Source organism: Gossypium hirsutum, chromosome A11 (genome assembly GCF_007990345.1).
Source record: "Gossypium hirsutum isolate 1008001.06 chromosome A11, Gossypium_hirsutum_v2.1, whole genome shotgun sequence".
Classification (NCBI taxonomy): domain Eukaryota; kingdom Viridiplantae; phylum Streptophyta; class Magnoliopsida; order Malvales; family Malvaceae; genus Gossypium; species Gossypium hirsutum.
The window spans coordinates 2771127-2836807 of record NC_053434.1 but is presented as its reverse complement, the minus strand read 5'-3'; the positions used below and the strand labels follow the sequence as shown (position 1 = coordinate 2836807).

At 30.9% G+C, this 65681-nt stretch overlaps 5 protein-coding genes and 1 pseudogene across 7 annotated transcripts; 4 read left to right on the top strand and 2 right to left on the bottom strand.

The window, feature by feature from the left end:
- Nucleotides 1-10522: 10522 nt before the first annotated feature.
- On the bottom strand, nucleotides 10523-12437 carry LOC107912164 (transcription factor MYB1R1). The gene is made up of 3 exons (XM_041080551.1): nucleotides 12039-12437; nucleotides 11729-11937; nucleotides 10523-11172 (listed from the first exon to the last, which is right to left on the bottom strand). Exons 1-3 carry the CDS (start codon nucleotides 12337-12339, stop codon nucleotides 10750-10752), a joined length of 933 nt encoding a protein of 310 aa, XP_040936485.1. The 5' UTR covers nucleotides 12340-12437; the 3' UTR covers nucleotides 10523-10749.
- A 9656-nt stretch (nucleotides 12438-22093) lies between these two features.
- LOC107912165 (uncharacterized) lies at nucleotides 22094-26058 on the top strand. The gene is made up of 4 exons (XM_016840235.2): nucleotides 22094-22247; nucleotides 22456-22632; nucleotides 23296-24594; nucleotides 25692-26058. Exons 1-4 carry the CDS (start codon nucleotides 22233-22235, stop codon nucleotides 25722-25724), a joined length of 1524 nt encoding a protein of 507 aa, XP_016695724.2. The 5' UTR covers nucleotides 22094-22232; the 3' UTR covers nucleotides 25725-26058.
- A 3351-nt stretch (nucleotides 26059-29409) lies between these two features.
- LOC107942644 (MOB kinase activator-like 1A) lies at nucleotides 29410-33487 on the top strand. The gene is made up of 7 exons (XM_016876346.2): nucleotides 29410-29572; nucleotides 30537-30585; nucleotides 31547-31655; nucleotides 31940-32033; nucleotides 32194-32327; nucleotides 32525-32688; nucleotides 33243-33487. The coding sequence occupies exons 1-7, from the start codon at nucleotides 29550-29552 to the stop codon at nucleotides 33315-33317; spliced, it is 648 nt and encodes a 215-aa protein (XP_016731835.1). The 5' UTR covers nucleotides 29410-29549; the 3' UTR covers nucleotides 33318-33487.
- Nucleotides 33488-34933: 1446 nt separating this feature from the next.
- LOC107942647 (uncharacterized) lies at nucleotides 34934-37067 on the top strand. Its single transcript, XM_016876349.2, has 3 exons — nucleotides 34934-35452; nucleotides 36181-36348; nucleotides 36670-37067. Exons 1-3 carry the CDS (start codon nucleotides 35387-35389, stop codon nucleotides 36874-36876), a joined length of 441 nt encoding a protein of 146 aa, XP_016731838.1. The 5' UTR covers nucleotides 34934-35386; the 3' UTR covers nucleotides 36877-37067.
- Nucleotides 37068-38777: 1710 nt separating this feature from the next.
- On the top strand, nucleotides 38778-42290 carry LOC107942646 (26S proteasome non-ATPase regulatory subunit 13 homolog B-like; annotated as a pseudogene).
- Nucleotides 42291-42618: 328 nt separating this feature from the next.
- LOC107942645 (glycerol-3-phosphate acyltransferase, chloroplastic) lies at nucleotides 42619-47346 on the bottom strand. 3 transcript variants are annotated; one of them, XM_041080550.1, is made up of 13 exons: nucleotides 47067-47346; nucleotides 46708-46879; nucleotides 45834-45931; nucleotides 45346-45432; nucleotides 45116-45213; nucleotides 44895-44952; nucleotides 44572-44673; nucleotides 44426-44487; nucleotides 44222-44332; nucleotides 44045-44123; nucleotides 43846-43965; nucleotides 43671-43769; nucleotides 42619-43071 (listed from the first exon to the last, which is right to left on the bottom strand). In XM_041080550.1, the coding sequence occupies exons 1-13, from the start codon at nucleotides 47124-47126 to the stop codon at nucleotides 42937-42939; spliced, it is 1281 nt and encodes a 426-aa protein (XP_040936484.1). In that variant the 5' UTR covers nucleotides 47127-47346; the 3' UTR covers nucleotides 42619-42936. The 3 variants fall into 3 exon arrangements, with proteins under 3 accessions (XP_040936484.1, XP_016731837.1, XP_016731836.1); XM_016876348.2 differs by having other exon boundaries at nucleotides 47090-47346; XM_016876347.2 differs by having other exon boundaries at nucleotides 46708-47117.
- Between the last annotated feature and the right edge of the window lie 18335 nt (nucleotides 47347-65681).

The following is a 65681-nucleotide window of genomic DNA, read 5'->3' as shown; positions in this document are numbered from 1 at the left end:
GTGCAATAAACTTCTAAGAAATAAGATGTTTTAACCATGTCAATGGAGACAAGTCCAATTGCGTCACTCATTTATCTTAATCATGTTTTGAGAGGATCGTATCAAACACGTGTTCGAAGTGTCCCTGCTTCGTAGACTTCCACGGTGCTGAACTCAGCCAAATCACGTTTTAATTATTCTCCAACAGTAATTAATGTCCAACGAACAACCGTTTCTACAAATGTTGTTTACTTGTACGTCCAAACATTTGAAAATTAAATAAGATGCTACCAAAAGCACTGAAGTACCTCATGCCTGGTTGCCTGGCGAGACACATCAGATTCTGTCTTAAAATTCCTTATACAAGTGATGAAGTTATAGTGGAAAGCAGCTTACCAACGAATCTCATTCCATATATATGACTTTTTATATTTTACTTGAAAACAACTACCAAAGATGCTGATTGCTCAATGCTATCCACAAATGCTTTTTTGTTGCCAAACAATATTAGTGTCAATCTAGAATCACACCAAATCTTTCACGTAAATCATGTTGTTCAATTATGACAAATATTTTGATGGGAAGTAATTGAAATTACCGAAAATCGTGGAAGTTCAATCGGTGCTATTTTTTCCTCAATAAACACAAATAGGTAATTATGGTAAATTCATAAACACAAAATCAACTATAATAATAGCAAAATGAGACAAGAATTTTAAGTGGAAAATCTTTTAAAATAGAAGGTAAAAATCACAGGACTTGATAACACACTAAAAAGTTCTATTGTATACAAAGGTCTTGCTATAAAATCACAATATAAAATTATTATTGTTGAAATAACACAATCCCACGTTTATTATAAATAAATGTGGTTTGTCTGCTTTACATGATTTCAAATTTTGTCAACTTTTCATAAGACAAATTTTCCTTATTCCTATTTGTCTCATTATGGAGCATTTTCAAATCCAATAATCAATGCTCAAAAATTAAATCAAATTGAGACTCCCAGACCCATCACAACTGTCGTAAAGATTTTGACTTGGGTTTTTATTAATTAATTTATATCATTTGTAGTGAAATTTTAGACATGTCCATGCTTCATTGGATTCATATTAGACTACAATCGGGTACCCTTATACTCACTCAAATGCCTATAGAAAAGGACTTAATTGTCGTGGAATGAGCAAAGGGATCCATCCAACCAACTTTAACAAAGTTAATCCATAATGTTCCATGGCTATAACTATAACATAGCTGAACCCACGTAATGAATCTACTGACTCAATTCTCTCGAATTGCTTGGAAAACACGTTTCGTTCCCAGCCTTATTTATACACCACATGTTTATCTAAATTACCTTATATCTTTAATTCAATTATAATATTTGTGAGTGGAGTCTGTAACAAATATGATCGAGGAAAGAAACGAGAGATCCCTTTGTGAGAAATCAATGAAGATGGTGGTGAACATCATTAGACTCTCATCATTTTCGATCGCCAAGATGAGTCTCGGAGAACCAACGACAGCAACAACCAAAAGCCCCGAGCCGACGACCGGTTCAGACACGTTCACCGACGGACCGTCTCGATTTGCCGGGAGCCACAAGCAGAGTAGGTCAAAGCCTTATTCGTTCATGATGGAGCCAGCTGCAAGCGAAGAGAATGAATCGAGGATGGTTCGTGAAGAAAAAGAACATAGCGATGGGCGTTTTGCTGCGTATATAAGGAAAGTACATGAGAAGAATCGAAGAAATTCGCATGAAGCATCAAAGCATTCATCCTATATACTGCCACCTCCACCCACTCCATTAAGAAGAAGGAAGTAACCTTTCCTTCATATGCACCATTGAATTTCAGTTTCTGGGCTTTTTTATATATAAATAAGAATGTTTTGTCTAATAACATGAACATGCAAAGTTTTTTTTGGTTCTTTTTTTTTTCTTCCATGTTAATCCGTAGTCCTCAGGGCGTAGAGCTTGGTTAAATGGTGTAATATCCATTTTAGCCCCTCTTAAAGTTAATCTTTTAATTTAATTCCTTTTAGCCTCTTAATCAAATAGAGAAATTGTATTTTTGGCTCCTTTCAAAAATTAATTAGTTTAAGTCATTTTAATAGAAGGTTTTTAGGTAGGCGCTCCAAAAAAAGGGGTTGGAAATGGAGGACATTGTTATTTAAATTAGACTAAAACAAAAACTTAGAGAAAGAGATTGAATTGATTGAACCGTGAATTGTCTTGAATCGCGGTTGAAGTATGAGTGGGTTAAACCGGGTATTTTATGTTTTAAGGCCAAAATTCTTGGCCCAAATAAGAAGAAAAACCCAACCCTAAATTCACTAACTCACTAACTCAAATCCAACCCAAATTCAAAAAAATAAATCTGTATTGTTATATAATTGATGTAGTCACTTTGTTAATGTTTTTAAAATTTTAATTCAATTTGAACCGTATAATGGATGTTTAAGTTATTATTTTTATTTAAATGTATTTATAATTTTTAAAAAAATTAATTTTTTAGAATATTTCCTTTTTTTTAAATAGTGAACTGTCAAATCAACGGTTAGATCAATTAGATTTAATCGAACAGACGATCAAGTCAATTAAACTAATTAATCAAAAATTAATGATACTAACGATTCAACCATCGATTCAATTTTAAATATAGCTAAGCACAGCTTATTAAAGCATTATGAATCACAAAATCTAGTATACATAGTCCCTCCAACCGAGGGTTTACATATAGGTAAAGGCCTGGATCTTCAATTGGTGCAATCTTGGCCGTAAAACCTGCTACTGAGTTCACCTCTCACATGGCCATGCTATTAGATTTGGTCCCTTCATCCCTCATTATCAGTTTCAACCACAACATTCCTAATTTCCTATACCCTTTTGTCCTGTGCTAAGAACAGGCCATTAAAGACAACCCATACTCACATTACATGTAACAGCCTAATTTTCAGTAGTGTCGGAACAGTGATTCGAGATCACTAAATCCAACAAATGAGTAGGAAATATTATTAATTTAGTGAGTATAAGTTAAATGTGAAATTAGGAAAAATTTTGAAATAGTGAATAGTGTACTAAAAATAAATATTAAAATAATTAGAATCGAAAACGAGGTATCGAGACCTCGAGAATTTTAAATCGAGCCATAAATATTTTTATAAATATTTATGGAGTGTTAATATGTTAGTATTAAAGTTTTTTCAAGAAATTTTAAAGTTTTGATAGTTAATTGAGCAAAAAGGACTAAATTGTATCAAATGCAAAATTATCGAAAATGATTAAATAGCTTAATTGATAAAATAAAGAGGGTTTAAAAGGAAAATAGACCCAAGGTCTATTTGGGCTGGACGGAAAGGGCATGAAATCAGCAAGAAAATAAGGAGAATTTAGGGCAAAATTGGAAAATTGCAAAATTTACTTAATAAAGCTAGGACTAAAGTGGAATTATCTAGATTTCTCTTTATTTTTTCTGCATTCTCATAAGAAAAACACCATGGAAGAGTTCTCTTAAGCTGGTTTTTCATATTTTTACTTCAAGTAAGTTCAATTCTTGTTTATTTCTTGAAATTTTTGTGTTTTGTGACTTTTACAACTAGGTCCACTTGTTGAATTCATTAGTTTTTGATTCTATGAAAGAAATTGAAAGTTTCTATGAATATGTTCTGGAAGTATATGATGATTTGGGATGGAATTAGAGCTCTAAATTGTTTATATGTTGATTTTATTGAAAGAATTGAATAGGAAGTGAATGTTTGGGACCTAATTGTAAAAGAGTTTGAAGTTAGAGTTTTATGTGGAAATTCTGAATTTCAATAGTTATGAAATAACTTATAATGTTTAGGAAAAGTATTAATTGAGAAAACTATCTTAATTGAGGGGTTAATTGAGTAAGGACTGAATTGTATGAATTGTGAAATTTGGGGCAAAATGGAAATTAACATTTTGCACTAAAACTGTTTTGGACAGCAGCAGTAGTCTAACTTTGAAAAATCACCAAAAATTGTATAAATGGAATTAGAGGATCAATAAAATATGAAATTAAAGCTTATTGAGTCTAGTTTCTTATAAAAGAAATTATGCAACCAATGGAATTGTAAATCATGAGATATGATAAATTTTGTGAGACAAGGTTAGAATGATTTCGGGTTCCCCTGTTTTGACTTTGTAAAATCATAAAAAATTGGATAAAAATAATTAGGGGCTTAAATTTATATTTTTAGGATCCTGAATGAGTCTATTTTCAATAGAAACAAACGGGAACATCATTAAAATCCTATACGAGGAGATAATTAATTTTTAGTGAAGAAGGGTTAGAACTGTCAGACAGCAGAACAGGGGAGACTTCAATGAATAAACTGTATTAATTGGCCTGACCAAAAATTATGAAATTTTTATGGTAAGAATACATATGAGTCTAGTTTCTGGGAAATTTTATGGATCTTAATTTGGAGTTCTGTAGCTCAAGATAAAAATAATTTAGTGACTATGACACGGATGGATAGCTTGAATATTTACATAAGTAAATAGTGAAAATTATGGATAATGTTACTTACAAGTGTGTTATTTATACCAAGGATGTGGATGGAGAGGAGGAGGAGGAAAAATATACAAATATATATATAAATGGCTCGTGTATAAATTGATCACATGCCCGATTATAATCGATAAGTGTTGAATTAGAAACGATATAATGTTTTATTTGGAATATTTATTATGAAATTATGATCATCGCTATAATACAAAAATCGAACTTGTGAGTTTATATAACTAAATTTAGTGACCATTTGTTAATATTATTAAATTTCAATATTATTTTATGAATGGTGATTAATATTTATGTATGTTAATTGTCGAAAATAAGTAAATTATGTACAAAAGTTATGAAATTGAACTGAGAATTTCGGAGGAACAGAACGCAGGAAATGAGTAAGATCTTTCAGTGAAAAAGATGAATTGACGGTAAATAACCCAAGTAAACCGAGATTCAGCATTTGTTGCGAATTCTCGTGTTTGCTTTCCGTTTAGCTCTTATGAGCTTCCGTTAACTCATATGAGTTTCGGTTAACCCTTTTGGGGTTTCAGTTCAGCACTTATGTGCTTCAGTTAGCCTTCGGGCTTCCGTTTAGCACTTATGTGCTTTAGTTAGCCTCCGGGCTTCTGTTTAGCACTTATGTGCTTCAGCTAGACTTCGGGCTTTAGATCATGATGTACTCAAATCCGTAAGCCGTTCCTTGAATGGACAAGTTGGTAAGTTGTAAATGTAACGTGTGGAAAAAGGAATGTAAGTAATGTTATCATTATTATTATTGAGCTCAATTATGTGATTTTGTCATTTAGAGATTGTGTTTGACAGGATATGTTAGTAAATTATGAGTATGTGAATCAAAGTGACAGAATTTAAACACCTAATGAGGTTGAGCTCATTCACAAGAATTTGTCATTTGAAATTTTGATTGACAGGAAGAAACAGTGAATTGCATGTTTATCAATGGTTACACATAATTATCTAGAAAACAAGAAAAAACTACGGTTATTGATATATGGAAACGTGAGACATTGATATATGAATGTGGAATATATTTGATAAATGTGTTCATTCTTAATTATGGAATTATGTACCTCATGTGTACTATTTGCATAAAGATGATATTTCAAATACTTCGGTGAGTAAAGCTTAAATATGAAATAGTATGAAATCGAGATAAGTTGTTATGAAAATATATTTAAATTATCTGTAAGTGTTTTGTACTCCTCGGTAATGCCTCGTACTCTATTCCAGCGACAGATACGGGTAAGGGTGTTACATTACAACTATTTAATCATACACCATAAGTCAAGTGTCCTCGGAACAGTGTTAGAATTGTTTTGTATACGTTAAAATGTGCTTCTTTCACCTAAATTTGGATGCAAAGACACAACGAATATGGAGATTCTACTCAATATGTGTACAGTTTATGTTTCAACTATTTAAATCGTAGGATAATGAAAAATTAATAGCCCTATGATTTTTTATTTTTTTGTATTTTTTAATTGGGAATCACAATCTTTTTATTGTTTGTAAAATATAAAAATATGCTCAAACACACAATTTTTTTAATAAAAATTGTAATAAATTTTGTCTGTTAATCAAACATTTATCAATGAATCAAGTTTCCAAGATTCTTTTAACTTTTGATATATATATATATATGGTTAAGGTGATGCAGAAGATAATATTTACTAATTTTTCTATTGTATCAATAATTGACTAAAGAAACAGCTTAATTAAAAGCACATCTGATTGAATCTACCTGTGTGATGTATTAAAATAATGTTTTCTTAATTAAATAATAAAAAAATATCTCCATAGGGTTTGTGTCGGACCAAGTAAAAATTTTTAGGTTCGATTTTAAAATATAGGCCTAAAATTTTGTCCAAGTTCGATCCAGATAAAAATGTTAAAAACTTGAGCCCGACCCGAACGTATTAGAAATTTTTATATTATCTTTTTATATAATTTTAAAAAATATATATAATACATCAAATATACTAAAAACATTAAAATAAGTGTTTCCAAATAAATGAGAATTTTTAAAAATATATATATTTAAAAAACACTAAAATAAGTACAACTTAGCAAGCAAATACCTTTAAAATAGTAGTAAAATTAATAATAAAACAATAGTTATATAATATCCAGACAATAACAACAAAATAGTAGCAATATAATAACGAAATAATAGCAAAACAATAAAAAAACACTGACAAAACAATAAAAAATAGTAACATATTTTATTTTATTTTTTTGCAAATTTAGGCCGGGTCGAACCTAGGCTAAAAATGCTTACTCAATGACTGACTTATTTAGAAAATAGATTTTTTTTGTCTAAATCTATTTTTTAAGCCTATATTTTTATCTAAACTCTTTCACTTTTCGAACAGGTCATAAACAAATTTACCTAAGAAGTAAAATCAAACCCATCGAATAAAAAAATTAAAATAAAATGGGGACTTGACTCATCCACTCAAAGACTTTAGGTTGGGTTAACAAATAAGAAATCAAGGTTTAGATTAATTGAATTGGTGGATTTATTTTTAAAAAAATTAAATATCTTTAAAGTAGTTTTAATATTAAATAAAATAGGTGGTGAAAGGGACAATGAATGATTAAGAAACTTGGAACCCTATACTCCATGATTAATCAATGTCTTCAAAAGGTGCGGGCATCAAGTTTTATATATATGGAATATTTGTTTTTGTTTTCTTCTCTTGTGAAAAAGGGCCAATTATCTTTAACAGAACATCCAGTGTGTTTCACATGACTTTGGTTTAAGTCAAATACGCTTCATGGTCTATATTTATTATTTATGAATAGTAAGTCTTTTGTTTTATATTAATATTTAGGGTAAATTTTTAGTAAATTCTTTTTTTTATCACTCAGCTATAAAAAAAAGTTATAAAATGATCACTCAATTATTTATTTTTGTCTTTTTTATCACCAATTAACTGATGACAACTTTTAAAATTAACATAATAATAGTTTTAACCCTTAATATTTATAAATTATATCAATTTAGTCCTGATTATAAAAAATTAATCCAAAATATTTGCGCATTGTGTAATTTGATATTTTTCTCGCAGTTTTACTTTTCTTTATGACATTAAGGGTTAATCTTAAAAGAGTAATAAAAGATGAAAATTGTTATATTTTATTTTTGGGTGTTTATGTTTTTTGTATATTTTCAATTAATTTAATTGATAATTTTGTTTTTTTAGTTTTTCAGATGAAATGATGTAAAATTACAATAAAAAAAGATCATATTACATAATGTGTAAATGTTGAGGGTTAGATTTTTTAGAATCAATACTATGTCAATTTTAAAAATTATCATTGTTAGGCTATTGGTGAAAATAAAACAATATTGAATAATTAGATGATTATTTTATAAAAAATATATATTAATAATTGAGTGACTATTAATATAGTTTACTCTAATATTTTATATATTATAATTGTTTAAATATGATAAATTATCTTTATTATTAAATCATAATTTAGGTGGACTAGTTCAACCCTTGGATGGCCCAATTATGTTAATCGAAAAAGTATAATTTTCGATTTTTTTTTATGCTTGGATTAGTAGCTTTCATGGTTGTTGAAAAACTATGGTTAAAGCTATTTAATTTTATAAAATTATTAAAAATATAAACGTTTTTATAATAAGATTCATTTTTAAAAAATTTATTTATTAAAATTTTAATTGTTCGATTAACTCGTAACATTAATATAATAAAAAATTTATAAGCAATAATATATAAATCAAAATATTAACTCAAATGAATTTAAATTAAATTTAAATGGGCATTAAAAAAATAAATTACGGGACACTCACATATAAAAAATAAAATTAATAAATATATTTAAAATTAATAATTAAAATCCATAAATATATCTTAAAAAGCATAATGCATTAAGTTGAAATTATATGGTATGTATTTTTTTATTTTTATATAAAAATCTAAAAAGTTAGAAACACCTGAGACCCAAAACCATCTCCATTCACCCATTCACACGTATCATTTTAGTCCTGTAATTAAACAAAGCGAAGTTCACACGTGGAACTGACTGCTTACTTTAGCATGCTTCAAGTCGTAAGGGCCACGCTTGTGGCAATTAGTGGAAAATTAAAAACAGAGTAAAAGTGATAAAATGAGTTAAATTATATTTTATTTTATATTTAAAAATTAAATAAATTAATTTTTGTACGTTAAGTTAATGAGTAAATCGATATTTTTTATTAAATTTTTTTTATTGTTAAAAACTTAGCTAATTGAATAATCAGACAGTTATACGTAATATGTCAATATATCTTATACTAATGTATATAAATCAATTTTTAACGATAGAAACAGATAGAATTTTTAATAGGATGATTGGTTTACTCTTTGATCTAACATTTATGGTCTAATTTACTCATTTCTTAAGTAATGATAGCAAAATACAATCCAACTCCTAATATAAAAATCTCCATAATACTTTTACTAAAAAATATTATTATTTAATGAATTATTAATTTGTCCATCACAAATTAAATAAAAAATGTCATTTATATTTAAAGAGTAATAAAATAATAATTAAACAAGATATTTGATCTCATTTCTAACTTTATTAACGTTGAACAAAATAAAATAATAATTCATATATTTATCATGCTCATAAAATTTTAAATTAATCTTATACCATATCGATGGAGAATATTATCTTCATCGATATTATATTTGAGGGTTCAAAATTGTTTTTACATTTTAAATGATTAAATTTAGTACTTTAAAAACTAAAAAGATTAGGACCCCTGAAAAATTAATGTTGAATTTAGGTTATGATAGAAATTTATATCACAATCCAAGCGCGTGCGTAAGATTAGTCATTAAAAAAATACTCACTCTAAATCAAGATGACGATGATGGCTGACATGGCACCTGATCAAACTAGTTCACTAATTTAATTTCACACAACGAAAATTTTGAAATAAAAATCTTCTACTAATAATATATGTTGATATATCTTATTCTATAATGCTTATGTCTAAAATATTTATATATTATTATCATACTTTTATTTTATGTCATATTTTAATTACTTTTAATAAATCTAATTTCCAACTTATTAAGTAACCGATTGTAGATTTAAGGCATTGTATACGACATAAAATTAAATAAGAGAAATAAAAAATCGACCTAAATAGATGTGTTTAGATAATACATATTAAATATCACAATTAATCAAATCAAACAAAATTCTATCCAATCGGTTTGATTTATAATTAATTTATATTTTTATGGATACATAGATTAGTGAACAACTTAAAGTTCTACATAAAAATATATAATTTACAAAAATATCATATACGTGTTATTCGTTATTTACTTGAAAAATTACTTCTATCAAATAATATTTAAAAATCATAAAATAAAATTTATTTTATTAAAATAAATTCAAATTTTTAAAATTAAATTTAAAAAAATCGAAAACTGAATAAAATTAAAAACAATATAAAATATATATCAACAACTAAGAATTGTCGTCGTCGTGATCAGATCAACCCAAATCAACTACAGACTACAGTAATGAATACCATAGAATTAAAAGCACTGTCCCTGCATATCATCTGGGCAATCACTACAGGACAAAACAGGACAACCACCCATTTCTGTCTTCAATTCAATCCATTGATGCAGAAAAATAAATCCACCACAAAAGAAAAAAATGAAGACCATCCTCCTTTCCTTATCTCTTTAATAAATAAAACCAAAACAAAATAATGTTTGCTTTCATATGTAAAGACAATAAAGCCACACAAAAAAAACTCGGTATATATATACAAATTGTCTGATATAACAAAACATTGCATATAGACCACTAATCCACCATGATATTTTTCTTTCATTTTGACCCACCAAGATTTGCAAGATCAGTAATTGAATGGAGGCTGCACTTTGTTATTTTCAGTTTATTTTTATTTTCATATATATATATATCAACTAGCATAGATCAAAGACTAAATGAAACATTAATCTAACATAAATAAAAACAGAAAACAACAGAAACAAACAAGACATGACAGTTTTGTTCTGTTTTTAGTCTGTACATGAAAAACAAAGGGATTCAAAAACCAGTTACCTAATTTAAACTTATGTCCCTTTTTTTTTTTCTCTAAATCCAAATTTAAGCTCTAATAATAATAAGCTTTGTGTCGCTTTTGCTTATTATATAATTATTGTCATTCTTAAGCAACACTGATGATTTTATTGTTATCTCCACTGCTAAAGTTTGGCATCACCTGAAATGGAGAATGCCTGGAAGTTGAAGATGATGATGAATCCATTTGATCGGATTGCAAAGACAGCTTGAGTGACAGCGATAAAGGATCCGTCGCCGGATTTAAGTTTGTGTTGAGATCGGATCTCTGAAGAGCTGGGAAATTTGGAACCGGACGGATGAGATTTGCCGTCGGAACATTGTTATTCAATTGATTCCCCTGTGCTATTGTGAGATTTTCAGTCGGATTCTGAATTGGAACCGGCGGAACTACCTGGTTAAAGGCCATGGGAAAAGCCGCCGGCATAATGGGAAACACATTGGTTTCAGATGGCTGAGTTGAGTTTTCTTGTCGATCAATTCGCTCTTCTTCCATTGGAATTGCCTGCACCTAATCAAATAGTAGCAAAATGGAAAAGGTCAAAATAAAGGCCAGTGAATTAAGAAAAATATTTCCATATTAAATGTCGGAATTCATAATAAATTCTAGATCATCGGTTCTTGGAGTTCTATGAAATAAAATAATGAAAAATAATGTATCTTTTATCGATTTTATCCCAAAAATATAAATTAGAGATATGAATAAATAGCTCATTCATCAATCGCTTACCTTCGCTATGAATAAATAGATCCGCATGAATTTATCCGGTAACTACCATACATCAATCATATCATAAATACAGTTATTTATCAATTTATTAATATAATTTGATGAAATTAATACAATTATCTTATCACATCAAGTTTCTTTTAGTGGCTAAAATGATAAAATTACCCAAAAAGAAAAGAACAGAAAAATAAATCAAAATTGGTTTTGCTTATCAATTACTATAAGTCAAAGTCGATTAAATCGATCAAATTTATTTTTAAGTTTCTAGATTCATATATTTTCCGAGAAAAACAATGATGAAAAGGACGTTGAGAAAAGAAGTAGTAATTGCGAGTACCGTATCGGTGGTGATATCAAAGAGGCTAGATCTGCGACGACGACGGTTGAGATTGCTTCGTCGGAGAAAGTATTTCTGAGCATGGCTTGCTACTTGTGTCGGAGTTCGAGTTTTCACGAAGTTTCTAGAAATCCCTCTCCAATCTCCTTTCCCTACTTTCTGCAGTCCTACCAGAAACAGCTTGTGCTCCTCCTCCGTCCACGGCACCCCTAAATTCATTTTTAAAAAATCGAAAACAAAAAACAAAATCAGAATCGTAAAAATCAAAGGGAAAAAAAAGAGGTCAAGATGTAAAAAAACATATATAAACCTCTTTTGCGCTCTCGATTTCCAGAGGAGTGAGGAACGGCATCGTCGGCGGAGGCGTAACCAGCGGTGAGGTTATCATCGCCTTGATCTTTGTTGCTCTTGTTGTTATGCTTGTTCGACTCATGAGGTTGTTCGTATTGAGAAAGGTTGTTCATACTCACACTTTTCCTCATGGAATCAACCACCACTCTGACTCCAAAAAGCATGATCTCTCCACCTCCTCCGCCAGCGCCACCGATCGGAGAAGAGTTGACGATGGAGGAGGAAGAGGCGGAGGCGCACGTGGCAGGCGGCATCCCCATGTTTTTTCTTTCTTTCCGATTTTTTGCTGGGAAGGAATCTTTGGCCGTACAAGTTTATAGAGAGAAATGATAAAGAACCGATACTGAAGTCGCGTGGAGAAAACATATACTAAAATATATATAGACTAAGGACAAGTATGAGGTGGCATCACGTTGTGGCGACTGTTTTTCGATCTGCGAAAAAACACGTGGCGTCTAATGGTTGGTTTCTGTATCTTGTCCGCCTATAAATCTCCAAAAAGATAACATAGTGGGCTTTGTTATCGACAAAATAATGCTGCATTGTTATTATGAAAAATTATCCCTTCCTCTTCTTTTCTTTTCTTTTTTTTTTTAACCAAAAAACCAAATTTATCCCTTCATTTTCTTCTTTAATTTTTAGGCGACACTTCAAATAATTAAATAAAAGCGATAATGTTTTGATTCAGATTTTTTTTATAAAGTTATGATTAATTCGTAATATTTAAATATTTAAAATTTGGATTGATATTTTATAATCTAAATAATTAGAATAGAATTTCATCCATCTAAATTGATATAGTTCATTGGTTTTTAATTTTTAAAAATAGAGTGAAATTATTTTTCCGATTTTCTTAATTTTTTTCTCAGCTTTTTTTAAATTTTTTTAATATAAATGAAAATATTAGATTCTCAATTAGATTTAATATTGGAATAATTACACATGTATAGAATATATTTAAAAAATTTGGACATGGCTTTTTAACAATTTAACTTCAATTATAAAATTTTAAAAGAAAAAATCAGTGTAGAATTATAAATAAAAAAAACCTATCTTTTTTTCCTTTTTGTTGGCCAGCTATCTTTTTCTTTCTTTAATAATAATTAGACTGCTTACATAAAAATATACCATTATAATAACTTCATCATTAAGATTGCTACATGATATCAATTATATTTTCCCTTTCGTTACTCTGGTTTATATACATTATTAAATAAGTTAATTTGACGATAATTTTTTTATTAATATAATAATTTAAATTATTTTAAATAATCATCAACATAATTTAAATATAATATTTTGATTGTTTTATTTTTAATAAAATATCTTAAAATAAATAATATTTTAGTATTAGGTGAAAAGTAATTATCTAACTATTTATTTTATTTGAAATTTTTTATTAAATAAATTTTAATAAGAATAAGAAACCAAATTAAAAAGTATATATTGAAAAATTGTGAGTCTATTTAAACAAACAAGTTGTTTAATAAATATTCAAAAAAATTTATAAAAATTTTATATATTTAGATTAAATCAACATTATTAAAAAATAGTTATAAATTAAAAAAAAAGGGACATAAAACTACTTTTTTATTCTATAAAAAAATCTTCAAGATTTTATAATTGTTACTTATTTATTACATGATATAAAAATTTCACTTCTTTTAAGAGACAATAGTACGCACCAACAATATTTTTATACTTGCAATTAGAGAAGGACAATCTGCACATGAAAGTGGTGGGAGCATTTTCCGGGAAATAATATCTTATCCAATCCATTTGTTTTTAATTAATTCAAATGAATCCAGTCAACTTAAATTTGACTTTAAAAAATTTGTCAATTTGCAATATTAGTAACATAATTTATTTTGTGATTAATCGTATTTTAATCTGTTCTTTAACTACACTAAGCAAACTCCTTTTTTTTTTTTTCATTTTATTCCCCTAACCTGTTTGCCGACCAAATCATTTTCCTAGCAAGCTCGCTATCACAAACCCAATCTCCTTTTTTTTTAGTTAATTATTAAGGTTGTATTTTGTCAGTGCTTTTACTTTTTTTATTTATTTAATAAACATAACCTTTATTTATTTTGAATTACCTAAAACTATCTAAAACATTTGAACAAAATCTTCCGATTATCTACGGATTTGATTCTGTTCAAAATGTAACTTAACTCGGCATATATTCAATTCAAACTATCAGATTCGATGGTTAAGATTTATAGGTTGTTAATTATTTTACATAATTAATTTTTTTTTTCTACTTGTAATAAGTCAAGCTACTTTTGCCTTCCTGCTTTATTTATTCTGGCTCTCCATCCACTATCATTGGCAAAGTGAGTTCACAATTATTGAGTGTTACTTTTCAGCAATTTGAATTAGTGGTTTGTATTCAGTTTATTCCATCGATTCCATTTTCTTAAATTTAATAAGAATCAAGATAATTTAAAAATTAAATATTGAAGTTAATTGGTAAATTTTGTTTGATATATTTCTTAAAATTAAGTTTAGAATATGATAAGATTGCTTGTTAATTTTTTTAAATTTTAAATATAAAATATTTAAAAATAATATTAAAAGAAATAAAATAAATTGAAAATAATTATATATTAAATGATAAGTAATTTCTTATCTACTTTTCATTTTTCACACTTTTTTATTGAAAAAAATAAAATCTATCATTTACTTTTTATTATGGATTATTAAATTGAATATTGGTTAAATTTAGAATGTGACTCAACTTATTCATAAACAAAATTGAATACAATAAATAGATAAAGTTTAACTCTACCTTTTTATATATATTTTCCTTTGTTAATTAATTATTTAATGGGTTTCCTTTGTTGATTAATTGGTTTAGGTAGTGGGTGATAAGCCATCCATTACCTCTCAATAAGTCTATATTCCTCAACTAATCTTGAGATTAAAAATAAAATAATAAATAAAATCAGACCATGAAACGGTGTAGTTCTACTGTGCAAATGTGTTGAGTTGTTGGAATGGATTGTGTTTCACCTGAGCTTATATATAATATTAGTATATTTTATATTTATAAATGGTTATTGTTTTTAATTTAATAAATTTTATTTTATTAAATAATGTAAACATATATTTTAATGTTTATATTATATAGTTATATATTATTATATATTTAATTTTATTCAATGGAAATTAATAATATGAAAAAATAGAATAAACAAATATAATACATAACTAAAACCGAGTTGAGCTAAACTAGATCAATCTTAAGTCTTGAAGTCTTGAATGTTGAAATACAACTTTTTAGATAAGCTACTCTTTTTTCTTTTTTTTTTGCAATGTCTATTTTTTTCATCTCATACTTTTATTTAATTTTTCATATTTTAGATAAATATTTAAATTTAAACAAATAACTCGACTATAAACATGTATTAAAACAAACATTTTGAGTCCTGTATTTATATTATTGATAGATTGAAAGTTAATTATTAACTAATTATTATTACCATATACCTCAAATTAGGGGTGAGTAAAATTTGATTCGATTCGAAAAATTTGAGTTTCGAGTTAATAAATTTTGAAAATAAGTAAATTGATCTCTCTCTCAACAAAAATTACAAAAAGAACAAAATAATTTTAAAATTTATATTTTTAAATATTTTATAATATTTAAAAATAATAATATATAAATAAAATTAAAATTTTAAAAATTTTCTAAGGTAATAATTTTGGGACCTAAATAAATTAATTAATGAGCTCCAACATAGAATTGGTTATACTGTAACAAGATTTTAATTTGACATGTTTAATTTTTTAATTTAATTCGAACAATTTCACTCGATTTAAATTTTATTTTACTTGACTCAATTCGAATAAATTTTAAATCAAATTAGGATGATAAAATAGGACTCGTTAATTTAATTAACTTGAAAAATTTTACTTGATTCGATGGAATGTTGAGCCTAACTCAAACCAATAAAACATAAATATGGAATCCACCTGTTTCTATTTTTCCTGCAATTATGAGAAAAAAAGTGAAAACCAATTTGGACGAGTCCGCACAACACATATCAATTGTACGATATTAGTTACAATTTTTTATAATTAGTGATGAATTTAATTTTTGAAATATCAAAATATAATTTTAGTTTATATTAATTTATAATTTCATATGTTTTAATAAATTAAAGAAATATTTTAAAGGTCAAAACCTATTAACTTACAATATAATTTAAATTATTTATGATATGATTGAACTGTATTTTTTTTTTATCCCTTTAGATTCACGTATACTTATTTTAATTTTTTAAATGTGTTGAAGTGTTTGTGGTAAATTTGAAAGCCGAAGATCTAAATTTTTGTTTGTAACAGAAAATTTTACTCTTATTAAATCCATTCTTATAAATAAGTTTGTTTCTTTTATAGCATGTCTTTGTATGAAGGCACTACCAAAAAGTTTGTAAGCCTATTGATAGAGGTACCAATAATTTTTGGTGGGATCAAAACAAGGGAAAAAGAAAAACTAAATTTCATTCAGAAATTGCGTTTGTTGGAAAAATAAAGGAGGATATAGAATCAGGACATGGATGGAGTTTATATGAGATAACTTTTCTTTTAGCTTTGCAAGTGGTATATTGAGGTGTTTTTTCCTTGTGAATTGTATATAACTCTTGACAAAGAAATCTGACAAAGCCTTGATATGAGGATAATATCTTAATATTGTTGGGTGTTCGATCGGATTGTTCAATAGGTAAGATTTTGAAGACTTGTTTAAAAGGATTCAACTCCTTAATCAATATGAATATATGATTGACCAAATTAAGTTATTAGTCATTATGTTATGCATAAGTTGTAGATTTAGTCTTTATATTTTAATTTAATCTTTATTGTATTTCTCGAATTTTGAAATTTTAGAAATGATACAAAACAATAGCAATTAAAATCTCTAGATCAAATTCTACTGGTAGTCTCGTATTGTGCATAAATTGTAGATTTAACTTGGTGTTCTTTAATATGATTATATTTAGTTCATATACTTTTCGAATTTTGATATTTTAATATTGACTCAAACAATATCTGTTAAATTCATTAACTAAAATAATGTGATTTTTTTTATGTATTATGTAGAGATAACAAGCTGATATATCATTTACACATGAAAATATATTTGCCACATAAGATTTTGAAAATAATATAATTTAATTGATCAAATTTAATAGCTATCATTTAGATTAAAACTGAAATATCACATTTTCAAAAAGTTCAAAAAAAAAAACTAAAAGTAACTAAATATAAGTTCAATGATTAAATCAATAAGTTATGCATAATACAAGGAAGAATAACAATATTTGACCATATTATTTCTTCTATTTACTTAATTAGTGTTTTTCACTTAAACTTGATAATAGGTTGGGCTGTTCAAAAAATAAAAGGGTTTAAACGAAAATATAAGGCTAAAAAATGGACTTGGACAAAAAATGAAGCTTATTTTCTAAACAGGTCAAGTCTCAGATAGGAGTTTTTCAATCTGAGCCCGGACCAAATAAATTAACTATTTTTCAATAAAAAAATATATTACTTTTTTTTTGGTGTTTTAGAACTGTTTTTTTTGTGCGTTTTTACTACTATTTTGCTGTCATTTTTAATATTATTTGAATATTGTAGAACTTATTTTTTATTGTTAATTTTATTACAATTTTAATTATAACTATCCTATATAAATAATTTTTAATATATTTGTAATACCCCGAAAACTTTTACAGTAAGATATTATCCTTGATATAGTAAAATAAGGAAATAATGTGACAAAAAGGGAAATTTTGAGTTATGTCAAAATTGAGAAGTATATTATGATATATTAATTCAAGAAAGGACTAAATTGTAAAAGTGAGAAAAGTTTTGTTGCACAAGAGTAAATACTCAAAATTTGAGGGGTTAAAGTGTAAATATGAAAAAGTTGAAGGACCAATAGTGTAAATATTTTAAGAGTGGAATGATCTAGAAACTAAGGAAAATGGATGAATTAGGACCAAATTGAATAGGTGAAGAACTATGAGGGACTAAATTGCAATTTTACCAAATTAAATGATGACTCAAGGATGAAATTTTAAAAGATAATAAAGGGCAAAATGGTCAATTGGAAGAGAGAGAAATCTAGAAAGCAATGATGATGTTGGAGATATTTTAGATTAAATAAATAAATAATAGTTTATTAATATTTTAATTTAATTTTTAAATGATATTTTATTATTTTATTATTATTTTATTTAGTATATATAAGGAAAGAAAGATGAAGAATCATCATATTTTTCCCATGCACCCAACGTCTGAAGAGAAAAGGAAGAAAGAAACTTTCTTTTCTTTACAATTTGGTCCTTCTACCAAAAATTCACCATTTTCACCCAAAAATTAAAAGAATTTCCTTAGCTATCAGGAGAGAAAAATGTTAAGGAGGCTATGGGAAGTTAAAATATCAAGTTGGATTCAAGAAATGGAGGCTAATGGAGAGAGAAAATCAAGATGAAGGTTGGAATCAATAGAATAAGGTAAGAACATCACGATTTCAATATATTTTTAAGTTTGATATTATTGAAAAAGCTTGGGATTGATGTTAATGTAGAGTTTCCCTACACACGGTCCTATGTTCTTGATATGTTAATGAAGAGAAATAAGAGAAAGTGAAGAGAAATAGTGTAGAGAAAGAAAATAAGGGTGTTATTAACATGGTAATTAATATCTTGCACTAAAACAGTTCTAGATAGCAGCAGTAATCTAACTTTGAAAAATCACCATAAATTGTAGAAATTGAATTAGAAGATTAAAAAAATATTTAATTAAATCTTATTGAGTCTAGGTTCTCATAGAAGAAACAGTGTAAGCAATGGATTTGTAAATTTTGAGATATAATGAATTTTGTGAGACAAGGTCAGAATGAATTCGGGTTCCCCTGTTCAGACTTTGAAAAATCATAAAAAAAATGAATAAAAATAATTAGGGTCTTAAATTTATATGTATAGAATCCTGAATTAGTCTAGTTTTATTAGAAGCAAACTAGAACATCATTTGAATTCTGTACAATGAGATAATTAATTTTTAGTGAAGAAGGGTCAGAACTGTGAGACAGCAGAACAGGGGTGACTTTAATGAATAAACTGCACTAATTGGATAAACCAAAAATTCTTAAAATTTTATGGCAAGAATATATGTGAGTCTAGTTTCAGATAAAATTTACAGATCTTAATTTGGACTTCTATAACTCAAGAAATAAATAATTTAGTGACTATGACTCAAATGGACAGCTTTGAATATACATATAAGTAAATAGTGAAATTATTGATAATGTTACTTATAAGCATATTATATAAATTTAAGGATGTAGAATGGAGAGGAGGAGGAGGAAAATATATATGAATATTCAGCAAGCATGACTAATTTGCATGTTTTAGGCTTAAGGACTAAATTGAATAAAAGTAAAACTTTATGGTAATTTTGTAAAAATGTCAAAAATGACCAAATTGCATGAAATGGATTAATTTTATTATTTAAATTACAAAATTGAATGAAATTATTAATTTAGTTCAAGATAGGGGGAAAACATGTTTTAGGGATTAAATTGAAAAGTGTTGAAATTATGGAAAAATTCTGATATTTTATAGAATTCATGGATTGTTATCAATATGTATGAGAATAATAGTTGGAAATAAGGATTAAATTGTAAGAATTTTATTTTCCTGCCCCTAAGGATGAAATCGTCATTAATTAAAAGTTTAGGGGCAAAATGGTAACTTTTTCTAGAGCATTAATTAAATGCATTAGAATATGAAATGAATGAAAATGATGATCAAATTTATTTATAAAGATCCAGACGACTCAAATATGAGACTTGATCGTGGAAAAGAAAAGATATCGGATTAATGAAATTATAAACACAAACAAGCAATGAGGTAAGTTCGTGTAACTTGAATTATATTCTTAAATGCTTGAAATGCATGTTTTTGATATGAATATGATTTGAATGTTCATTATATGAAATTTATGAAACATTGACATATTTGATGGGAAAAAATCCTGGTTGAATGAAAGGAAAATTCGATGGATCTCTGAAAAGGAATTGACGGTAAAAAGGATCTAGCCCGGACGGGTGATCCTATCCTGATATAGCCCTCCCGAAGAATATGTGGAAAATGGATTTAGCCCGGACGGGTAATCCGAATTAGGGTCTGAATTTAGCCTGGACTGGTAATTCAGATCCAAGCTCATTAGAGTAATTGTCGTTGCAGGGGATTTAGCCTGGACTGATAATCTCGACAATACTCTATGAGTTTATATTACAGGGGATTTAGCCTGGACTGGTAATCCCACTGTAAGGATGAGGTTCGCGGGAGTGTGCCCTCTGATATGAAATGTGTAAGACCATGGTTGAAAGATACTATGGCAACCTGATATGAAATGTGTAAGACCGTGGTTGAAAGATACCATGGCAACGTGATATGAAACGAATAAGACCATAGTTGAAAGATACCATGGCAACGTGACGGGAAATGAATAAGACCATGGTTGAAAGATACCATGGCAACGTGACATGAAAAGAATAAGACCATGGTTGAAAGATACCATGGCAACATGACAGAAAATGAGTAAGACCATAGTTGAAAGACACTATGGCATCATGTCAAAGATAAATAAGACCGTGGATGGGAGACGCTATGATATCTATTGAACAATTGATATTCAGGTAATACGTATTAGATGACGAATGGTTACATGAAATGGTTGTGTGAAATGCTTACAATAACTGGTCATATGGAAATATATGTACAACATAGTTGTATGAAATAATTATGAAGATAGATAAACAAAATAAGAATAAGTATATGGAATATAATTTATGTTAAGTTTGATATAAACTTTACCGGAATAAATATACTTAAAATATATGGAAATGATGAAACATGAAATATTGATATAATGAAACGATTGATATATACTTATAAAGAAACGGTAATAGAATTAATATGTTTCATGACATGTACATATATGATTATCTTTGATACGTTGATACAAGGAAATTATGTAAGTAAAGACAATTATTAAACTCAAATGTGACATGTCGAGAAAATAAGGATATCAATGTTGAATTTATATGAAATATATGCAAGTATACTAACAATGATGTGGCTTGACACTTAGACAAAGGACAACCTATTGATTGAATGGTAATATGTTTAATTACAAGAAGCATTGAAATGGTAAGTATTTAGATGAAAATAAAATTTAAGATTTTGCGAATTTTTTTTTATAATCTCGATTTAATTCCATTTGGTTTCTAGTGTATGTTTGGGGCTTCGAGGGCCCAATAGAGAGACGTTATGATTATTTTCAAAATCTGAATAATAAATGACTCAGAATTATCTGAAAATATTCAGTAAACTCCGGTAATACCTCATACCCTATTCTGGCAATGGATACGAGTAAGGGGTGTTACAATATTATCAATTTATTTTAACATTTTTAAATATATTTGATATATTATATTTTTTAAATTTGTTATATATAATAAAATAATTTAAAATAATTAAAATAATTTAATAAGATCAAATTCAAATTTAACTTCTTTAATTTGAATTGAAAGTGAATAAAAATTGAGACTCATTTTTCAAGCGAAATTTAAATTTAAAAAACCAACCTAAAATTTTGGTAACACATTACCCGAATCCGATCATGAGCACTATTTTCACTTATCTACCACAAATCCCTCGCACTTCCCAACGCAAAACCACTACATGCATTTAGCCACGTTGATCTCTCGTTCTTCCACGTCATATAAAATAATTTTTTACAAAGTGGGCCTCCCCAGTAGGAGCGCGCCAATTGTTCAATACCCTTAAGGAAGAAAAAGAAGAATAGAACAGGAAAACGATTGGACAGAAGAACCGCACCGGTTCGACCGTTGTTGTGTCAGCTGAAGTGGCGTGTTGGTAAATAAAACAGACAGAGAAGGGTAGTTTGGTAATAACGTGAAGGACTTTCAGTTCCCAACTGACAGCTGCTTCAAGGGAAAGGGCAAAAAAAAAAAAACTAAAAACCAAACAACCTCCCTTTTTATTCTGTTCTTCTTCTTCTTTACAAATTGGTCTGAAAGATACAGCATCTGTTCGATGCATTAGTGGCTACAATGGCCGATTCAGAGGTAAAGTATCTCTACTACTTTTCTTCATAATCTAGTTATTGTTCTTTCTTTTCTTTTTGGGAGCGAATTTTCAATATTTCATTTTTTTTCAAAAATTGCTGGATTTTGTTTTTAAGAAAGAGTTGATTTCGATCCTTTTATTAAAAAATGAGTATTTTTTTATGTGGGTTTTGCTTCATGTTTTCTGGGTATTTTGTTTTTTGAACAGAAATTGACGGCTTTGAAAAAGGCTTATGCCGAAATAATTTTGAACCCGGCTAAAGAAGCGGCGGCGAGGATAATGTTGTCGGAAAGGAAAGCTCTCCGGTACCAGCAGGAGCTGTTCGCGGCTAAAGACGAGGCATTACATATGTTGCTTAGGTTGAAACAGATGTTGGACGCTAAGGTAACTGTTTGGTTTTTAGTATTGTCTTTGTTTCTGTTATTTTTGTTCGTGTCTGATGATGTTTCAGTGCCTATGTTATAATTTTTGTTTCGTTAACTGCATAAAGTTTCATAATGTGGGTTTTCTCTGGTTAATTTGTTTTTGTATCAATTTGCTAAGTTGATTGCATAGAAGTAGTTTCCATTAAATTTGTAACGCAAAAAAGGGAATTTCATATGATTGGTTTGATTGCTTTTAGTAAAAAGCATTTCGAACATTATACACGACAAAGTGAGCTTGAAAGAATTCAACTCACGAATCCGGATTGCATTTTGGTTATGAGGTTGTTTTCTGTTAGTAACTGTATTTGCTTTCCTTTCCTTTCAATGGGTTGCTTTTATGGTGAGACTAATGTATTCATTCATGAAAATTTACTGGTATATGCGCATAAGATTGAAGCAGATAATCGAGATTGTTTATTTTGTATCTTATATTGGAGATCATTTTGTTATCTTGTGATCCATCATATCTTATAAGCTTGAACTTTTATAAATGTTCCCTTGTATTTCAAGGCCATACCCTTGTAAATGTGTGCTTTCAAGGTTATCTATGGAAAACAAATAGTTGGTCCAATTGAGCCAATGCTTAAAACTACAGTATTTTCTGTCTGCTCCGTGATTGTAGGTTAATGAAGCGGAGATGATGTCTCTGAATCAACAGAAAAGAATTGAGGAGCTCGAAGCACAACTAGGGGAAGCCGAGGATATAGTTAGAGATCTTAGAGCAGAGTTGAGAGAAGTACAAGATGAGTTGGAGAAGCTGACTAAAAACTCAATGCAGTGTTCGAGCGAACAAAAATCAGGACAAGATTTTGCTGCTTCTGATGAAATGTCCAATGTAAAAACGATCAGCGATTTCGGGTCTGTTAGATCTTCTCTGCTTGATGCACAGACTGACATTGTGACAGTTTCCGCCATCAAGAGTTCATGTCCGAGTGGAACAAATGTGGGTATTAAGTGTTCTTGTAAGGATAATTGCTACGTCTGTAACCCTGATTTTGCTTCCATAGTGATGAGACGAAAAGAGCCTGACCTGTATAGAAATGGGTGCACTCAGAGGATTCGTGCACTCGAAAGGTGTCTGTTGAATGAAAATCTCTCTCTTTCCGGGCAAGCAGATGACGCAAAGAACGAAAACGCTGGAGAAGATGATGAAAGGAAGGATATGTGCTCGAAATCTTCTCTGAGAACTGACAATGGCAGACTCGAGGAAAGAATGAATGAGTTCAAAACGATGCAAAATGACGTTCACGACATCATCCGAGCACTTCCTCTTGGTCCTTTTCGTAAGAAAAGGAAACAATGTGCTAGATATAAGAAAAATAGAGCTACCTCGCCGATGTATATGTGTGATCAGGTCATAGCAACACGCCAAGAATCTGATCAACTGTGCGCTGAAAGTTTTTCACATGCTGCTGATGAGAATGCTCAATTCGGGGAAGATTCTAGGATCATCAATCATGATGCTCTGAAGGGTTCTCAATCTCCTATCCCCAGTTCGCCTCCGAATGCAGTGAAAGCAGTTACAGAATCAGGATATGAAAAAGTTGACAATGACGAAAACAATGATAAATTGCTGGTAGACAAAAAAGAGTCAACAAGGTTAGACGGTGGATTGGTTGAGAATTTAGGGGATGCATTTTGCAAACCGGATCTTGAGATGGTTGATGTGTCTGCAGTAAACTCGGATGTTAAAGTGTCTGAAGGATCTTCTACTGAATTGGTAAATAATAAGTTTCTCATGTACACAAGAAAGCGGAAGAAGGATCCTTTGAGCAGCCCCGATAGAGATTGCTCACTTGATAATGATAATTCTAAAAGGAAGACAGAGGATAAACAAAACGGTTCTCTAGACTCAGAAAAGTCAACATTGACAACTGAATCATCTCGAGACAGTCGGCGACAGGCACAGGTGGCTCGCCAGGTTGGTTATCAATTCCCGTCAGTGCTTCTTTACACATTATATTTGTGCATGGGTCGGTGTAGGCATCATCAAGTAGGGCATGTGTGTTGCCATATTAGACAGTGATTAGGTTTGGAGAAGCTTAGATTCTCATAACCTGATATGATAGTGAAACCATCGGCGAATTCGGGTCATAATTTTTTTTTTTTGGACAAGTGAAGAATTCATTACTCAAGAAGCAGAAAAACCTGCTACATGAACAACATCAGTCAACAAGAAACTATACAAAGCCTATACAAGAAAACAAAACTATGCATTCATGTACTAGATAAGCCCCAATTCAAGCAAAGCTGTTCGTGTTAATGGTGTCCATCCTGTTAATCTGTTTACTATTCAGCTGCATTCTCACCACTTCTTGAATTCTTGAAAGCAAGACCACCGGATTAGAAGGTTTGCCAAAGAGCCTGCCATTCCGCTCACACCAAATGATATGTATAAATGCAGTCCATGGAAGTTTGAGAATGCAATCTATGAGAGACTTACCTTTCAAGTAAGTCATAGCCCAAGTCCCAATAGATCTTATAATACCACAGAGAACCAAAATCAATCCCCAAAACCTTCGGGAGAAGCCACATTCAAAAAAGATGTGGTCTCTTGTTTCAGTAGCTGAGGAACATAGAAGGCAACTGCTATCAGTGTTAAGATCACAAGCAATTAACCTCTCTCTTGTATGTAGCCTGTTCAAAATAGCCATCCATGCAATGAGTGTTTAGGCACATGGAGTGGAAACCAGATAAGCGTCTGCCAAGGCACCTTTTCCCCTTTCATTCGAGTATCCTCCCAGAGCTTAGTGTTAGACACATAAACACCAATAGGGAACAGCAAAATAGGTTCAGCAGCAAGATCCCTCAGCTTAAGGAGTCGCCTCCATGTCCAGCTGCTAGAGGAGTTCAAAGAAACATTCCAGAAAGAATCCCCTTTTAAAATTTTATCTCATTTGATTGTATGTTTTGAGCTGCATTCTTCCAGTTTTTAATAATTTGATTTCCTTTCATGATAGCTACAATCCATTGTTTTTATCATAATACCAAAGATGTCTGTTGTTTCCTCTTTTGCAGCTCATATCATTATCGGAAAAGAAGTGGCGGTAGTAAATTGGGCTGCTGTTGGGTGCATGAATACAGGGATGCTGAACTGGAGCAGCAAAAATTGTTGCAGTCCCCGAGTCTGATGGGCTTATTGAGCTGGTGTTTTATTAGAAGAAGATAGATGGAAGAACAAGGAAGAGTTACTATATCCATTTAAGTAAAAACTACGTTGTTGTATGTTTTTGGTGTTGTTTCGGTCTCATTATTATGGAATATATCAACATCTAACTCTTTTGAATTAGCTTTACTAATATGATTCAAGTTGCAGCATTGCTATTGGTTAAAGCTAGGGATGCCAAAATCCGATCAATGTATGAATTTTGACCGGTTTGCTCAATTGCTTGTTTCACTCTGCTTTGTAAAACGAAGGGTGGGCCTTGCACTCTTTAAATAGGGAAAATATTTTGTATAATTTCGATTATGAACCAGTAGAATGATTAAATTGTATTTTAATTTTTTCAAAAATTTAAAATTAGTCCCTAAAAATAATTTTATTTTATTGCCTATTTATATATTCCTATTATATTTTTAATGTGTATTAGGTATATAAAAAAACATCATAAATCTAGAAATATTATATATACATGCATAGTAACTTAATGACAACATCTGACTGTTACAAAGTAGGAGGGCCGGTGATTAACTTGTAATTTTCAAATAGTTCAGTGATCATATTGTAACTTTTGAAATTAAATGACTAATATGAAAACATACTAATAATTGTGTGACATTGTGTGAAATTTACCCTAAAATCTTTTTCTACAGTTCTTATTTTTAAACAATATATAAAGCTCTTGTTTGCTTTTCAGGTGGAATTTATATCTCCTCGAGAAGTTCATAGAATACTTCGTCCCGGCGGTTTCTGGGTCTTGTCTTGGCCACCGATAAACCACGAGAACCGGTGACGTGGATGGAACACAACCATGGAAGAGTTGAAATCAGATTACGACAATGTGCTTTAAATTGTATGCCAAAAAGGTAACATTGCTGTGTGGCAGAAACCTTCGGATAACGATTGCTACGTTAAAAAACTTGCTGGATCAGATGTGTATCCGGCCATGTGTGACAACAGTCTCGAACCCGATTCGGCATGGTACACTTCGCTCCGACCGTGCGTATTAGTTCTGGACCCGAAACTTACGAAATCAGCCTTGGAATCCCTTCCGAAGTGGCCGGAGAGGTTGCAGGTTGCGCCCGCACGCATTTCGGATGTTCCTGGCGGGAGCGGCGGTGCTTTAAAGAAAGATGACAGAAAGTGGAGAGTACGGGCCAAGCACTACAAATAGTTAGTCCCTGAACACTGTTTATGGAGGTTTGGCTGCAGCTCTTGTTGATGATCCATTGTGGGTCATGAATGTTGTCTCTTCTTACGCTCCCAACACATTGCTTGTGGTGTATGATCGGGACCTTATTGGAAATTACCATGATTGGTAATTTCAAATGACCTCTATTATATTTGAAGATGTTGGGTGAAATTAGACTCAATTAAAACGATGCTTCACCCGGTAGACGTTTCTTAAATGGGTTATACTTCTACAGGTTGTAATTTTTTTTTTAACAGAGAATTTCTTTTTTGAAAGTTTGCAAATTAATATAGCTAAAATACAAATACAAATATATGTTTTAGTAAACACTAAGCATAAAATCAAATTATTACATTCCAGACAGATTAAAAATTAGTATAAATTGTGAAATTTAATAAACATAAAGCAATTAAGCAACATTAAGATTGATTAACTAAAGTTCACGCATAATAATAATAATTGATGAAATTCAGAGACCTACACATATAATTGCATATGATATATCTCAAATCTAAATAATTAACACTCATGATTTTTCGTGTTTAACAGACTTATAAATAGTTTCAGTCAGAATAATTAATTAAATAAGGAAAAGGTTTTTGTTTATGGTGTTAATTGCCCCAGCTTGATAATATAAATCCACCATTTTTCAAAAATTACTCATATATTTAAAATAATAGGATCCACTTTTATAGTTTTATAATTTTTTTTGTATTTTTATAAAATTAATAATTTAACAATCTAACTGTTATATTTTATATTCCATTTATATAGATTATGAATGCAAAATTTGATGTAAATTTATTTGTTTTATGCAAAAAAAACTTTCATTTGTTCGACAAATATTAATATGTACACTTTTTAGATCAGTATGGTAGATATACAAGCAGGGCAGAAACCAAAATTTTTTTTTGGGCTTGGAATTAAGTTGTATAATTTTATGAGAGCTAAAATGTAATTTCACTATTTTAATAATTTATATCTTTACAATTTTTAAAAGACTAAATAAAAAAACTTATTATTTTGAGGGCAAAGTGTAATTTTATCATGTACCAACTTTAAAATTTTATAAATATTAAAGGACCAAAAGATAAATATACCATTTTAAGGGGTAGGGGCCATTTCCAGCCCTCTAAATTTTAAAAAACAAACCAAACTGAAAAACTATTTAGAAAATTAACTATTTTGACGTTTTACATGGGGATTTCTCTGTTTAACATTTGGAAAATTATCTTTTTTGAGTGAAGGTGTGATAAAATACAATCCATTAAGAAGAAGATATTATGTTGTTTTTATTTTATTAATAAATTGGAATAGAATTTTTTAAATGAATATTTAAATTACTATATTTATTTTTATTTAAAATTATTTAAAATAATATAAAATATTGTATTAATAAAATTAAAATAAAAAATATATTATCTTTTAAAAATTAATATTTACTTTTACTAAACAATATAATTATATTAAATACTTATATTTATTAATTTATCAAATAATTTTTTAATATAAATTTAGCAGTTATAAAATTAAATAATAAAAATCTAATTCTGAATTTTTCACTACTTAAAATTTCACTTTCTCAAACACCCCAAATAATCTAAAAACTAATCTATTTTTCTAAAAAACAAAATCTATTTAGTATATTCTTAAAGAGAAACCTACATGTTCCTACATTAATTATTTTCATACTAATAAAAAAATATAGGCTTAATATAACATTTGGTACTTAAACCTTACATTTTTTTCCTAATTTAGTACTTAAACTTGACCATTTTTCTTAAGTTGGTACTTAAACTTTTTGAGGGTCCAATTTGCCACCTAAACTTGACTTTTTTTTCCTAATTTGGTACCTAATCTTTTTTTGTTCGATTTGGTACTTGTCAAACATTTTACAAACTACTCTAATATACTAACAATGTTTTCTAATGAAGTAGCAAGAATAATCAATATATGATCGACATGTACACTTTTAGTTTTATTTATTTAATTGATTATTTTATTAATTAAAAATAACGAATTTATTTTAATTTGGGTTTTAAAAATATTTTTTATTTAATATTAATTCGTTAAGAATAGGCTGATACTTTTTTTTTAACATGAATTTTCTTTAATACTGACAATATTTTTGTAGCATAATAAATTTTTTTTAACACCGTTAGTGTTTTGCGTAATTTGTATAACATTTAATAAATTTAAGAATCAAATTGAACCTAAAAAAAAGTTTAGGTACCAAATTAGTAAAAAGTGTCAAATTCAGGTACAAATTAGGCTAAAAAAAGTTTACGTACCAAATTAGAAAAAGGTGTTAAGTTCAGGTACAAAATGTTATATTAAGCTAAAAAAATTATAAAAAAGACAGCTGAGCTGAGCTTACGCAAGGAATAATAATAAATTCAAAAAAAAAATAGTAAGAGGAACGAAAGGTGACAAAAGGAAAAAGGCCTTTTCAGCTTTTCAAGTCTCCCACCTGAAGAAAGGCAAAAAAAAAAAAAAAAATCAAATCCTCTCTATATCTCTAACCATGAGTCTCTTCGGTCTGGGCAGGTGAGTGTCAATATTTCCATTTTCTTTTTTTAAATTTCTCCTAAAATACTTAATCCTTTTCTATGATTTACATTTTTTTTCTTTTTTGATTTTGCAATGATGCATTATAGATTATGTGAGATCTGTTATAATTCTATGATCTTTTTGCTGATTTAAGATCAGCAGCGATCAATTCATTATTTTTTTGGCTGCTATTAAGTTTATTTAAAAATTCTGAAAACATTTTTCTCTTTCTTCCTGATTTGTTCTCTGGATTCTTTGATTTATTTGTTTAAACTGCAATCCTATTGTTTTTTGTTAGTGCAATTTGATAATGGTTGTGGTTAGGTGCTCTTTTGATTATTATAAAATTTCTCAAATCTTAAAGCAGGTCAATCACGTCGATCATCAATATTGTATTTGGATTTTTGTATGATAATTAAATTGAAGGCTATATACATAACTGATCGTGAATCTCAATGCATGTTGAACTCGCCTGTTGAACTCGCCTTCATGTTCTCATTTAATGATTTGCTCTGATAAAATTAGTTGATTCGATGTTAGAACTACGATTAAAAGCTATGCCGTACGGATGGTTTTCGTGAATGAAGATGTTAGAAAGGTAGAAAAGGTGCACATATTGATTGTTATCTTAGAAAGTATGTGGCCTTGATTGAAACAGATGAGCTTTGCATCAAGGTGCTGAATTTTATCAAACCAGAGTGTATTTTCCGTCTTATAATTATTGTTTTTTTACTTCAAAAAAAAAAAATCAATTTGATACACCATGCTGTAGATACATGAAATATACTCAAGTTTTTTTTATATAATTCTATGGAAAAAAGCTTTTGAAATTTGAACTTACCTATATTAGATGTATGTATTTCAGACTGCCATTCTCATGTCTGAGAGTATAGCTGGTATTCATGATTTGTGAGTCTTTTCAGTTAACCATTTTCCTGATAATAGATTGCTCTAAAAACAGAAATCAGCGAACATTCCGCCCAAAAAAAAGTGCACCCTCAGGAAGTAAGGTTGGTTATTTTTGTTCCTTTTCCTTATGAAAAATAATTAATATATTTTATTTCTGCTTGTTAGAATTTGATGTGATACGTTCCCTATCATTTTGCTTGAATCTTTGGGATTGTTGATGTGACCGCTGATCACCTTCCTAATTTATTCCCTTGGTAAATGTATATATTTATTAGTAAGAATTTCTTGAGTGTGAACTTGAAACTTTAGCATACTGGTCTGGAGTATTCTACAAAGTGTCCAGATTTAGAATCAAAATAAAAGCAATCACAGCTTAACAGTTAAGATCTAATGCATCAAAAATCTTAAACAAGACCCTGGAAAGTTGGCTTCATTTGCAAAGCATACTAAGAAGAGAAGCTCCCGAATCCTTGATCTAATTCCTTCTGCTGGCTCTTCTGCTTCTTGGATTTTTAGCTACTTAAATGGTTGTCATTAATACTGAAACTTGCTATTTCTATCTGTAAAGCAAGAATTCCCTTGACCATACCAACAGATGAAAAGAAGAAAAAAAGCTGACTTTACCATTCATATTCCTATTTGATAAATTTCATTGCTTTTGAAGTCACTAATTCAACTAAATAATTTTACACTGTGATGTTCTACTTAAAATTCTCTGTGGCAAAGTGGAAATACTACAAATTTCAATGCTTTACTGACATGCATTATGGTCCTACAGCCTCACCTGTAGGACCAACTCATGGATGTTCGAAGGTCTTATGTACACGTACCATATGCTATAATATTTTTTACTAAATGGGGATCTACCTCTAAGCATGGTTAGTTGTACTGCTGTGTTTTGAACTTGACAATGATTGTATAACCTTTTAGAGGTTTCTCTCCATTTCTTCCGAACTGGCTTCTTTGTAATCTATATAAATACTTTCTGGACTTCATTCTGCTATATTAGTGGCTTAGCAGAATTTACAGTTCTCATCCTAGTACCGTAAACATGTAATGCAGGGTGCACAGCTTAAAAAGCACATTGATGCTACCTTGGGCAGTGGAAACCTAAGGGAAGCAGTAAGGTTACCCCCAGGGGAGGATTTACATGAATGGCTCGCAGTCAATAGTATATCTTGCTCCCTCTCTTTCTTTCTAACTCACACCCTGCACGCACATGCAAAGAATCAGAATAATTCCTTATTTATTTAAACTTGTGTATAATTTATCCATGAATATTCGACTTTTGGTGTGGCCATGCTGTAAGTTACTTTCATGAGCTCATTTATTTTTATTGAATTTATTAGCTGATTTTTGATAGAATGTTTTTGTACATTTTCTTTCCTATTTCTAGGTTACTACCTAATTTCATTGGAACTCATTGCTTAAATTTAACTGTTGGATCATTTTCAGCTGTGGATTTCTTCAATCAAGTGAATCTGCTCTATGGCACCCTTACAGAGTTTTGTACTCCTGAGAACTGTCCTACAATGACTGCAGGCCCTAAGTATGACATATTGAGCCAGATTCCTTTTGCCTTTTTCAACAAATTAATCATACAAATCCCAGTCTTAAACTTTTCATCATGCTGTAATACTCTGTTGTTGATTGATTATTTGCTGCTCAACAAAACCCTTGATTATTTGCTGCTCAACAAAACCTTATAGGTATGAATATAGATGGGCAGATGGTGTGCAGATCAAGAAACCTATCGAGGTTTCCGCCCCGAAATATGTTGAATATTTAATGGACTGGATCGAATCACAGCTTGATGATGAATCCATATTTCCTCAAAAGCTTGGTAAAAGTTTTCATCATTCATGTGTTTAGTCATCTTTAGTTCTTTGTGATGAAGTCTGACATACCATCATCTAGAGAAAGCTGTTTATCTATACATGATGACAACAATGTTGGATAACATACTGTCCTCTTTAATTTTTTGATTGTGTCTGTGCTAAATACTTGCCTATGTTTAACTGCATATTTCAAATTTGCTAGGTGTAGCATTTCCTTCCAACTTCAACGAGGTCGTGAAGACAATATTCAAAAGACTGTTCCGAGTATATGCCCACATCTATCACTCACACTTCCAGAAAATTGTGAGCCTTAAGGAAGAAGCCCATTTGAACACATGCTTCAAGCATTTCATACTGTTTACTTGTGTAAGTCTTCTTCTGCTTAATAATTAATATATATATTTTTAATTCTCTACCCTCTTTTCCAAGGCAGGCCTTTACCACTATTTGCCCATTTTATACAACAAAATAGAACCCACTTGTTTACCTACTAGTGCTACAAAATAACAGTCATCATGTTGAACAATCCTGTTCAAATTTGTTGCAATATGGATAGAGCTAAACCTTTCTCCTTTTATATGTATATTTACTTATTTATTTTTGTAGTGGGTGATGTTTCGTTTACTATATAATTTGTGAGAACGAAATGCATGCCATATATGTTTAATGGTATTTGTAGAAGAATCTCTTATATAGTCAAGAGACAAGAATATAGGTTGTGGAATGAGAAATCGGCATGTAAATATATATGTTCTTTTTTTTTCATTTTAAGTAGCAAGACGGCAAACTGTGGATCTAGTTTAATTTAAGTGTTGAAATGTTCTCTTAATCTCTGAAACATTCATTAGAAGATACAAGAAACATGCATAGTTGATTAGAAAGTTATTGGTTTAATTCCATTCACGGTTTTGCATCTGCAGGAATTCGGGCTGATCGACAAGAAAGAGTTAGCTCCACTTCAAGAGCTTATTGAATCCATCATAGTCCCTTGCTAAATATATAAGGGTTTAATTCAATTCCAAAATCTCCGTTTTTCTTATGATTTTACATTTTTATCACATATTTTTTATTCAAGCCCTGACAGGCCTGCACCCCCTTGTGTCATGCCAGCTTGATGCTTGCATCGGTTGGACCTAAATCTTCAATATTCTTTTATTTAAATTAATCAAAGGAAAACCAATATAGACATGTCACATAATATGCATACATTACTCTAAAACATGCAATTCTTGAAAAATTCTCTCCTAGTTTTAAGGATTTAATTTTTAGTCACTCATACTATTAAGAATCTAATATTCTACCGACTGATTACATAAATGTTGACTATTAGAGTTCTAGTTTTATTATATATGAATACAATAATTTTGGTAGATGTTGAAAACTGTGGCACCGATCGCCATGTATAGTGATTTGGTCAAAATTATGAGTAGTTGGAAAGGAGTATCTAAGATGGGTCGGGCTGGTGTGGGACAATTTTAGACATTAGGTTATTGGACAGCAAGGCTGCTGCCACTCCATGACCATGACACAACCAGCCCTTCATCCATCGTTTAGGGATGTGATCTTTTTCTTGACATTTCAACTACAGCGAAGTCAGAAAATTTTTTTTAGGGGAGGGTTAAAATTAAATTATAATTTTTATAATAGTAAAAATATAACTTTATTATTTTAATAATTTTTGTTTTTATAATTTTTAAAGGATTAAATTAATTTTTATAAAATTTAAGGGGCTAAAATGTTATTTTATCTTTATTAATTTAAAGTTTTAAAAATTTTAAAAGATTTAAATGAAAATTTTCTATTTTAGGGCCAGTGCCCTTCCACCTCTGATATTTCCTATTCCTCTTAACTTAATTAACAGCTTTTTTCTATAGCGACTACTCCCAATCCCATACAGGCTGTAGTAGTAAATTTTAACAACAATAATACTGTCATAAATACTGGTTTAAATATAAAAAAAATGCTTCTTTTTTTCTTTTGAGAAAGGAACGATTCATTAAACCAAATTAATTAGTGCGATACATAGGTAGTTTGTCTATGTCATCCATAGCTAGAGTTGACATGAAGTTGGGAAGTTCAAAATGCACAACGTAATTATCATAGTTTCTAAAAAAGACTAAATTTAATGCCTTTGCATTTAAGGGTATTTGCACAATGGTTGCCTTTTCGGAAAATAATTTGATTATTTTAGGTCTCCAAAAATGTCTTTCATCAATAATTTGAATAAGAATATAGTTTTCGGAGGAATTATTAGTAATTCAACCTAAAAGAAACAACTCAAATTTGGAATTCTGCATTTGTACTTTCATTTGATATAATTTCATTTCTTTATTTTTATAATATTATCAGTTACTCTAAATAAATAATATCTTTAACTATTCCAATTAAATGCTAACCCTTTCAAAATAAAATCTCAAAATTTTTAAGTGCATAATAAAGGGATTGAAACAATAATTCACAATTTTTTGAGTAAATTAAGATAAAATTAATAATTTCTGATAAAAGAAATTAACGGCTAATTTAAGAATTGGGGATAACTTAGAGGCTAATCTACGCAAAAAGCCAAATTAAGAAATAATAATAAATGACAGAATCTTCAAAAGACTAAAACCCGGTACACAAAGCAAAACGAAAACCGAGCCAAGTCTAACCATTATCCCTCGTTCTTATCATCTTCTCCCTCTTTTCTCTCCTCCATACTTTGAATTTATATTCCCAGTATATAGCTATGGTTCTTAGCTGACTTTTATTTTCTCCTCTACAACGAATCTAAATCGAAGGACCGTTTTGTCTAAATAATAGTTTCCCAGATTTAATATATATATATGATACAGTGAACAAGAAGATAAGATGAAGAAATAAAGGACGAGTGAAGAGTGGAAGAATAGAGAGTTGTTTTTGATATTTTTCTTTAGTAGCTTCTCATTGAATATATAAATATCTCCCTTCTAATCCATTGTAAAAGTCATAACTTAAAGGTTACTGACCACCAAGTTAGGCCCACCTATTCTGAAATCTCACTAATGCTATATCGGTTACCCACAATTTGTTCGTAACGAAAAACATGGTGGGTATTTTTTCCAGATTTTCTGTTGGCAGGTCTGCCCATCGACGCTCCAAGAGTGCCTTTGTAAGTTTCTTTTTAATTTTTTTTCCTGTTTCTCTTTTTTAGAAGTTTATTTGGGTGGATTCTGTAACATTCAAATCTGAATATTTGGGTTTTTGTTTCCCTTTTGGATTAGTTCATTGAGGTTTCATCGTTGATTGGGTTTTCGAATTTTAAATTTTGTTTAGTTTCTTGTTTCTTATTGCTTTGATTTGGTCGAAATATCCCTTTTGTTTATGTGTTGGGATTGGTTGATTTACTTTTGAGATATCATGTCATTATGGTTCTGATCTGACTATATCTCTTATTGTCTTTCTTATTTAAGAACCATTTCTTTTTGAAATAGGTAATTTTGTTGCTGTGGTTTTGGGTTTTCATAATAAAATTCATTCATCATGTTCAAATTGTGTATCTAATTTGATGAAAATAATAGGAAGTAGTACTGCAACTGAAACCTAGAGATTACCAATATGAGCAAATCCAGGTTTTCAGATCAACAATCTGTTTTCTTTCATAGTCTATAAAATTATAGATGCCTGGTATAATCCGTATATGCTTTTGGGGTTTTTGATCTCTTCTGTTATTCAATTCAAATGCCCTTTTAGACTAAGGTCTGATATATTTCTTGTTTTTGCAAATAATTTTGTTGGAAACCCTGCTACTAGTATTAACCCCGAATTTTTGCCCTTTTAGACTAAGGTCTGATATATTTCTTGTTGCATGTGACCAATGATTCCCCTTCCACGGTGCAGGTGGAAACCAATGTTATGCCCCAAAATGCCGATGTAGTTGATGCTGCTACAGCTACCGCCCATGGAATTGAAGTAGCAGTTGAGTTCAAGCCTGTCGAATGTCCAACCGAGCCTTTGGACAATGACCGACCAATTCAGTGCCCCCTACCTGAACCTTCAATTCTAAACGTAATCTTTCGAGGCTCGCCCTTTGTGTTCTTTACCATTGATTGCACTAGTTTAGGGTTTAGGCTTTTTATTCTTGATTAATTCGGTGCAAGGAAAATGGTTCCTCTGAACTGCATCTTAAGAATTTGGTGTTACTAGTATATAGGCTTATGAGAAGCTTTTATTTTCATAGGTTATTATCTTTCTGGTATGCATGGTTTATATAATGATTGACCTCTTTGTTCATTTTTTATGTTGGTGGTAGGGAATTGTACAAACCATTACTTATGAACTTTTCATCTATTTAAATTAAAATATCATGTACTGCTTTTCTGTAATCAGGATGGAAGGATCTGGAAGGAGCGAGTTTCGGCTAATGTAAGGAGAACTGAGTTGCCGGTTATGAAGGACGGAAGCACCCTTGAATCTGAGGCTACTGGAATGAAACCCCAAGCAACCCGCTCAAATCGCTTGATTTTACCGTCTCTAAGTGCCCCAGAACATAATTTATTGAATCTCCTTGAAGAATGCAATGCATCTGGGATCTAAAGTCTGGCATCAAATCTTGATTAGAGCTCAACTTGGAATAATTTGCATAATATAAGTTCAAGGTGTTTTTATTATATGTAGATCATGAAACCGTTACCCTCATATGTACTGGATGAAATCTTTCATTATTTGTATTTATTTCATTTGTTTCAACACCTCTGCAATGAGATTTTCATAAGTCAGTTCAAGTATCATGGCATCTATGATCGAACCGGTCATGCTTCTCGACTTCCTTTCAGGTTCCTGAGAAATTGTTAAAGTGCTTTAGGTAATAGACATGTTGTAGGGATAGCAATCCGATGTGAAGTCTTTGAGCAGAGACCTGTTAGTTGCATGACTCTTTCAGGTCAACAGGTTCTTTGGATGAATTTATCAAGTTTCAGTCAGTTAATCAACCCGAAATAATATTAATCAAATTAACCAACCCTTCAAAATTTCTATAATCGAACTGAATTTTTTTCAAAAAAATTAACCGAACTGAAATTTTTTCGGTTAATTCTGTCGGTTAACCAAATTAATTGAAAAATATTTTTTTTGGTTAAAGTGAGTATAAAATTAACCGAATTAGTCGAATTAACCAAATTACTTGAATTACTCAAATTAACTGAATTATTTGTATAAAATTATATGTTTTTTTATTTTTATTTTTATTTTTAGATTTTTATTTTTATTTATTAAATTATTTGTAATTTTTATGATTGTGTTGGGTACTTGGGTTAATATATATTAGATCGAATATTTGGATTTATGTTGGATTGGGTTTGAGTGAATAGTAGGCTATTAATATATTATAATTTTATTTATTATTTTTCAGTTAAACCGAAAAAATTCAGTTAACTGATCGGTTTCGAATCGAATTAACTGTTAACTGAAAATTCAAAAAATTATTATCCAACTCCCAACCAAATTAATTCGGTTAACAGACCAATTAACCAAATTCGATTGGTTAACTAAATTTTTTCGGTTTTACCCGAATTTTGCACACTCTTACTAAATGGAGGAGTGTTAGGGTGAGCTTTCTAGAGTCTGCTTTTCATGAGTTTTAATTAAATATAAATTATTAAAACTTTTGTAAACTATTATTCAATTACAGAAAATTATTAAAAGAAAGAAATTGATATATTTGATTTTTTTTGAGCTCACAGTAGAATTGCTTTTGTTCAACACAAATTAAATAAAATATTATTGAATTACATAAATTATAAGGATTTTTTAAAATATTTTTGTGTAACATTGAAGCTCATTGAAAGCTCATTCTAAAGAGTTTTTAGACTTGTTTTTGAATAAATGATAATTGGCATCTTTAGTTCTTGAATTTTATCATTTTAACAGTTTATATCTTTTTAATTTTTAAAAGATTAAATTAAATTTTTATTATTTTGAGGTTAAAATATAATTTTATTATTATTAATTTAAAATTTTATAAATTATAAAATATCTAAATGAAAATTTGTTCACTTTAGGGGTCTAGCAGGGGCTAGACCCCTTAGCTCCATCATTGTGTTCTTAATAAAAAGTTGATATGTTTTTAATAAATGGTGGTGAAGATTATACTCAAAACCACTAAACTATCAATAAATTTATATTTTAGTTGTTTAATTTTAAAAATTACAAAATAATTATTAAACTATTTAAAAATATTTAATTAAAATTATTAAAATAATAAATAATTGATTAAAATATAAATTTATTAATAATTTAATAACCTTGTATAGAAATTTACCCTAAATAATAATTGAAATTTTATTTTTCTCCTTATCTATAAATAAAAAAATAATATATTTCAACACACTCAAACTTACATCTCTATCTATTGACAATAATATTCATATTTTACATTTTTATCTATTGACAATAATACTCATAAAGTAAGATTCAATCTCCACCTTGCTTGTCGTGATAAAACGATAATGTCATGATTTCCTTAGGAATTTAAGGAAAAAGAAAAATGTTTTCCGTTTGGTAGATTATCAATTTACCTTATCCTTTAATTTTAAATTTTTGTTAGTGAAACCCGACCCGTATATAGTCAAAATTCTCGGGTTTCCTAGTCCTCTGTGTCAGTGTCTTTGCTCGAAGACGGGGAAAAATCAAAGCTTTTGGTATTTATAATAGAGAGAAAACTAAGTAGACAAGAAAGGAAATTTTCTCTCATTCGACATTGTTGAGGGAAATTGAGGTAAATGGCGGCCTTGCAATGCCTAGACTCTCTTCGAAATGAACATCCAGAGCTATCCGACTGGTATAGTTCTCTTGCAGATCTATATCAGAAGAAGCTTTGGCATCAACTTACTCTCAAGCTTGATCAATTCGTTGCTCTCACCTTCTTCCAGGTCTTTAGCTCTCGTTCTATTCCGTATTGCTTGGGTCTGGGGTTTGTAGATCTCCATACTAGGGTTTTAAGATTTTGGGAGTTTGGGTTTTTTGAACGGAGGAGCTTTCTTTCTTTTTTTCCTCTTTTTGTTTTTCTGTTTTAGCTTTTGTTCAGTTTTACGAGACAGGATTGTGTTTTTACTTTTTAATTCTTCTCTACCATTCTTTTCTTTTTGTTCTAAATTGGAAAGAAATAAATTGGATGTTTATCGCTCTTGATGATCAATGCCTCAAAAGATTATTAAAGAAAGTTTTTGGTCAGTGTTATGAAATGGCATTTTTTATTTACTTTAGAAGAATTGGGTTTATACTTGAATTTATGGATACTTATACATGCATTAGAAATGAACAAAATGTAGGCTATGTGATAGATCTTTGCTAGTCATCCAACCTCTTATGATACTTGTTTCTTAAATTTCAGGCTGGAGATGCACTGATCAAGTTGTATCATAATTTTATCACTGACTTTGAGACCAAGATTAATCTTCTCAAGCTCGCACATTTTGCTGTTATAGTGTCTCGGCAATACTCAGAGAAAGAAGCTGCTATTAGTTATCTCGAAGGGGTTATTGAAAAGCTTCGAGCTACTAAAGAGAAGCGCATAGAAGAACCTATTCTTTATATCGAGATGCAAGTCGCCAAATTCAAGCTTGAGCTGGGCGACCAAAAGGAGTGCAAGAAACTTCTTGAAGATGGAAAGAGTGCCCTTGACAGTATGGATGGCGTAGATCCATCTGTGTATGCTAGCTATTATTGGGTTTCATCTCAATACCATAAATTTCGTCAAGAATTTGCTGAGTTCTATAAAAGTGCTCTCCTTTATCTTGGGTACACATCGGTGGATTCTCTCTCAGAATCTTTTAAGTTGGTATGTTTTTATAGGCTTATGTGTTTTTTTCCATGCAAACATATCACCTCGTGATATTACTGGAACTCATTAATATGTTTCATTTATCAAGCTTTAATGTTACAAATTTCTTGTTATTCAGAATCCTCTCTAGAAATTATTTCTTTTCATAATAATTATTTTATTATCCAATCCATGTGCAGCAGTACCTCTGAAGTCTAATTTCAAGTCTGAATAGTTTGAACCTTTTTCTTTAATGCTACATCTCCTTATATTATCTCCAATATCCAAAACTTTATAATAACATGGATGAGTCGAGTTGCCAGGCATACACTAGATATAAAACTGGCATAGAAATGGGGATACCTCAGTTTGGAAGATAAAACTGACTGTGAGATGACTGATATACTTGGGTATTCTTTTTCCAGCTGGAAAGACTTAGCTAGTACTTCCTTTGCACTCGAGTCATAAGGAATAGATGGACAAATAGATAATCTAAAGAAATTTTACTGTTTTTATTCGTATGGAAGATACTCTTATCACTTCATTTCATTTTATCTTTTGTATATGTAGGATTTGGCATTTGATCTATCCCTTTCTGCTCTTTTGGGAGATAATATCTACAACTTTGGGGAACTGCTTGCTCATCCTATTGTAAGAACGACTTTGTCATGTTTCCTAATTTATAATATATGTTGTGTCTGAATTCTTTTACGGGTAATTATTTGGTACATAGGCGGTGGAAAGTTTTTATTCGACAAGCACGGTTGAGATTTTGCCTCATGTCTTATTTATTTAATTTTTTAAATGCTACTTAAGGACACATAGCAAAATCTTAACTCCGCTTGTGGAATAAAAACTTACCATCGCAAGTGTACTAAATAATTATCCATTTTTTAACTGGCAGAATATTTCTCGATGCAACAGTTATTCATGCTTGTTGTTGCTTTTTTTTTAATGAGTTAAGCACATATAACCTTTTGTAGCTGACACTACAGTTTGCCTGATACAATAGTGTTCCTTAATGCAAATCATTATGGTATCAGTAGAGAGCTTGTAAAAAATGGTGCCAGTATGGGTTTTACTTTCTGGGGTTCCTTTGCATTAATGTTTTTACTTGATTTCATTATGTTTGAGACGTTGACATCCTCGACATCTTTTACAGGTAAAGAGTCTTTTGGGGACCAGTGTAGAGTGGCTTTACTATATCCTCCTAGCCTTCAATTCAGGGGATTTAGTTCACTATCAAGAATTGTGTTGCATTCACAATGCTGCATTGAGGACTCAACCAGCCTTGGTTGAGAATGAGAAGAGGCTCTTGGAAAAAATTAATGTTCTTTGCTTAATGGAGATTATCTTCAGGTGTGTCAGTTTACAGTGTCCTCTAGTGGATCAGGTCGGAATAAATTGCTGCTATCTGTATGTGTAGTTAATAACTAAACTACAATATGTTTCCATGCAGCCGCCCGGCTGAAGATCGAACCATTCCTTTAAAAGTTATTGCTGAGCGAACAAAACTGTCGATTGAGGATGTTGAGCATCTTCTCATGAAGAGCTTGTCTGTAAGTTCAAACATTCTTCAGATTTGTTTCATCCTTTCTGTTTTCTCGCATTTTTCTTTTTCCTTAATTCTTCTTATTATTTGTTCATGACGTCGAACATGTAGAAGCCCTGTCTCAACATTTCTTTGAAATGGGCTAAAAATCCTGAAGATGACTTGTATAACCTTTTACGAGTCACACTATACAGGTGCATCTGATAGAGGGCATAATAGATCAAGTTAAAGGAACTGCCTACATCTCCTGGGTGCAGCCGAGAGTTCTGGGAATCCCACAGATCAAATCCTTGCGGGATCGGTTGGAATTGGGTGGGCAAAGTACACACTGCTTGCTTATCAATCGAGGCTGAAACACCCGACCTTGTCGCACCATGATCTTTTTTCCCTTTCTGTCCAGTATACGAAAAGGAAACAAAAGGAAAAGGCAATGGCAAGCAATGAGGATATTGCTTGATCCTTAAATCGTTCTTTTGAAAGGAGAACGGCTCAGACCTTTTGGCATTTGTTGGATTTCAATGGCAATGGCAATGGTAATATGCCTAAGGATACAGTGTTAAAAATTGAAAAGAGCGTCTTTTCTCTTTAACTTTGTATTAGGAATTTTCATTAGAAACAATAAGATGATCCACTTTCATATGGGATGATGAAAATGCATTTTCATTTGTTTGCGTTCCTCGTGTATTATACTAGAAATTGAGTGGGAGGAATTGGAGCATATAAAAAATTGAAAATTATGATGCGTAACATTATAAAAAAAAGAGAAGAAAAGAAAAAAAAAAAAAGACATTATGATTCTTAACATCATACAGAGGAGGCGATTAGAACTGGGGTTTTGATTACTGGATCAGTAATCGAATTGGTTAGATTACCAACTCAAATGTAATAATAAAATATTTTGTTTTTACTATTTTACTAATTATGAGTGGTTTATGATTCAATCAGTTTAATCTCATCTATCAATCGGTTTTGATCAAAGTAATTCTATCCAATTCAGATAAACAATGAATACAACCCAAACGACATATCTTCGTTTAACACTAAATCCAAGACTATTAACACAATTTTGATGCATCTCTCTTCTCACATTGAAAAGAGAGCCATAACGATTAAAAGAAAATGAATAATTATTGGACCTCGTCACTCCAAAATATGTCATGACGTAAAACATCAAATTTGAATAGGCACGGAGGTCAAACATGATACACACGTAATGTAAGAATTGCCTATGGCTACCTCTTTGGGTGCAGTTACGTTGATAACTTGACATGGTTTCAACTATAAACTAGTTCCATGGCTGAGACAAAGCTATACCTGCAGTGGATGCCTCTAACCCTTGTTTTCCATGTATGGCTGATTTGAGGACATTGTATTGCTCTGTCACAGACTTGTATAGAGCTTGTGTATATACATCCTTAACCTGCTCATCCCAAAAGGAAAAGGAAAAGGAAAAGCCAACTCTCAGCCCGCAATCACAGATGCTGTTTTCAAGCAATAAGTGTAACACACACAAGATGCATGTAACTCAATTTTGATATTAAATAAATTGGTTTTTCAAAAAAAATTGATACAATTTAGTCCTTGTCAATTTCAAAAGTAAGAAACTAAGAACAATTAATAAGAACATTTATTTTTTCTGTCAATTTATCCTAATTTTGATTGGTATACTAATAAATTTAACCATCAATCTTTACAAATTTTGTCAATTTAGTCCTGGTTCTAAAATATTCAGTACAAACTGTTTTTAGATTTCTAAAAAAATTGTTGAAAATTTTAAAATCAGCATCAAATTGACAAAATATATAAATATTTAAGGCAAATTTTTTTATTAGTAAGATAAACTAAAGGAAAAAGTAAAAAAAGATATTAATTATCTTTAGTTACTCACTTTTAAATTTAACAAGGACTAATTTGTTCAGCTTCTTTTGAGAGGGCAAATTTGCTCAATATCAAATACCATATTCCAACTTCTATAAACCATATGTATAACATAACGTAACACAACCCAATGCAACCAACCTCTTCAGACTTTTCACAATTAGCAGCAATTTCTGGAGCTACTGATAATCCAGCCCCATGAAAGCTTATGATTCTTCTTTCTCCAATTTCTTTTTCCACCTTTAAAAAGAAACCCATTGAATCACAAGAGAAAACATAAATATTATGAACAAAACTGGCAAAGCAAAATACACACCTTGGATGGAGGGGGCATAATGTCATAGCACAATAGAGCCAAGGGATACATATGCCCTGGAGCACCTGAACTTTCTATCAGCCTTCTCATATTGTCCACTGATGAAGAATCAAAGGGTGCCTGATTCATCCTTATATTAGTCTGTCTATAAATGGAGCAAGCTGATAATGAAAGCAGCTTTTACCCATTTCTCACTTACTGGATTCCATTCTCCTGTAACAGGATCTGGACGGTCCCGGCCGCCACTTGGTGCAATCCATACTAATTTCGAGCCAGTCCTATAATGATACGAAGTTTTTGGTCTTAGGCTACATATTTGTTGTAAAAATCAGAGCGTAGATTCAAGGATGTTAATATTACAATGGCATTAAGGTACCTTAGCAGCAAAGCCATCTCTTTTAAACTTCGTATGTTGGCTTTTCTTTTCATATCAGCAAGCTCAGGAACATCAAACATGTGCTTTTTGGAGTACACGCATATAAGGTTTCTAAAATGAATTTGGTACAAGTTTTTCTTTTGTCAGTGGTACTTTAGCATATCTTGACAGAATCAAGTGAAAACTCAGTAACTATTTGAGTACCTTCCCATGCTGAAAGGCTTGCAAAGAGGATCTGTTATGACTCTATCTCCTGCAACATAGATCTGCGGCATAAACAGAAATTATGATTAAACACAACGATAACGACTACTATGGAATGCTTGGAATGGAAATTATGGGGGAATCACCAGGTTCTCGGCAATATGTGGATTTGTTTTCTCAAGCAACAGTGCAATGACGGCTGGGTCAGCTTCAGTTTGATGATTTGAAAAAAGTACGACATTGTGACCCTGCAAGCAATTGAACAGTTAAACCCAAAAAGGTTAGCTAAAATGGAAAATATATAACTAGTAGTACTACACACATTCCAAGTCCCAGCTGCATATTAAAAACTCTTATCACCACTTTTACTTGTGCCAAAAGAAATTGCAATTAAGACCCATAAAACAGTAAGATATAAGTCCAGAAGTAATTGCAGAAGAAACTATGAGGGAAAACTGAGCGTTATCACCTGCTTAAGCTTCTCCTCTATTTCATAGAAAAGAGAATGATTACCAACGTATGAATTTCTGCAACGAACGTAATAGATGAATGTTATGGAAGGTAACAAATGCATCCTTGTGTGATCAGAATATGAACAATATTATTTTACATAATGAACAGGACTTACTAGCAATGAGAAACTATATATTCCTTCACAATTAGAGGACAGTATGGAAGTCGTCCACTTACCTGAAATCAATCAAAGGCCGAATATAATTTTGACCAAACATGTAGTAGTCAAATGGCTCCCGTAAAGCTTTGTGGTAGGGTTGAAAGACAAAAGGATCCTGAAAAGCTACCGTCATATTTCATGTAGAAGTTCATAAAAACTTATGATTTGTATGCAGTATCTGAGAAAGGAAGTTCATATATGTTACAAACTGCAGTCTCATCTTGAAAGAGCATCATAGAACAATTACCTTTACATCCAAAAGCATCAGGTCAAGTGCTACAGCCATGTTCGACAACACAGTTTCAGCAGCAGCAGGATCTCCACTTTGGAAAATCTAAATGTTGTGACGTGCAAAAGAAAAAAAAATGGGTTCTCTTTTAAGTTTCAGATATACAGGTAAAAGTCAAGCATTGAGTCAACATGTTAGCCCAAATATTGCAATCATTTAAGGGATATACTATTGAAAACATGTAGTTTGACTGGATACACTTCCACCAAGATTTTCAAAGTGCAATGAAAAATTTGTAAAGAAGTTAATATCACATTATGAAGTTCAAGTACCTGTTCTCATAACACAGTGTAGCATAAGCCAGTATAAATAGTGCATTTGGTGTAAAAGCACAACGCTAACATATGATGTTATATCTGCCAACATTTTCTAGACCAACATATTACATGCAGAGTAGAACATACATTAATGTGAACTGAAGTAAGAGTTCCAGTTTAGCAGTTTACAGCATTTTTATAATTCCGATAGAATTCTTCCATTCCTGCTGCAACATTTGGAGGTAACCTTCCTGCTTCTACTTCCTTCTTAATTCCAGATAGGAGTTCTGTAGACAAATAAGCAGTATAAGAGAATAAAACCAACACTCTAGTTCAATTTTGGAACCATAAATAAATGTAGTTAAAGTTAATTTGGCTAAAAGAGCTTCTTATAATACTGGAGTATGTCATTGAATAAATAAAAAGCTATTATCAATAACAGAGCGTGTAGTCCAGTGAATTTTACTTCCAACCATCTTACTCATATCTAGACATCCTTTCATATAATTCTCAAATCAATAAAGACTCCTACGAAGCAAATTCTGGCATGAAGCTAAGAATTGCTTTGGAGTGTAGCTGTTACTTTCTTTAATCTTTGCATAATCTCTGCATCAAATTGTTTTACTTCCAAGCTTCTTGGAAAGACATTAAAAAGATTTATATTACAGCTGCATGAACTTAATCCATTTAAGTGAGCAAAAAAAAAAAACAAAAACAAAAACAAAACAAAATGGACCTTTTCTTAAAGGCTGTTTTTGATGCAAGCAATTTAGAATTTGATACATTCTTCTACACTCCAAAAAACAGGTCAGTCATCACGTAATCTTTGAACAACTCAAAATAGAACAAATTTTACTTTCACAAGTTTTTATGACTAATTCCCTTTCAAACCTCATAATATATAATTATTTATATATGTTTCCATTCTTCGGAAATACACAAGAATAAAATAAATAAATCATGCTGTATTATTTAAAATATTGGAAACTTCATTTGCTTAAACAAATAGAAAAGCATTATTTTAAAAACACAAAAGGGGGAGAGAGCTAAAAAGAAAGCAGACCTTCCTCAGAGCGAGCTTCAAGGAAGGTACGGGAATGCTCAATGTCCATCTCGCCGCCTCCAGCAGCGGCGACACCGGATTCCTTATCTTTAACGAGCTCAGCCATTGCCTTAGCTGTCAAGAAGAAACTCCTGGTCGTTGCTTTAGAAGTAGATCCAAACAGTTTCACTCGCTGAAACGGAATTATAGAAGAAAAAGAAGAATTGAGTGAAATGGAAAATGGATAGGTAGAAGAGGAAGTACAGCTTAAGGATGGGAGAGACAAAGCAGACATCAGAGTTGTGGCATTTTGATTTGATCCAAAAGAGATAATACGAGATTTAATTTATATAAATATACACAAGGTGAAGGAAAGAGACATCTGTGATGAGCTGACGTGTACCGTTCGATAGGAAGAAAGTCACGGGGACACGCGACATCCAATGACTACCTCTATTTATTTATCTATTGCTGCTTGCTGCTGTTTTTTTTTTGAATTACCTGTCTTCAAATTCCTATAAGACTTTTCTAAAAATAATAAAATAAAACATTTTGACGACTGAGGCTATTTCATTATTTTATTCCATTATGAGCTTAAGCCAATCAAAAGTTCTTTTTCTCTCAAGTGGGTCGCTTACACATGGGAAACCAAATATTAACTCTAATGATTTTATATTTGTCTTTTTTGAAGTATATATAAATTATGAGAATTTGAACCGTGCAAAACTAGATGAATGTACGCATGAGATGTGTGATATTTTATTCCGTTAAATGTCCATGAAAATGAATTTTGCATGTTCTTCGTTTTCTAGAATACGGTTTAATCGAAATAAAATCAATGGAGAGATTGGGGGTTTGCCCAATTTGAAGCTTCTTAGCAATTTAGCCCAGTCTAGCAACGCACATTCGAAATTTAGGCCCAATGGAGTAAAGTTTTCCAATGACCTTCCCCGTAGATAAGGATATTCAAATGGTCGATTCGGTTATTAATTGAATTGAACTATCCAAAATATAAAAATATTTAATTGTTAACTGAATCGAAATCTATATATATAATTTTTTTGGGGGGTTAAAATGAATATAAAATATATTAAAAATATATATTGCTAATGATATTTTTTGTAATAGTTTAAAAATATATTATATATTATTTATTTTGATTAATATAAAAAATAATAGTTCAAAAAATATATTGCTAATATAAAAACATATTATATATAATATATATTATTTATTTTGGTTAATTATTCAATTTTGAATCGAATTAACTGATAACTAAAACTTTAAAAAATCATTAATCGATTAATTCGGTTTTAACCGAACTATGAATACCCCTACTAGTAAGAATTGTTTATTTTTCTATATGCGCAAAAATTAAATTAGAAATTAACTAACATAGCAAAGTCAGGAGTTGGCAGATGCTCGGACCTCAAATGAAAAAAAAATCATTTACACTCTTTTATAATTTATAAAATTTTAAATTAATAATAGTGAAATTATATTATAGTTCCTTAAATATAAAAAATTTGATTTAATGTAACACCACTAACCCTTATTCGTCATCGGACTAGGGTTAAGAGGCATTACCAAACCATTCACCACATATTACAAACATATCACATACATAGCTTACACATTATCAAATCACATCCAATCATATTCACAATGTCCCTTAAATAGGTCTACGAGACCTTAAGTATACTTTGGAAAAGATCCTGGATTAAACCGATCTCGTATAAAATTTCTCGAAACTTAACAATTTTTTTCTAAGTTACAGGGGTCACACGCCCGTGTGAACAGGCCATGTGCCTCATACGGCATTAGACACGCCAATGTCTCTAGGTCGTGGCAAAACAGGGTATACATACTGACTTATCCACACAGCCACATGACACGCCTACATGCCAGACCGTGTGTCAACAAGGGGGTATACTAACTTATTTCGAAAGGGTACCTCAAGGGACACACGCCCGTGTATCAAGACCGTGTGTCATACACGGCTGAGACACACGCCCGTATCTCTGCTCGTGTGGACAAAAATAGGCCATTTATAGTGCCAACATGCCACCTAAAAAGGGTCATCCCTACAAGTATCAATCAAAGCATAATTCATGACCAAATTGCAACCAAAACCATAACCAAAACATGCATAATTCAATCCACCATATCACTTATCAATTTCATACTCAATTTCATATCGAAGCATACCATTTCAACTACCAAATTATACCAAAATGCCCATTCACACAAGACCATATATATATACATCAATTACATCATTTTTTTTCATCACATAGTCTATACCAAGACAAATCCTATAGTCTCAATCATATTCATGCCATATCACATAGTTAGAAATACACATAGCACATATCATAACATCACTAGCCTATACATGCCATATATTAATATTTACAACTTCAAAAGTACCAAAATATCGTTTGATAGTGTGACGACAATCCTTGATGATCCCTGAGCTCACAATAGCTTCGATAATCTATAAAACAATTGAAAAACACACAAAGTAAGCTTTCCAAAGCTTAGTAAGCCATATACAAATAAACTTATCACATAAACAATTATAAACCAATTCATACATATGAATCATGGCAAAATACAATTGCAATATCATATTTCTCATATAGCTTAATTGTTCATAATCACTTGCTTATAAACACATCACATTTTCATATAGTTCACATCTCAAATGATCATTTTCATTCTTACTTCTCATTGCCAAATTTTATATACCTTTCGTACGTACTTGAATCGGATACACATTTACTTGATTATTTATTTCTTAATAATGCACGTTGAACCGTTCGAAAACAATAAGGATACTCAGATAGCTCGGAAAGCTCGTACAATACCAACGTCCCAGACGTGGTCTTACATGTAATCAAATATCGATGCCACTGTCCCAGACAAGGTCTTACACGAAATCATATATTATGTCGATGTCTTAGACATGGTCTTACATGTAAATCTCAAGTCAATGCCAACGTCCCAGACGTGGTCTTACACGATATCACACTTCAGAATCCTATGTCATGACATATGTATCCTATACTATTCCTATGGTTTGTACGGGGCTTTCGGATGTCGTAACATTATCGATACTTTCTTAGATTCAATTATTCAGCTCTCATAGCAATTCAATACATTTCCACAACAAAAAAACATATATTATTCAATTGAAATACGTTTATTTGCATATGAACTTACCTCATACGGAAACAAACGAATCGAAGTGACTATTCCACAACTTTTGACTTCTCCTGATCTAAATTCGATTTCTTTTGTTCTTGATCTATATAAATTAAAATTTAACTAATTTAATCACACATTCATTCATTTCAATCCAAAAACACATAAATGGAAATTTTGCACATTGGCCCCTAACATTTCACATTTTAACAGTTTAGTCCTATGACAGCCTTAATTTGACCCTAGTCGGGAAATGGTTTCGGGACCACAAAATTGAGTCACAAAAATAATTAAATGTTATATTCTGTGATTATTACATGTGAAAGTGCATGTGTGAAAATTTCATGCTTTGATTTTGTCATTTGTGAGTGAAATTATGAAATAGGACTTATGTGAAAATTTCTGAAAATGCTATAGGCTAATTTGTAGTAGCCAAATAAATAGTAGTGCAGAATAGGAGGATTTGCATGTCAAACCTCCCATTTTATGTGTAGTGGCCGGCCAAGGTGATGGGTATTAGATAATATATGTATTTTAGCATTATAATAGTTATAATGGATGATGGTCATGATGAACAACATGTGCAAAATTTTTTATTGAAGTTATGGCATAGGTATGGCACAAATTAATATATGCCATTTTGTGTCATAAAATGTTTAGGAATAAAGAATAATAAGAATAACAAAAGGGAAGTAAAGGAAGGTTTTTGTTCATTCTTGGTTCTTCATAGCCAAAAATTGAGAGAGCAAATAGGGGAGGGAACCCTTGAATATTCGGTCACTAGGAGGAGGAAAATTGAAGGTAAGTTCTTGGTACTTTGCTTCTATTTTGATGTTCATGGGTTCTTCTTGATTATACCTTAACTCATGAAGCATATTTTTTATTTTTGGTTGTGTTGTGAGCATTCGTGTAACACCCCCTAATCCCAAACCGTCGCCGGAATAGGGTTATGAGGCGTTACCGAACATATTGGTTAATTTACAAACAATTTTATGAATAAACAACAAATATATTAAAATTAAATCATTAAGTCTGTTTTATGAACCCTCGAGGCCTAAATCATGTATTATAAATGAATAGGAACTTATTCAAGTACTCCGAAAATTTTTCGTAATATAATGATAATAATTATTTTTTAAAAAAAATTTCAATATAATCCCTTTAGAAACATCTAACCTTCCCTGCAATTTCAAATTTGCAACTAACTCAACACAACAACAACTCAACAAATACAATCTTCATCCAAATCATATTCGTCTTATAACAATATCACTAATCCTTATTTTATCTAACATTATATCCATTCATACTTTCAAGTAGTATTTAAACATCTTAATTAATTTCCATTCATATCATATATCAACTTATATTAACTTAACTAATATATTCATGAGTTGATACAAATCATAGTCACATCAGCTCCTATACATGCCATATAAACCATTTAAAGTATTTATAACAAAATCTACCGAAAAATCGAGATAGTGTGACTTGAGCGTGATGATCCGATCCTCTGACCCTCCCGTTAATCTACAAAGAGAAATAAACTTTACAGGTAAGCTAACTATAGCTTAGTAAGTTCGTCGGCTTAAACCATAAACCTTACCAATATTAGTTTCAAAAATTCAAATCATATGGATATTTCAAGTAAGTTACTTTCATCCTGTAAATCATAATCTCATTTTAAAAATAATTTACTTAATTGAGCTCAAAAATAATAATAACATTATTTACATTTCTTTTTCCACATGTTACAATTACGACTTACTGACTTGTCAATTTAAGGAACGACTTACGGATTTGAGTATATCGTGATCTAATACCCGAAATCTAACTGAAGCACAAAAGTGCTAAACGGAAGCCCGAAGGCTAACTGAAGCACATAAGTGCTAAACGGAAGCCCGAAGGCTAACTGAAGCTCATCAGAGCTGAACTGAAACCCCAAAAGGGTTAACTGAAACTCATATGAGTTAACGGAAGCTCGTAAGAGCTAAACAGAAAGCAAACACGAGAGTTCGCAACAAATGTTGAATCTCGGTTTACTTGGGTAATTTACCGTCAATTCATCTTTTTCAACGAACGATCGTACTCATTTCCTGCGTTCCGTTCCTCCGAATTACTCAGTTCAATTTTGTAACTTTTGTACATGATTTAATTATTTTCAACAATTAACATACATAAATATTAATCACCATTCATAAAATAACATTGAAATTTAATAATTTAACCGTACGAACTTACCCGGAACAATTTGCAGTAGTTGTAGAGATTTCTTGAACTATTTCGGAATTTTCTCTTTTCCTCGTTTATCCTCAATTTCTTGATCTATAATATAAAATTTTCACTTATCAGTATTGACTTCACATTCATTCTATTTCATATCCTTAATGTTTATAACCCGCTTATAAGTAACATTATCTGCAATTTTACTATTTACCTATGTATATTCAATGCTGTCCATCCATGTCATAGTCACTAAATTATTTTTATCTTGAGATACAGAACTCCAAATTAGGATCCTCTAATTTTCACTGAAACTAGACTCACATATCTTCTTATCATAAAATTTTTAGAATTTTTGGTTTAGCCAATAATTACAGTTTATTCTTTAAATTCACCCCTATTCTGCTGTCTGACAGTTCTAACCTTTCTTCACTAAAAATTAATTATCTCTTCATACAGAATTCGGATGATATTCCCGTTTGTTTCTTTTGAAAATAGACTCTTTCAGAATTCTTGACATATAAATTTAAGTCCCTAATTATTTTTATTAAATTTTTTATGATTTTTCAAAGTCAGAATAGGGGAACTCGAATTCATTCTGACCTTGTCTCACAAAATTAATTATATCTCATGATTTACACCGTTTCTTCTATGAGAAACTAGACTCAATAAGCTTTAATTTCATATTTTGTTCATCTTCTAATTCGATTCCTACAATTTATGGTGATTTTTCAAAGTTAGTCTACTGCTGCTGTCCAAACTGTTTTAGTGCAAGCTGTTTATTACCATTTTTCCCCTAAGCTTTTAATAAATAACAATTTCGTCCCTACTCAATTAGCCTCTCAATTGAACTGATTTTTCTCAATTAACACTTTATTCTACCACCTTTAACTAGTTTACAACCTTTAGGAATAAAAATTTCAGAAATAGACTTTAATTCCAAACATTTCACAATTAGGTCCTAAAAATCAATTTCTATTGAAATTACGTAATAGAAGCATCTCATAAACAAATTAATGCTTTAATTTCATTCTATTTCATCATAAAATTACAGCACTCAACCATGGTGACTTTCAATTTCATCCATGAAATCAAAAATTAATGAATTTAATAGTAGGACCTAGTTGTAAAAGTCTTAGAAACACAAAAATTACAATAAAAAGGCAAGGATTAACTCAATTGGTGCAAAAATTATGAAATACCAGCTTATAGAACCCTCCTATGGCGTTTTTAGCTGCTGGAATTGAAGAGAAATGAAGAGAAATCTAGATATTTCCTATTTAGTCCTAGCTTTATTTAGTTAATTTTGCAATATTCCAATTTTCCCTTAATTCATCAATTTTCCTGCTGATTTCAAACCCCTTGCCGTCCAGCCCAAATAGACCTTGGGTCTATTTGCCTTTTAAACCCTCTTTCTTTTATCATTTAAGCTATTTAATCATTCTTCATAAATTTATATTTGTTACAATTTAGTCCTTTTTATTCAATTAACCATCGAAACTTTAAAATTTCTTGACGAAACTTTATTACTAACTTATTAACACTCCATAAATATTTATAAAAATATTTATGGCTCGTTTTAAAAATTTTCAAACTCTCGATTCCTCATTTTGGATTCTAAATTTTTTTTTAATATTTATTTCTAGTACACTATTCGCTATTTCAAAAATTTTCCTAACTTCACATTTAACTTATATTCACTAAATTATTAATATTTTTCTACTCATTTGTCGGATTTAGTATTCTCGAATCACTGTTCCGACACCATTGAAAATTTAGGCTATTACAATTCTCCCCCTCTTAAGAAATTTCGTCCTCGAAATTTGTTACCTGAAAATAGGTAAAGATATTGTGCTTTCATTGATTCCTCTATTTCCCAGGTTACTTCCTCCACACCATGTCGATGCCACAACACTTTAACTAATGGTACCTTTTTATTCCGCAGTTCTTTAATTTCTCGAGCTAAAATCTTTACTGGTTCTTCTGAATAAGTCATATCTGACTGAAGCTGAATTTCTGTATGCGGAATCACATGTGAAGGGTCTGATCTATAACGTCTCAGCATAGACACATGGAATACATTATGAATCTTCTCAAGCTCTGGAGGTAAAGCTAACTGATATGCTACAGGGTCGACTCTTTCAATAATCTCGTATGGTCCAATAAATCTTGGACTTAGTTTTCCTTTTCTGCCAAATCGTAATACTTTTTTCCACGGCGACACCTTTAAGAACACCTGATCACCCACATTAAACTCTATTTCTCTTCTTTTCAAGTCAGCATATGATTTCTGACGATCTGAAGCAGCTTTCAGACAATCTCGGATAATCCGAACCTTTTCTTCAGTTTCCCGAATTAAATCGACCCCCACTAACTTGGATTCACTCAATTCTAACCAATGCAATGGAGTCTTACATTTTCTTCCATATAAAGCTTCAAATGGCGCCATCTTTATACTGGATTGATAACTGTTGTTGTAAGCAAATTCGGCCAGTGGTAAATACTTTTCCTGTAATACCCCATACCCGTACCTAAGACCGAGATAGGATACGAGGCATTACCAAAATTTTCAGAATAATTTTAATTAATTTATATTATTTAGTATTCATTTTCATGTTTCATGTAACATCCTTTTCATATATTCAATTCAAAGTATCATATAAAATACGATACAATACTTAAATTTTCATATTTACATGCTCATTCAGGGTATCCGAACCTACCTGACTAAATTGCAGAAATACCAAGATTTAGGGGCATATTGGTAATTTACCATTTTCCCAAATTTCACTCAATCTTAAATTGATAATTTCATTTAATTTATTAATTTAGATAATAAAACAATTTATTCCCTTCAATTTAGTCATTTTGACATTTTTACAAAATTGCCCCTAAAGTTTTACTTTTATTCAATTTAGTCCATGAGCTTAAAACATGCAAATTAGCCATGCTAACTGAATATTCATATATATTTTTCCTCCTCCTCCTCTCCATTCCACATCCTTAATGTATATAACATTCTTGTAAGTACGATTTCACAATTTACTTATTAATGCTCACATCAATCTGTTCACACGAGTCATAGTCGCTCAATTATTTATAATTTGAGCTACAGAGCTCAAAATTAAGATCCGTAAATTTTCCCTAAAACTAGACTCACATATCATTCCACCATAAAATTTAAGAATTTTTGGTTTAGCCAATTAGTACAGTTTATTCATTTAAGTTTCCCCTGTTTCACTATCCAACAGTTCCGACCTCTCTTCACTAAAAATTAATTATATCACAGTAAAAAACTCGGATAATGTTCCCATTGATTTATATTGAAAATAGACTCATTAAGGATTCTAAGCATATAAATTTGAGGCTCTAATTAATTTTATCCAATTTTTGGTGATTTTCCAAAATCAAAACAGGGGAACCCGAATTCATTCTAACATTGTCTCACAAAATTCATTATATCTCATAATTTACAAATCCATTGCTTACACCGTTTCTTCTATGAAAAACTAGACTCAATAAGCTTTAATTTAATATTTTATTCATCTTCTAATTCGATTTCTACAATTTATGGTGATTTTTCAAAGTTACTCTACTTCTGCTGTCCAATATTGTTTTAGTTCAAGATGTTTATTACCATTTTTCCTCTAAATTTCAAAGGTAATACAATTCAGTCATTGCTTAATTAGCCCATCTATTAAGCTATTTTTTCTCAATTAACATTTTATTCCATCATTCTAAACTATTACACAATCTTTAAAAATCATAATTTTAACACTAAACCTTAACTCACAACTTTTTCACAATTAGGTCCTAAAATCAATTTCTATTGAAATTACTTGATAAAATCATCAAACAACAAAATCAAAGCTTCAAATTCATTTTATTTCATCATAAACAGCTAACAATTATCAATGATAGCTTTTAACTTTGTTCATAAAATCAAAAACTAATGAATTAAACACTTGGACCTAATTGTAAAAGTCACAAAAACATAAAAATCTCAAAGAAAAGGGTAATAATTGAACTCACATATGTCAAAGTATGAAAAACCAGCAGCTTTCAGACCTCCCATGGCGTTTTTGCTGAAGAAAAATGATGATATCTCTAGATTTTTCAAATTTGTCTTGTTTTATATGTTTAATTTGCAAAATTTCCCATTTTGTCCTTGTTTCTCCTTGTCTTTTTTGCTGATTTTATTGCCCAACCGTCCAGCCCATACGATTTGGGTCCAATTCCCTTTTAAATCCCTCCTTTTTAATCACTTAAACTATTTAATCACAATTTAATAAATTTTGCACTATTTTCAATTTAGTCCTTTTTAATTAATTGACTAACCAAACGTTAAAATTTTCTAACGAAACTTTAATACTAACTTAATAACACTCCATAAATATTTATAAAAATATTTATGGCTTGGTTTATAAATACGAGGTCTCGATACCTCCTTTTCAACCAAATTTACCTGATTAATTCTTTTAAAATCACAAAATTCACTAATTAAAAATAATTCTTTTAAGTTGGCGCTTGGCCTATAATTATTATTTGTTAAAATTTCTAAACTTACTCGTCGGATTTAGTGATCTCGAATCACTGTTTCCGACACCACTGAAAAATTTGGCTGTTACATTTCCCAACTACCACCAAACTCAAGTATACAACATCTCAACATGTCTTCCAAAATCTGAATTACCCGCTCTGATTGCCCATCAGTTTGAGGATGAAAAGCGGTACTAAAATTTATCTTTGTACCTAAAGCTTCTTGTAGTTTGCTCCAAAACCTCGATGTAAACCTTGGATCTCGATCCGTAATAATGGATGTTGGAACCCCATGTAACCTCACAATCTCAGAGATATACAATTCTGCTAACTTCTCCAGTGGAAAATCTGTTCTGACTGGAATAAAATGTGCTGATTTTGTCAATCTATCGACAATTACCCAGATTGAATCTTTCTTCTTCGGGGTCACAGGTAACCCGGATACAAAATCCATCGTAACATGTTCCCACTTCCACTCTGGAATCATAATAGGTTGTAATAAACCCGTCGGTACCTGATGTTCTGCTTTCACCTGTTGACATATTAAACACTTTGCTACAAACTCACAAATTTCCCTTTTCATACCAGGCCACCAATACATCTGTTTCAAATCACAATACATTTTTGTACTTCCAGGGTGAATAGAATACCTACTACTGTGAGCTTCAGAAAGAATATCATTTTTCAAGTCTGAATTATTTGGAACGCAAATTCTTTTACGATAGTATAACATACCATTCTCATCAATGTTATACTCTGAATCCTGCTTGTCTCGAGCTATTTGTTTCTTTAATACCAACTTTGAATCTTCATCTTGCAACTCCCGAATTCGTTGGAGAAACATAGGTTTTGTAATACCCCTACCCGTATTCATTGCCGGAATAGGGTACGAGGCATTACCGGAGTTTACGAATTAAATTTTTTTTTCAATTCAACATATTTTCATGATAGATTCATGCATTTATATAAGATAACGTCATCACATATCTATAACCAGGTTTGTTAACCATACTAATGGCTAACTTTACATTCATTTCACGTTAACATTTACTTTGTTAGCTTATACATGCCATTGATTTCCAAAATAAAGTTTCTTTATATACCGAAATCTTGAGGTTGACAGTGTGATGTGTCTCCGACCAAATCCGACCTTCGAGCTCTTAACACTACAAAACAGGGAAAAAGGAAACGGGGTAAGCACTTTGTGCTTAGTAAGCTCATGTAACAAGAATTATACTTACCTAATATTTTCAATACAATATAATAAACATTCATATATCCATTCAATGCATTATTACCCTAACATGCACAAACTCAACATTCAAGTTAGTACAATAATTTCCATGTATCAATAATATATATATATACCATGATTGATGTACTCATCAATACCATGATTTTCATTCCCTTATTATTTTTCATATTTATCCCGTTGAATTTATCGGGATTTCGATGGATTTTCAGAGGTACACTTTTAGTGTACAATTTCGGGTCCGTCAATTCATATTCATGTGCGCACATATCCATTTCAGAGAGCACACTCCCGCGAACCTCAACCTTGCAGCGGGATTACCAGTCCAGGCTAAATCCCCTGCAACGACAATTACTCTAATGAGCTTGGATCTGAATTACCAGTCCAGGTTAAATTCAGACCCTAATTCGGATTACTCGTCCGGGCTAAATCCATTTTACACATATTCTGCGGGAGGGCTATATCAAGATAGGATCACCCGTCCGGGCTAGATCCTTTTTACCGTCAATTCCTTTTCAGAGATCCATCGAATTTTCCTTTCATTCAAACGGGATTTCTTCCCATTTTATCAAATATATCAATGTTTCATAAATTTTCATACAATGAACATTCAAATCATATTCATATCAAAAACATGCATTTCAAGCATTTAAGAATATAATTCAAGTTACATGAACTTACCTTGATACTTGTTTGTAAACAGTAAAAATCTATTAATCCCGAACTTTTTCCTTTCCTCGATCTAGCTTCGTATTTGAATCTTCTGGATCTAAATAAATAAATTTAATTATCAATTTAATACATTTCATGTTCATATGCAATATTCTCTATAATTCAACTATTATTTATAGTTCATTCAAAGCTGTCTACTTGAGTCATAGTCACTAAATTATTTATAACTTGAGCTACGGAACTCCAAATTAAGATCCGTTAATTTTCTATGAAACTAGGCTCATATATATTTTTACCATAAAAGTTTCAGAATTTTTGGCTTAGCCAATCAGTACAGTTTATTCTTCAAAGTCACCCCTGTTCTGTTGTCTAACAGTTCTGACCCTTCTTCACTAAAAATAAATTATCTCTTTATACAGAATTAAAATGATGTTCTTGTTTGTTTCTATTAAAAATAGACTCATTCAGAATTCTAGACATATAAATTTAAGTCCCTAATTATTTTTATTCAAATTTTTATAATTTTTCAAAGTCAGAATAGGGGAACCCGAATTCATTCTGACCTTGTCTCACAAAATTCATTATATCTCAAAATTTACAAATCCATTGCTTACAATATTTCTTCTATGAGAAACTAGACTCAATAAGCTTTAATTCCATATTTTTTTCATCTTCTAATTTGATTCCTACAATTTTTGGTGATTTTTCAAAGTTAGTCTACTGCTGCTGTCCAAACTGTTTTAGTGCAAGCTGTTTATTACCATTTTTCCCCTAAGCTTTTAATAAATGATAATTTCGTCCCTACTCAATTGGCCTCTCAATTGAGCTGATTTTTCTCAATTAACATTTTATTCTATCACCTTAAACTAGTTTACAACCTTTAGGAATCAGAATTTCAGCAATAGACTTTAATTCCAAACATTTTCACAATTAGGTGCCAAAAATCAATTTCCATTGAAATTGCCTAATAAAATCATCTCATAAACAAATTAAAGCTTTAATTTCATTCTATTTCATCATAAACTTACAGCACTCAACCATGATGACTTTAAATTTCATCCATGAAATCAAAAACTAATGAATTTAATAGTAGGATCAAGTTGTAAAAGTCTTAGAAACACAAAAATTACAAGAAAAAGGCAAGGATTAACTCACTTGGTGCAAAAATTATGAAATACCAGCTTAGAGAACCCTCCTATGGCATTTTTAGCTGCTGGAATTGAAGAGAAATGAAGAGAAATCTAGATATTTCCTATTTAGTCCTAGCTTTATTTAGTTAATTTTGCAATATTCCAATTTTACCCTTAATTTATCAATTTTTCTGCTGATTTCATACCCTTGCCGTCCAGCCCAAATAAATTTTGGGTCTAATTACCTTTTATATCCTTTCTCATTAGACTAATAAGCTATTTAATCACTCTAGCAACTTTTACACCTATTACAATTCAGTCCTTTTCATTTAATTGACTACCCAAACATTAAAATTTCCTAACGAAATTTTAATACCACATTAATAACATTTCATAAATATTTATAAAATTATTTTGACTCGGTTTTACAAGATAGAGGTCCCGATACCTTATTTTACCCAATTTCTTCAATAATTTCTTTTTCTAACTAATCACTAAATTGATAAAATTTTCCTATCAATATTTTCATACGATTTTCCTATCATATAAATTTTCAAGCAAAAATATTGAAATAAATTTCTCTTTAAATTGGATTTGTGGTTACGAAACCACTGTTCCGATAACATTGAATTTACGCCATTACAGGTTTGGCTTTCAATTCCGCTATTACAGATCCATCTTCACTAACAGACAAATGGGCATTCATTGACCAGAGTGTAAACAAAGATGATTTCCGACTGAGTGCGTCAGCAATTATATTAGCCTTCCCCGGATGATAATCGATAACAAGGTCATAATCTTTTAATAACTCAAGCCATCTTCTCTGTCTCAAATTCAATTCTTTCTACGTCATCAAATACTTCAAACTTTTATGATCTGTATACACATAACATTTTTCACCATATAAATAATGTCTCCAAATTTTCAAAGCAAAAACAATTGCAGCCAACTCCAAATCATGCGTAGGATAATTCTTCTTGTGTGATTTTAGCTGCCGAGAAGCATATGCCACCACTTTTCCCGACTGCATCAGCACACAACCTAAACCATTTAAAGATGCATCACTGTATACAACATATGGCACTCCTGATTCTGGTTGAGTCAACAATGGAGCTTTTGTTAACATATTCTTCAACTGATCAAAACTTTGCTGGCATTTGTCAGACCACACAAACTTAACATTCTTCTGTAGCAATCATGTCATAGGCGAAGCAATCATTGAAATTTTTTTAATAAAACAGCGATAATATCCAGCTAAACCCAGAAAACTTCGTACTTCTGTTACATTCTTTGGAGTTTTCCAATTTACCACTGCAGATACTTTATTCGGATCTACTCGAATCCCTTCGGCTGAAACAATGTGACCCAGAAATCCCACCTCATGAAGCCAAAATTCACATTTGCTAAATTTTGCATATAATTGCTTTTCTAGCAAAGTTTGTAACACTATCCTTAAATGTTGAGCATGCTCGGGTTCTGTCTTTGAATAGATCAGTATGTCATCAATAAACACAACTACAAATCTATCCAAATAAGGCTGAAAAATCCGATTCATTAAGTCCATAAATGCAGCAGGGGCATTAGTTAAACCAAATGGCATTACCAAAAACTCGTAATGACCATACCGAGTTCTGAAGGCAGTTTTCGGCACATCTCATTCTTTAACTTTCAGTTGATAATATCCGGATCGAAGATTTATCTTTGAAAACACGGCAGCACCTTTCAACTGATCAAACAAATCATCAATGCGAGGCAAAGGATATTTATTTTTAATTGTAACCCTGTTTAGCTGCCTGTAGTCTATGCACAGTCTTAGAGATCCGTCTTTCTTTTCACGAACAAAACTGGTGCACCCTAAGGTGACATACTCGATCTAATAAACCCTTTGTCTAGTAATTTCTGCAACTGTGTCTTCAGCTCTTTTAACTCAGCTAGTGCCATACGGTATGGTGTTATTGATATATGAGCTGTCCCTGGTACTACATCAATTACAAATTCAACTTCCCGATCTGGTGGTAAACCCGATAATTCTTCAGGAAATACGTCAGGAAATTCATTAACAACCGGCAACTGTTCTAGTTTTGGTTCAGATCCTTGAGTATCAAGGATGTAAGCTAAAAATACTTCATTACCCTTCCGCATTAACTTCTGAGCCGAAAAAGCTGAAATAACTTTAACAACATCATTTGAATTCTCAGGCTCTACAGAAAGTATATCACCTGTCCGACATTTCAAACTGATCCGCTTCTCACGACAATTTACCACAGCATCATATTTTGTCAACCAATCCATTCCCAATATAACATCAAATTCCCGAAAGGGTAGCAACATTAAATCAGCAGGGAACTCACAACCTTTTATTTTCAGTGGACAATTTCGACACACTAAATTTACTATCACATTTTGTCCTAACGGATTAGTAACTTGAATATCATATTCAGTTGGTTCAACAGACAATTTCTTTTCTAATGCTAATACTGTGCAAATATAAGAATGTGTAGACCCTGGGTCAATTAATGCATATACAATAACATCAAATAGATAGAAGGTACCAGCAATAACTTCTGGAGCCGTGGCTTCTTCTCTAGCTCGGATGGCGTATGTACGTGCTGGTGCTCTAACCTCTGACCGAGCAACAGAATCTTTTACACTCGAGCGAGTATCTCTTGCAGCATTGCTTTGACTCGCATGTTTACTTCTCTGAGAAGTAGTCATCTGTTTCTCCTTCTGTTCTTCTTTATCTTTTTCTAACAGAGGACAATTCCGGATAAAATGATCAGTGGCTCCACATTTGTAGCAAGCTCCTGTTTTACCTCTGCATTCACCCAAGTGGTATTTTCCACAGTGTTGACATTTAGACTTGGGAGTATTTTGTACACTGGCTTCACTAGCAATTGATCTGATTGATATTCCACGATCAGATTGAGTTACTCTAGTCTTCGATCGTTCAGGTACCGATGTAGCTCTAATGGAATCCTCCTTAAACTTTTTAATCGGAAATGCTGAAAATGTTTTGGAGGAACTTCTTTTATAAGATTCTTTATTTCTTCTTTCTCGTTGCATCTTTCTGTTGTACACTTCTTCCATTTTTTTGAGCTCGATCGGATAAAACCACAAATTCTCGAATTTCCGTACCGCCTATCATCATTCTGATTTCATCATTCAGACCTTCTTCAAATCGAACACACATGTCTTCTTCTGTAGGAACAATCTCTCGAGCATATCTGCTAAGGTATACAAACTCCCTTTCATATTCAGCTACTGTCTGATTTCCTTGTCGAAGATCAAGAAATTCTCTCTTTTTCTTTTCTAAATATCTTTTACCAACATATTTCTTTTTAAATTCAGCTTGAAAAAATTCCCAAGTAAGTTTATCGGCTGGTACCACAGCTTCTATTGTCTCCCACCAGTGATATGCTTCTTATTTTAACAAGGAAACAGCACACCTTAAATAGTCATCTGGAGAACAAGCCATTTCTTTAAAAACTCTTATCGTGCTATGCAACAATACTCAGCTTTTACTGGATCATCATCTGACCTGCCCCGAAATTCTTCAGCCCCAAATTTTCTGAGTTTTTCTATCGGAGTTCTCTTACTTGATTCAGTTGCCGGAGGAGAAGGTGGAACAGCAACCGAGGATACCACTGGTGGTACTGTAGGGGGAGGAGGCTGCTGGGTCTAATTCCTTCCCTGCATCCTCTCATTATACCACTAATTCATTACTCCAATAATCATGTTTCTAAGTTCTTGTTCTCGCATCAAGGAAATTGGAACATCGCTACTTGTCCTTTGTTCAGATGTCTGTACTCTACCATTTTGCTTCTTCCTGTTCAGTATGTTCAGGTCTATCCGACATCTTTACAATCTATAAAAAAAACAAGGGTTAAATCAGATCATACACATCACACTATCACAGATTTATATGGCATGTATTTCTAAACATTTTACGTATCATGTCTATTCCGAGAATCGGCTAAACCGGGCTCTGATACCAATAAATGTAACACCCCATAATCCCAAACTGTCGCCGGAATAGGGTTACGAGGCGTTACCGAACATATTGGTTAATTTACAAACAATTTTATGAATAAACAAAAAATATATTAAAATTAAATCATTAAGTCTCTTTTATGAACCCTCGAGACCTAAATCATGTATTATAAATGAATAGGAACTTATTCAAGTACTCCGAAAATTTTTCGTAATATAATGATAATAATTATTTTTTTAAAAAAAATTTAATATAACCCCTTTAGAAACATCTAACCTTCCCTGCAATTTCAAATTTGCAACTAACTCAACACAACAACAACTCAACAAATACAATCTTCATCCAAATCATATTCGTCTTATAACAATATCACTAATCCTTATTTTATCTAACATTATATCCATTCATACTTTCAAGTAGTATTTAAACATCTTAATTAATTTCCATTCATATCATATATCAACTTATATTAACTTAACTAATATATTCATGAGTTGATACAAAACATAGTCACATCAGCTCCTATACATGCCATATAAACCATTTAAAGTATTTATAACAAAATCTACCGGAAAATCGAGATAGTGTGACTTGAGCGTGATGATCCGATCCTCTGACCCTCCCGTTAATCTACAAAGAGAAATAAACTTTACAGGTAAGCTAACTATAGCTTAGTAAGTTCGTCGGCTTAAACCATAAACCTTACCAATATTAGTTTCAAAAATTCAAATCATATGGATATTTCAAGTAAGATACTTTCATCCTGTAAATCATAATCTCATTTTAAAAATAATTTACTTAATTGAGCTCAAAAATAATGATAACATTATTTACATTTCTTTTTCCACACGTTACAATTACGACTTACTGACTTGTCAATTTAAGGAACGATTTACGGATTTGAGTACATCGTGATCTAATACCCGAAATCTAATTGAAGCACAAAAGTGCTAAACGGAAGCCCGAAGGCTAACTGAAGCTCATCAGAGCTGAACTGAAACCCCAAAAGGGTTAACTGAAACTCATATGAGTTAACGGAAGCTGTTTGACAGTTTATTCTTTAAAGTCACCCCTGTTCTGCTGTCTGACAGTTCTAACCTTTCTTCACTAAAAATTAATCATCTCTTCATACAGAATTCGGATGATATTCCCGTTTATTTCTTTTGAAAATAGACTCATTCAGAATTCTTGACATATAAATTTAAGTCCCTAATTATTTTTATTAAATTTTTTATGATTTTTAAAGTCAGAACAGGGGAACTCGAATTCATTCTGACTTTGTCTCACAAAATTAATTATATCTCATGATTTACAAATCATTTGCTTACACCGTTTCTTCTATGAAAAACTAGACTCAATCAGCTTTAATTTCATATTTTGTTCATCTTCTAATTCGATTCCTACAATTTATGGTGATTTTTCAAAGTTAGTCTACTGCTGCTGTCCAAACTGTTTTAGTGCAAGCTGTTTATTACCATTTTTCCCCTAATCTTTTAATAAATAACAATTTCATCCCTACTCAATTAGCTTCTCAATTGAGATGATTTTTCTCAATTAACACTTTATTCTATCACCTTTAACTAGTTTACAACCTTTAGGAATAAAAATTTCAGAAATAGACTTTAATTCCAAACATTTAACAATGAGGTCCTAAAAATCAATTTCTATTGAAATTACCTAATAGAAGCATCTCATAAACAAATTAATGCTTTAATTTCATTCTATTTCATCATAAAATTACAGAACTCAACCATGGTGACTTTCAAATTCATCCATGAAATCAAAAACTAATGAATTTAATAGTAGGACCTAGTTGTAAAAGTCTTAGAAACACAAAAATTACAAGAAAAAGGCAAGGATTAACTCAATTGGTGCAAAAATTATGAAATACCAGCTTATAGAACCCTTCTATGGCATTTTTAGATGCTGGAATTGAAGAGAAATGAAGAGAAATCTAGATATTTCCTATTTAGTCCTAGCT

Coding starts and splice junctions, on each gene's coding strand:
- LOC107942647 (XM_016876349.2), top strand. CDS start 35,387: ATGGTGGGTATTTTTTCCAGATTTTCTGTTGGCAGGTCTGCCCATCGA. Junction 35,453..36,180: donor GACGCTCCAAGAGTGCCTTT/GTAAGTTTCTTT, acceptor TCCACGGTGCAG/GTGGAAACCAATGTTATGCC. Junction 36,349..36,669: donor CTGAACCTTCAATTCTAAAC/GTAATCTTTCGA, acceptor TTCTGTAATCAG/GATGGAAGGATCTGGAAGGA.
- LOC107942645 (XM_016876347.2), bottom strand. CDS start 46,981: ATGTCTGCTTTGTCTCTCCCATCCTTAAGCTGTACTTCCTCTTCTACC. Junction 44,333..44,425: donor AAGCCTTTCAGCATGGGAAG/GTACTCAAATAG, acceptor AATTCATTTTAG/AAACCTTATATGCGTGTACT. Junction 43,966..44,044: donor TTACAGGAGAATGGAATCCA/GTAAGTGAGAAA, acceptor AGGATGAATCAG/GCACCCTTTGATTCTTCATC.
- LOC107912164 (XM_041080551.1), bottom strand. CDS start 12,339: ATGGGGATGCCGCCTGCCACGTGCGCCTCCGCCTCTTCCTCCTCCATC. Junction 11,938..12,038: donor AAATCGAGAGCGCAAAAGAG/GTTTATATATGT, acceptor AAATGAATTTAG/GGGTGCCGTGGACGGAGGAG. Junction 11,173..11,728: donor TTGATATCACCACCGATACG/GTACTCGCAATT, acceptor CTATTTGATTAG/GTGCAGGCAATTCCAATGGA.
- LOC107912165 (XM_016840235.2), top strand. Junction 22,633..23,295: donor AACAGATGTTGGACGCTAAG/GTAACTGTTTGG, acceptor CCGTGATTGTAG/GTTAATGAAGCGGAGATGAT. Junction 24,595..25,691: donor AGGCACAGGTGGCTCGCCAG/GTTGGTTATCAA, acceptor CCTCTTTTGCAG/CTCATATCATTATCGGAAAA.
- LOC107942644 (XM_016876346.2), top strand. CDS start 29,550: ATGAGTCTCTTCGGTCTGGGCAG. Junction 29,573..30,536: donor AGTCTCTTCGGTCTGGGCAG/GTGAGTGTCAAT, acceptor CTCTAAAAACAG/AAATCAGCGAACATTCCGCC. Junction 31,656..31,939: donor TGAATGGCTCGCAGTCAATA/GTATATCTTGCT, acceptor GATCATTTTCAG/CTGTGGATTTCTTCAATCAA.